The 72,089-nt window shown below is 42.9% G+C and overlaps 1 protein-coding gene across 2 annotated transcripts; it reads right to left on the bottom strand.

Moving 5' to 3' along the window:
* Positions 1 to 14,495: 14,495 nt before the first annotated feature.
* Positions 14,496 to 39,357, bottom strand: LOC134573207 (histo-blood group ABO system transferase 1-like). 2 transcript variants are annotated; one of them, XM_063432790.1, is made up of 6 exons: positions 39,295 to 39,357; positions 32,816 to 32,875; positions 29,785 to 29,829; positions 19,620 to 19,655; positions 18,475 to 18,609; positions 14,496 to 15,270 (listed from the first exon to the last, which is right to left on the bottom strand). In XM_063432790.1, the coding sequence occupies exons 1-6, from the start codon at positions 39,306 to 39,308 to the stop codon at positions 14,535 to 14,537; spliced, it is 1,026 nt and encodes a 341-aa protein (XP_063288860.1). In that variant the 5' UTR covers positions 39,309 to 39,357; the 3' UTR covers positions 14,496 to 14,534. The 2 variants fall into 2 exon arrangements, with proteins under 2 accessions (XP_063288860.1, XP_063288861.1); XM_063432791.1 differs by lacking the exons at positions 29,785 to 29,829; positions 32,816 to 32,875 and having other exon boundaries at positions 39,295 to 39,338.
* Positions 39,358 to 72,089: the final 32,732 nt, after the last annotated feature.

The following is a 72,089-nucleotide window of genomic DNA, read 5'->3' as shown; positions in this document are numbered from 1 at the left end:
CAGTTGTTGGGTATTTGACAATACCACTTTCCTGTAGCTGTTCTTCATTCATGGTGGCCCATAGTTTTGCCATGGGCCCAAGATCATTCCATGACCTTGTCTTCAACTTGGTAACAGGAATATGTGGGATAGCAGTATCCCAATGACGGTAAAGGTAGTTAAGTTGTTGAGGTAGCTGGATCAAGACCATACTATTGCCGTCAGAGTCACAATAGAAGTCTTGTGCAGTAAGCTTTACATCGGTCCGGTGGTAAAGCTCATCTTCATAGCAAGGTTCAGGAGTAATGTTCGGTTTGTACCACATGGTACAGAAGGCGTGATCTGGGCCCTCACAGAGAGGTTTTTCGCCTTCATAAAATGTCAAATGTGGATGCATGACTTTCTTGATACATCCACAGAGCAGGTGAATGTAGGTTTCATCCGTGATAAATCCATAATAGATACCCCCCTCAGGGAGTGGAAGAAGAGTGGACGGATTAAGCACTTGACATCTTTGTATGGAAATGTTGTCAGGCAAAAGAAGATGACACTGTAAGCGCAGATGTCTGGCTGGAGACACGTGCTTGAGTTGGACTTGGTTGATGATGGCAGAAATGTCATGAGGGGCCAAAACAACCAGAGGGTGGCCAAGGACCAGGTCTGAGGTTCTTTCTATGAGTTCTCTTGCAGCAAAAACAGCCCTGAGACAGGAAGGAGTCCCTCTGGCCACAATGTCCAGTTGACATGAGAAATATCCAATAGGCCTCTGGCGGCCTCTTGAGTCATTAGTTTGGGTGAGGACTCCTGTAGCATGGCCTTGTCTTTCAGAGACGAATAATTTGAAAGGTTTGGAGTAGTCAGGTAGGCCCAAGGCAGGAGCTGAAGCAATGGCACGTTTTAAAGCATCGAAATTGTCCAGGGCGTCATTGGTCAGACAAAACGGGTCAGACTTAAGAGCGTCATAGAGAGGTTGCATAAGCAGAGAGGCTTCTGGGATCCATGCTCTGCAGTAGGAAATGAGGCCTAGGAAGGCATGAAGAGACTTTGAAGTCCTTGGAGGTGGAATGTCCAGAACAGCTCTTACCCGGTCCCGAGTAAGATGTCTGGTACCTTGAGATAGGCAATGTCCAAGGAAGATCACTGAAGATTGACAGAATTGTAGCTTGATGAGTGAAGCTTTGCATCCCTGTTCTGCCAAATAGGAAAGAAGACTGATTGAACACCTTTCAGTAGTGGGAATATCATCTCCACACAGCAGTAGATCATCCACATACTGAAGCAGGACAACTTCTGGGTGCTCAGCTTGCCATGGGTCAAGGATGGTGCCCATGGCCTTTGCAAATTGACTTGGGGAATTTTGTGCCCCTTGGGGCATGACAGTCCAGGTATACTGCTGCATCTCATGAGTGAAAGCAAACAGGTATTGACAGGATGGGTCCAGTGGGACACTGAAAAAGGCATTAGCCAGGTCAATAACTGTGAAGAATTTTGCAGATGGTGGGACTCCAGAGAGCAGAGTGTGAGGATTTGGTACAAGAGGGGTGTCCAGGACGGTAGCTTCATTAACGGCACGGAGATCCTGGACCATCCTGTATTTTTCCGGCTCACCCTTTGGAGTTTTCTTTTTCACAGGAAATAACGGGGTGTTGCATTCAGATTTACATTTGACAAGGGCACCCTTCTCCAAGAGTGCCTTGATGTGGACAGAAATTGCAGCAGACTGTGCTGGTTTTAATGGATATTGTGGTTTCCTTGGTAACTTAGCTCCTGAAATAAGCTTTACCACCACAGGGGGAACATTTAGGTGACCTATGTCCTCTGGGCCTGAGGACCATAACTTAGCGGGCACCTGTGTTTTTAATTCCTCTGGGAAATTGGACCTTAATTCTGCTGCCTCCTCACGGGGCTTTTCTAAATGCAGCATCAGAGGCAAAGAGCATAGGGCTGAAGTGTCTGATACAGACAGAGGTGTAAACATTTCTACCTGCCCATCCGGGGTAAAGGTGATGGATGCTTGCAGGCGTGAGAGAACATCAGCACCTAACAGGTTAATGGGGCATGTGGAGGATACTACAAAGCGAGCAAGCAGGCTAGAGCCAACTCGTAGTGGAGTTGTTAAAGGGCTACGTCTTGGCTGGCCATCCACTCCAACACAAGAGACATCAATACTGGACAGGAAGGATGGGTCTGGCAGGTCTTGTTCTCGTAGAACACTACGGGCTGCACCTGTGTCAACTAGAAATGTAGTAGGATGGTCTTCAATGGGCAAAGTCACTGTGGCAAGTGGCCCTCCCTTATCCCCTATAGACGCTGCCATTATAGGGGTTACAGACACAGGCTTGCCAGTTTCCTAATCATCTGGTTCTTCAATAATTGGAATCTTTTTCTCGGTCTTGGGGCCTGGGGCAGGCTTAGAGAACTTTCTGGGTGCCCCGGGTTCCTTTTTAGGTTCCGGACAATCACTTCTGTAGTGTCCCTGAGCCCCACAATTAAAACAAGTTACATCCTCTAACCTGGCACCCTTGGTGCCAGAGGTGATGGGGGTAGCGCGGGCCACCATGAGTGGAGCTGGATTGGGTCTTCTTGGGGTCTGAACAGATTCCAGACCTCTAGCAACTAAAAGCAGGGTATCCAAGGGAACAACCTTGTATTCAGGACGTGCAGCAATGATTCCTTTGCGTATAGAGTCTTTAACACCTTGGACAAACGCACCTGACAGCATTTGTGAATGAATCTTATCTGTAAGATCAAACCCCAAATCTGTGAACATTTGATACAGTCTTGCATGAAACCTTTCCACTGATTCTCCTTTATCTTGAATAACATCAGTAAGGCCAGCAGCCTGATCCGCAAGTTTGTCCTTAGCCCATTCTCTTAATTGGGTGCAAAAAGTTACTCCAGAGGGGTAATCAACATCACTGCTGAGCAGATCTGTACTGAGGTGTCGGGCCATGCTTGGCCAATACGCATCCCCTGCTTTTATAGCACAAATGCTCAGTAGATCACGCCATGCTGCGGAATAAGTTTTTTGAATTTGAACTATCCCTCGGTAGAAGGGCATAGGCTGTTTTTCTGGGTCAGGGAGTGATTTCATTAGAGCACTAGCTTGAGTGGGGTTAAAAGCAACATATTTAGGAGGGGCCTGTTCTCCCCGACCCTTGTGGCCAAAGGGGTCATCGATAGAACGATGAGTTGGGGCTCCCGCGGCAAGTTCCGATGAGACGTGGGACACCCTGTCCATCTCGTCATCATCGAATTCTATGATATTGGCTCTTTTGCGTGGTGCAGGGCCTGAATGAGGTGAAAGGATCGGTGGTTGGGAACGAGCCCCAGATGCAGGGGTGGCTAGCGAGTCATAACCTGGGGATAGGTAGTCACCGGGAATTACCGGCATCAGGGCCGAACTGGGGGCCGCCATATTGGTGGCCGGAGAAGGTACTACATTAGGGTTAAGGGAAGAAGTGGCGGCCATGTTGGAAGAGGGCACATCCGGGGCAGACTGTGCCGGACTGGGCATGACCGGAACCTGGGGCGTGGCTTGGGGAGTGGGGAGTGGATATCCGGGATAGGGCAGGGCCATGGGATATGGGAAGGGGTAGGGCCAGGCTGGGGAGGGGAAGGAGGTGGGGTATTGAGCTGGGGTGGAGATGGGAGGGAACGGAGAGGGATTGGTAGGGGTGGGTGTAGAGGGAGGAGCCGGGGCAAGGGCGGAGGAGGTGGTTAGTTGGGTGGAAGAAGAGAGGAGGGGGTCATGAACAGAGAGAGAGTGTAGGGCAGGAATGGCAGATGAAATGTTAGGGGAAGGTATAGCAGGTAGCGTAGGGATGGATGAGGATGATGGGAATGTTAAAGATGGGGCAGGGGAAAAGAAAGATCCATCAGAATTCAAGACCGGGCAGACAGGGGAGGTGATGGGATGGGTATTGGGAGTGGGGAACATAGTCAGCTGGCTATCACTAGTTGCTGACTGAACCTTGGGGATAGACATTCCCTGGGCGCCGGTTTTGGGCGCTGGCTGAGGATAGACCCCAGCAACACAATTATTATGATACACAAACAATTTCACACCTTTGTGATTTATCTCTTCCTCAACTCAACCTTCTAGCTGAATAGCCTTCGCTACTCTATACCATGCTTCAGCAGTCTTTAATAAACCATTATCTGTAAGTTTGCCTTTCTTTTCTGTCAGTAACCTACGCCAACTTTCTGGTTGCAATCTTCCACATGTCGGTACAGCAATTCTACATACTTTTGCAATCTTTTCAACACCTTTAACCATTTCCTCACCCTCTCTGTCTTCGACTAAATCACATGCTAACCAGCCCTTACTGGGCTTGCTTAAATCCTGTCCCATAATCCCTTTACCCCTATACCAGCGTCCTAGATATAGGGAGAGAGAAGGAAAACTGAACAAGAACGTCTACAATGCTCGACTGCCACCCGAGAATCGTGGGATTTTCTCAGGTGCGTCTTCCCAAAACGTAGACTAGTCACTGAATCCGCCTACCCGGGGTGGTAGACACGGATTGGAGCGAGGTGAGAAGTGTGTGACCAATCACTTCTCTTTCAAGAGAAATGGGAGTGGATAGTATAATAATATAGGAAGTTTAGAAAAGATGAAAGGCAAGGAAAAATCCTTAGAGACAGACACAGGAGTTCATGAGACTCCTGATAAAACAGACAAGACAACAATACAATTGAAATACAGTGCATGCATTACAGTTCAAATAAAATCAACAATAATCCCTTTCCTTCTACATGTGCTTACTCCAAAGTCACCTTTCTCAACCTCGTAGTGTCCCCGCTCGGAGAACGACTTTCATAAGTCTCACTACCAGCGGCCAAGGATAACAGCTAACACCGGTCCGAAATCCTTTCCAGCCTCCCTCTACTCTGCAGTCCACAAGAATGTGGCCACGTCTATCCTCACTCCCGTAGTGCCCCTATAAATCCCACTTTATAAGTCTCACTACTACGTGATGCGAAAAACAAGCAATACCTGCCTGAATTCCCCCAGGAAACAAAGTCCCCTGCCACAAGGCTAAGTCTCCTACCACAATTAAATAATCGGTGGGCCCTCAGCTCAACTAGAGCCGAAGGGTCCGGGTCAGGACGTCCCCAACTCAACTAGAGCTGGATGGTCCGGGTCAGGACGTCCCCAACTCAACCAGAGCTGGATAGTCCGAACGCGCACAGTGAAGCTAGCTAGGCTATCAAAGTGACACAAAACGGGATCACAGGGAAACTGTGATTCTACACAGATCCCACAGTTCCACAAAACTTCTTTTTCCTTACAGCCACAGCCACGAGGCTCCTAAAAGAAGTAAACAGGCAAAGAAGACCCCCCAGGAACACATCCACGGGTCAACCCCTCTTTTTCCTTACAACCACAGCACCGTGGTTCCTAAAAGAGGTAAAACAGGCAACAGAAGACCCCCCAGGAACACATCCACGGGTCAACCCCCCTTTATCCCAAAAGGGGTAAAATACAAACAGACAGACACACTGAAGACCCAGGCAAGTCCCCTCAGGTCCACCCCCCTTTATCCCAAAAAGGGGAAAACAAGCAAGACAGAACCCCAGGCAAATCCCCTGCAGGTCCACCCCCCCTTTATCTCAAAATGGGGAAACAGGCATACAATTCAAACACACCCAGGCAACAGATAGACTAAAATGCAGGTAAACAAATGAGTAACGAGACACCGGGCAAGATATTACCTGTCTTTGATGTCCTCCCGGAAAGCAGTCACAGACACGTGGACGGGTCAATCAAAGGGGCCGGAACATACCGGTGGCTCTGCAGAAGTCTCTACCGTGTACTTGGAGGTGATCAGTCTCCCTTCCTTCCCCCTGGATTCCTCCGTCCACCCTTGTCTTCCTTAGGACGGCTCGCCGGCCGGACATAGCCCGATGCCCCACGTTGGGCGCCAAGTTGTTATGGTACTTTTTGAAAGTAAACCAAAATGTTCAAATGTCTATCTGTTCCTGTCCAAATCAATAAAATTAAATTGCGTATATACGCTGAAGTAATTAAGTCTGACACACGAGGTTCAGGTTAAAATAACTTCGAGAAAGTTTATTGGCAAGTGAAGAAAAAGCGGGCGCGCAGGCCCTTTTAAGAGGCATTTTGCGTCATCATTGATTATTAGAATATCAGCAAATAAACATCATCAATTGGATTAATTGTTAAGTGACGGGGTTAGTGTCTTACCTATTGGTTCGTAAAATAAAGAGGTTAGTCCCGTGCCCACCCATCAGAGGTGGGATTATTCTGGACACGGGTGGGGGACAAGGGGGTCCTAAGCGTCATTTTACACGGTCAATGGTATCAGGCTTTATGTCCAGGTGCAAGGTCTCTTATGAATAGAACATTTCATTACTACTGTGTTCTGTGGCCTTCAAACTGTACTATCTTACAAGCTCTAAGGAGTAGCCAGCAAGTCTTAAGGAGTAGCCAGCACCTCCTGGTACTTGTCCTTGAAGGAAACACGGTCTTTGTCTACTGTATTAATTGGGTTGAGAAGTTCAGTCACGTAATGTAGTTTTAAAATGAACAAGTTAAGTCATGAGGACAAAATGGAGGATTGAAGAAGTCAGGTTAGGAGGACAAAATGGAGGACGAAGTCACAGTATAAAGTTAAAATGGAGTTAGTACAATAATTCAATACAAGTACAATAAAGATTTTTAATAATTCCACATCATTATCACATATAGGCCTGGGTACCGTAATGTCAAGGCTGATGCTATCTCCCGACAATACGAACCTTTGGAGTCTATTGCCCCCGCTCCTGAACCCATTGTACCCACGTCTAAGATAATAGCCGCTACCCGTTTGGTTATTTCGTCCCTTTTCCTGGATGGTATCAAGGCATACCAAACCCAAGCACCCTCTGAGACACCTGTTGATAGATTATACGTGAAAGAAAGAGATAGAAAGAAATTGTTGGTTTTATTTCACACCGCCAAAACGGCTGGTCACCCAGGGGTTACCAAAACATACAAAGGTCTCCTTCGACAATTCTGGTGGCCTTCACTTAAGAAAGACGTAGTGGATTATGTGCAGGCTTGTCGTGTTTGTGCACAGTGTAAGTCCCCTACTGTTAAACCCCAGGGTCTCCTGATGCCTTTGTCCGTACCCAAGAAACCATGGACCCACCTATCCATGGACTTTATTGTTGATCTTCCTTCATCCGATGGAATGACAGTAATTTTGACTGTGACTGATAGGTTCTCTAAGATGGCACACTTTATTCCACTCAAAAAACTACCTTCTGCGGTTCAGTTGGCTCGGGTGTTTGCCAATGAGGTTTTCCGCTTGCATGGTATACCACAGGATATCGTATCCGACAGGGGTCCTCAGTTTGTCTCTCGGTTTTGGAGGGGCTTTTGTGCTGAGATGGGGATTTCCTTGTCATTTACCTCCTCCTATCATCCACAATCCAATGGAGCTGCCGAACGGGCGAATCAATCTGTGGAGCTGTATTTACGCTGCTTCACGAATGCACACCAGGACAACTGGTCTCACCTCCTTCCCTGGGCTGAGTTCGACAGAAACACTGTGACTCATTCGTCCACTGGCTTAAGTCCTTTTTTGGTTGCTTATGGGTTCCAACCCTCTGTCCTTCCCGGCGTATTCTCCGACAAGGGAATACCCGCTTTGGACGAGCACCTAACCTCCTTACGGAAGATGTGGGATCAGGTCCATGCTACTCTTTCTCGAGTGGCTGTTGCTCAGAAGAGATTTGCTGATCGCCGTAGAGGTGCTGCTCCTTCTTATGTTCCGGGTGATAGGGTTTGGTTGTCCTCTAAGAATCTCCGCCTCAGGGTCCCCTCGATGAAATTCGCACCCAGGTTCCTTGGCCCCTTCAAGGTATTGCGTAGGGTCAATCCTGTGTCCTACTCCCTGGCCTTGCCTCCTTCCATGCGTATTCCTAACACCTTTCACACCTCCCTTTTGAAGCCCCTGCTCTGTAATCGATTCTCTGGTCCTCTCAGGTGTCCAGTTTCCCTCCGCGCAGCCTCTAGTGACGTGTACGACGTGGCTGCCCTGCTTGATTCTCGTTTTTCTCGGGGTCGCTTGCAGTATCTGATTGACTGGAAGGGATACGGTCCTGAGGAGCGGTCATGGGTTTCTGCCTCTGACGTGAACGCGCCCTCTTTGGTCCGCTCCTTTCATGCGCGGTTTCCGTTGAAGCCTTCGGCTTCCCGCCCGTTGGGCGGTCCTCGAGGGGGGAGTTATGTCAGGGGTCCGCGGGCGGCTAGTAGGGGAGGCTGTTCGCAGCTCGCAGCACTCACCCTCAGTCCATCGCCGCCCGTGGTCTCCCCTCCTCCTACCTGTCGGCGAGCGGCGTCTCCTCTCCGCCGCTCGCCGCTCGCATCCGTCACGCCTCCCAGCGGCAGCATGTATAACGCTGCACGCTGGAAGGTCGTTGATTTATGCAAACGCCGGGGTCACGTGAGCGACCCGGCGTTAAAGCAACAGTACCACAATCACAGTGGGAGGCTTAGATATCTCCCACGTGTGATTGTTAATTCTGATTGGAAGTTATCCAATCAGAATTTAACCTAGGGTATTTATACTCACCTTTCCTGTTCCTCCCTGCCTTGTTGTGGTCTTTGCTGTATAGTATTGATTCTGAACTTGTGATCTCTGGTTACGTACTCTCTGGTTTGTTAATCTGACTCTGTGACTTTCTCCTACCCTTTGACCTCGGCTTGTTTATCGTTATCCTGTTTTCTGGTTCCCCTGACTCGGCTTGTCTCCTGACTATTCTGTGGGTGCTTAGCCCGGCCACTCTAAGGTCCGGTACGGCACCTTTTCTGTGTGTGTGTGTGTCTGTTAGCGTGTTGGGTTCCCGGAATCGTGACAGGGGATATGATATGATAACATTATACAAATATATTCTGGGCCAATACAAACCATTGTGTGGAAATCTATTCACAAACCGGACTTTACATAAGACACGAGGTCATGCGTTTAGACTGGAAGAAAGAAGATTTCGTCTAAGGCAAAGGAAAGTTTTTTTTTACTGTAAGAACAATAAGGATGTGGAATTCTCTGCCTGAAGAAGTGGTTTTATCAGAGTCCATACAGATGTTCAAACAGCTACTAGATGCAAAGATCTAAAGGACAGTAAGTGGGAGTAAAAGTGCAAACTATAGTGCAGGCAAGCCACTCCAAATTAGGGATCACTCCCAATCCCAATTACAATACAAACAAATATGTAGTATAGTCAAATAGCATATACCACCGGGGGCGCCACAGTCACAAACGTGTTGGTATATTTACCATACTTGTAGATAAGTTAAATCATGTAAAAAGATAAAAAGCATATATAGTGAAGTATTTAATGACACAATAGATAAAATGTAAAAAACAAATACACTCACAAATGTAGTTGTAGCTACATTTGTGAGTGTATTTGCTTCAATCCTGCGTAACCTTACTGTTTATTATCTATAACTGCATTACTGCCTTCAACCAAAGGACTCTGATTTACTAAAGGTCTATTTAACCTGATTTCATTATACTTTCATATTCTGTTTATCTCTGTTCTATTTTATATTGTTTGTCTCTTACCTATAAATTCTCTTATAGGTCTTTCCTCTCTTATTATACCTGTTACCTGATGAGCTACTTGGAGCATTGCCTAACTCTTTATTTCTCCTGGGGTATATTTCCTTACTCGTTATTTCTATAACCACTCCTTCTTCCTCCTAAACTATTATTTAACTTATAGGTTTTCCTCTTGCTATTATACTTGCCTATAATCCCATTTTATAGGTTCTGCTTTCTCCCTCTGTCTTTATTGTTCCTTTGGGTGTGTAAATATATGAATTTTGAGGCAGTTTCTGCTTTGTTACAATAATGTTCTATCAATGAATTTCAAAGGATCAATTCGGATGAATTTTCAAACTAAGATTGAGATCATCAGAAATCTATATGTACATATTTCTAACTTGGATTGCAAATATATATTCTATTACATTATTTATTTTTTGTATACTAAATCATACTTGATTATTGATTTACTTTTGATACTATATTTTGAGTGCGGTATTTTTATTCTATTGTTTTGATTTGGCGTTTGAGAGGTTATAGTAGAGGAAATACCTCTAAAATACCAGCACCACCTTGTAATCTAGTGCAAACACTACCCAGTTTTTTGTTTATTGTTCCTTTCCCCTTTTTTATATCATCTTACTCTTATTGTTTCCTTGTCTAAACATGCCTAAATTTCAAAATAAAGAACCTCAAGTCAACCCCGGCATAAGTCTCCTCTTTGACCTGCTCAGAAACAGGACAGTAAGATAGATAGAAAAGAGGAATAAGACACAAAATGGGGGCTAATATTCACAGAGGGGTAGATTTAAGAAACACATGGAGGGTTAGTAAAAGACACAAGACATGGGAGGAGACGGGAGGTAAGGGACACAAATAAAACATAAGGGTTTAAGAAGGGTAAAAGACACAATGTATCAAAGATAATATACAACACTTTGCACAAGCAATGGGCAGCAATACTTCAACCCCAAAGTAACCCTACCAACTTCTGGGCAAGATATAACAAAATAAAAACTGAGAATAATCCAGCAATGTGAAGAATGAGCAATAATGCAGAAATTCAATAGCAAAAATAAGATTATGCGGTAATGTATCAGTTTATTTGTTACACCGAACATTTGTCTGCTTCGGTTCACAATAGTCATTTTTGTTTGTAGTCCACAAGATGGCAGTGCACCCAAATTAAAGTAGAAAATATAGTGTGAGTCCATAATACGGTTTAGAAGATATAAAAGGGGTTTGGCATTCAACTCACATTTCTAAGCTCTCAGTTCATGGTATATCTGCAATAATGGAGTCTATCCCCAGCCTGGGAACTCCATCTTATGCCAAGTGAATAGGTTACAAAGGTAACAGAGGGGCTCAAATGGTGCAGTGTCTGTTAAATTGTATAAAGTGCAAAGTCACAAGGAATCAGCCTCAGTTGGACATTAAATGAGTAGTGAAGGCAGTGAGAAGATCTCAAATCATCGTGTACGGACAAGCAAAATATAGAAAAGAAAAAGAAAAGAAACAACCCCACAAAAACCCGAACTTAGTAAATACAGTTTTTTGCTTGCAGACAAGTTGGTGCCTAAAAATAGTATCACAGGAAATAAATAGTAAAAAAAATAAGGATTTTATGATGAGTGCATTCAGGAAAAAAAAATAGTAGTAGGCATCCAGATAGTTGTAATCAGGAAATGAAAATATATGCATGAAAAGCAAAAGAAAAAGAAAAATAGAAAACCAAAGTATGTACAGTAACTGACTTATTGGTACCTGAAATGTATATGCCTGGAAGATAAATTTGAATGAAGTCTTTCCACAATCAAGTGTATAGTGCATAAATAAATCTATGAAGGTAGCCAGATGTTTGCAGTGAGTAAATGAGGGCTTCCGTTAAAAGCTGGGAGAGAACCCACAATCAGTAGATGGCATCCAGCAAATTAAAATGTAAAAAGTAAAATGCAAAAGAAAATAAAAGTATGTACTGCTCTTTGCACGTATACAAGTTGGTACCTGACAATAGCAAGCCGAAGAGCGTACCTGGTGTCTAGATTTTAGAGAAACGGCAGCCGTGGTGTTATTTGTCTCACAGGATGTTAGCAAGAGCCATTACAGAGATGAGGCATCGGATGGTGCATGGGTTCAGGGTGGTGCCAGGTCCGGCCTACTCCTTAGGTCTTAACTTCTGGACAGGTGGTTTCTGATGTTAGAAGCCATTGCTCCTCCAAGAAAATGAAGCCCTATATAAGGGTAAGCTTGATGTAGGGAAGCTGCTGTACTGTAATGGTAAGTACATTTTTTATAGGAACATATGGTGAGATAGGTAGGGAGTTACATTTTGTTGATCCAAAAGACGGTAAAAATCTGTAGTGCATCCAATTTTTCAACAAACTAGGAAACAATTCCTTCTTAAGCAAGAATGGCTTGGTAATGGTAGGACCCATTGAAACTTCCTTTATTATTTGGAAAGACAGAGTGAGTGACATTATCAGACTTCATTTTCACACTTGCACATATTAAAAGAATGACTATTGGCTTCCCGTAGTGGAATTCATTCATCTACAGGTTGGTAATGAATCTAAGAGTTTAAATGAAGGTGAGTGTGGCTTTATGGACTACATTTCATTCAGCAAAGTACGTGAAAGTAAAAACATTTATTCTTTTCCTGGCACTATAGTGGTCCTTTAATACATTGTATATGGCTTTTACTATGAATCTTGACTATTTTTTATTGCTAGCTATACTATAAATGAATAACTAATCTAATTTTAGATAAATAGCTGTAACCGCCACCCTGTGTATGGGAGGGGTGTATGCCGTTGGAGACGTCCTTTTCCCTTGTGAGAGGCTGTGCTTCAGTATGCTTCAGATGTCCCATCAGCCGAACCAGTAGAGAGAGAGAGAATAGCAGAGCTCTTACAAGAGCTAGTGATTAGCTGTATGCTGTTTCCCTACAAACACGAGATGAGGCTACGTATTGAGGGTTAAGCAAATCTGAAGGTTTAATGTGCCAGGCTGGCCTTTTATGCAACTTTTCCCACAAGGTTACCACCCATGTGGATCTCGTGGGGCACCAAAATATAAATTCAACAGCCAATAGTGTACAGTCACAAAGTTAAACATTCCCATTCATTACAGTAAATTCCTCCCCTCTGCTTGGGAGATAATTGAGTTAATAACTGTATCAACTCAATTATCTCCAAGCGAAAAATTTTTACTTTTTACACATTTTCAGAAACATTAAAATTATACATCCAATTTCTATAAAACAAATATTTTCTGATAGGGCATAATTTGGGTACCAACATATTAAAAAATCATGCGAATCCATTCAGGGGTTCGGGAGATACATTTCTGCCCGGCCGGACACAAAGCTCCTGCCCAAAATAGTTCCATGCATTCAGCTGGTGCGGCCGGTCCCTTTTCATATATTTAAAAATACCGAACAGCCATCCCCATCAGTGTTCGTAAGTTTAATGGTCGTGTGCTGCCTCATTCGTACAATACTTTTACCGAACGCCGCCTCTTTCGTATGAATAGGCACGAATCTAAGTGGTCCTGGAAGGCTCAGCGGTGTTCGGGAGTTCGAGTGTCCAAAAATAGTACCAGACACTCGATGACCAAATCCCACTGGACGCATTGGACAAAACAAGATGGCCACCGCCACATGTTTGTGCATATGAATTGACGGCGACCCAGTGAACCACTTAGAATGTTGAAGTTGCGGTTTGGCTCAGAGTCAATGAGTCAATTGGCGGCACACGACTGGTCTGGGTGGTCTCTTGTTCGACAGTTTATTCAACAGTTTGTTCGGTTATACGAACAAATTAACAGGGCTGTTTGTTTCCAATTCGTATGTTGGGGTTATAGGATTGTGAGTTCAATTGTTAACAATGTTACAAGTCTGATGGCCACGCAATAAACAGGGTATCTGTTACAATAGCTATTAGATTAGGAATTATTTCCTTTTACCTTATAACTTTATGTGGCTATCTGTGAAAAAGGCAACAAAAAGTGAAGCAATCTATCCTCAAGTGACCTTTAGAGGCATTTCTATGTTTAAGAATGATTTGGATTAGCAAAGGTGGTATTTCAGAAGTGTTCAGTGATCTCTCATAACAATTCTATTTAAATAAATTAAAATGGTTTCTTAATTGCATGTTTGTTAAAACTTAATATATATATATATATATATATATATATATATATATATATATATATATATATCTAATGTATTAGCAAGCAGTGCCCTGGTGCTCCCAATGTAAGTAATCAAACAGTTTTAAAACATTTTGACTTCTTACATTGGGTCTGCTGGGCACCGCTGTCCATCTCTCGGTAGAGCCAGAATGTCCTGTTAGGAGCTTATGTTAGCTCTCCTGAGAAAAGCCCAGCAAATGGACAGTTGCTAACTCTCAGCCAATGAGCTGCACTGCTGAGTTTGGCTCAAGCAGAGAGATTCTGTCTCTCTTCTGTTGTGATTATGGTCATTGGAGTGTTCATTGAACAGGCATTTCAAACTATTCAATATATGCTAAAGCACTAATTCAAATATAAAAAAATATGTTTTTCTGTCTGTGCAAATCTCTACAAATGTAATTATGGGACTTGAGTTTGACCACTACAGGAAGTAGTGTGGCATGAGTCTCTCATTCTAGTCTGAACATGTTTATCCCAGCACTGCAAGTGTTTAAGAGTAGGGAGGATGACTAGCTCTCTGTGCACAGCTGGAGTTCATCTCAGTGAAAATGGATTTCTGTGACTTGAAGATTAGTTACCAGGTTTTTGCTCCTGGAAGCCATTAGCTGCACTATCACTACTTTCCAACGACATGTGCAATAGTGTTATCGAATATTGCAGGATAGGAGGGAGGGTCAAAAATAGAGCTGTAATTTCTGCAATAATTGGCAAAAATAAGTATTTTAGAATGTGGGAAGTGGGACAGTGGTGTCAGGGATAATATGCAGAATATTGCAAAACTTTGTATTCATTTTTTTTATTTTAATGCTTAGCCTTTTTACTGGTTCTGTTTTTTTTTATTGACCTTTTGTTCCGGATTTCATTATGGTTTTTTGGAACAGCAACAAATCTTCGTCTTTTAAGGAATCCTGGGATACCCATACGGTTGTCCCATAAATATTCAGGTGAAAGGAGCTTTGTCGGTTTGTAATAAATAAAGTATTTGTTTAAATGGCTCTCTTCATGCCATATAGCTTCAATATTTTTCTCTCTGTCCGCCATTATGCCATTATGGCAGTAATTGGTCAGTTTGTATATTTCTTCTGTTGTACCCCCAAAGTAACCTGCTGCGTAATAAAAGTCCCCCTCATCATTTGGAATGTAGGCTCTAGACTCTGGCCGCCGTTCATACGTAAAACTCTGTCGAGGTGCGTTATAGTAACCAGGATGTATGGTCCCAAACAATTCACTTAAGCTCTCTACGCCAACATCGTCACTGAACTGCATGTCAATATCCGCCACAGCCAGGTAGTCAACCTCATTGCTGAATCTGTCACGAGTGTAATTGCGAATCATCTCCATGCGTCTGAAGCAGATATCCTGCCACCTTTTGTACGTGGGAGACTTCAGAATAAATACCTGTCTCCCTTCACCAAGTTTAAAATTGTACTGGCGTACCTCCTCGACTCGGTCAGTGAGTATGTAATAGTTGACTTCATGTCCTACCATGAAGAATTTTTCAGCTGTTTCTATGAATTGTTTAAGGAACACTACATACCTGAAAAAAAAAAACCATAGATATATAAATCAGTTATGAATAAAAAGAGATTCTACATGAACAAGGTAAATGTGATTCTGCTATAAAGATATACAACATCAGTTGTAATACAGCAAAATCTTCTGATTGATCTTGTAGATTTGTGTAAAGTGTCAATCATATAAAGGACAACTGTCATCAAATTTTTACTTCTGGTTTTTAAAAGTGTATTACATTTAATGAAACTTCATGATTTTTTAAAAAACATATTACATTTAATCAAACTTTATGATTTTTTTTTAAAAAAATAATGTACATTTACTTTTGGAGAAATTGCTGCTGCAGGTACGCACACATAATATAGAGCAATTAGGGTCTTTGGGATCGCTACCACTATAGTTATATTACTCTCTATCCCATCTTCAAGAGAAAAGGACCCTAGCCAGTGTATCATGTAAAGCCTGCCCATGTTGTAAAGGAATTCACTGCCCTCCTAGTATAATTCTGTAGAAAACCTTATGCCGTGTCTTAGTCAGCACTGGATACCAAAAAAAAACTTTATTTTTTTTATTTTTTGTATTACAAATAGGAAACTAAAATAGTGCATTTAGTGGAATTCTAATCACATTGTGCATTCTAGGAAGGGTTGCCACCTGGCTGGTATTTTACCGGCACAGCCGGCATTTGGTGCTCTGAGGCTGGTGCCGGTATTGCAAAAATACCGGCAATACAATTGCCGGTATTTTTCTATGAGGAGAATGTGCTGCAATATTGGCACCGGCCACCAGGGTGCAGTGCTCTCAGGCCATACTTCGAAAACTCGTTGGTGCTAGAGCTGTGTGGAGAGGGCTGAGATGGGGATCTTGCAGCTTGTCCCTACCCTCTCCACTAATAGAGTCCGCGTGGGAGGAGCCGGAGCTGCAGGTCAAGGAGGTGGAAGCATGGCAGCAGGGACTGAGTCTTGAGAGCAAGTAATTGTGTGGGTGTGTATATGCAGCAGTTTGTGTGTGAGTGTATTCAGCAATCAGTGTGTGTGTATATTCAGTAGTCTCTGTATGCATTCAACAGTCTATATCAGTGATGGCGAACCTTTTTGAGCCCGAGTGCCCAAACCGCAATACATGCCAACTTTTTTTTCCTTAAAGTGCCAACACGGCAATTGCGTGTGGGGGGGGGTGCGTGTGTGTGTGTGTGGGGGGGGGTGTTGTATGTGAGGGGTGCTGTGTGTGTGTGTGAGGGGTGCTGTGTGTGTGTATGAGGGGTGCTGTGTGTGTGTATGAGGGGTGCTGTGTGTGTGTATGAGGGGTGCTGTGTGTGTGTATGAGGGGTGCTGTGTGTGTGTATGAGGGGTGCTGTGTGTGTGTATGAGGGGTGCTGTGTAAGTGTATGAGGGGTGCTGTGTAAGTGTGTGTGTGTGTGTGTGTGTGAGGGGTGTTGTGTGTGTGTGAGGGGTGTTGTGTGTGAGGGGGGTGCTGTGTGTGTGTGTGAGACGGGTGCTGTGCGTGCTGTGTGTTTGGGGGGGTGCTGTGCGTGCTGTGTGTTTGGGGGGGTGCTGTGTGGTGTGTAAGTGTGGGGGGGGTGCTGTGTGTGTTTGGGGGGGTGCTGTGTGTGTGTGTGTTTGGGGGGGGTGCTGTGTGTGTGTGTGTTTGGGGGGGTGCTGTGTGTGTGTGTTTGGGGGGTGCTGTGTGTGTGTGTTTGGGGGGGTGCTGTGTGTGTGTTTGGGGGGGGTGCTTTGTGTGTGTTTGGGGGGGGTGCTGTGTAAGTGTGGGGGGAGTGCTGTGTGTGTTTGGGGGGTGCTGTGTGTTTGGGGGGGGTGCTGTGTGTGTGTGTGTGTTTGGGGGGGTGCTGTGTGTGTGTGTTGGGGGGTGCTGTGTGTGTGTGTTGGGGGGGTGTGTCAGTATCCCCCCCTCCCTCCTTCTTACCTTTAATGAAGTGGGGGGGGGGGGACACACAGCCATCCCTGGTGGTCCGGTGGTAGCAGGCAGTGCTTCCGGTTCGGGAGGCAGGGGAGGGATCTGTGATGCTGAACCCTCTGTCTTCCCGCGCGATGCTGTGTGGAGCGTTGCCATGGTAACGCTCGGCAACGCTCCACACAGCATCGCGCGGGAGGACAGGGATCAGCATCACAGATCCTTCCCCTGCCTCCCGAACCGGAAGCAGAGTAGGCGCCTGCCGTTTCGGGCAGGCAGGTGCCTACTCTGCAGTGATGGCGGACCTGTGGCCGCGTGCCCACAGAAAGGGGCCGGCGTGCCACCTGTGGCACGCGTGCCATAGGTTCGCCATCACTGGTCTATATGTATGTGTGTTCATCAGTCTGTGTGTGTGATCAACAGTTTGTGTGTGTATTTAGTAGTCTGCGTCTCTGTGTTTGTATTTAGTAGTCTGCGTGTGTGTATGTGTGTGTATTTAGCAGTCTGTGTGTGGGTATACAGTAGTCTGTGTGTGGGTATGCAGCAGTCTATGTGTGTGTTTGAATTTAGAAGTATGTGTATGTTTTCAGCAGTCAGATGGGAGAATGGTGAAAGAAAAGAACCAGAATATCTATCTGCTATAGATGCTATGTACACACATTGTTATATAATTTATACACACAATGACATACACAGACATTGTAGACACACACTCAAAGTATACAGACAATGACACACTCTCAGACAAGAGTAAGAGCACACTGTTATACACATTTAGACAACGACACACTACTATACACACTGCCACACACACACACACACTCACACACGCACACACTCACACACGCACACACTCACTCACTCATACAGTACATATACACAATGCCTCACATTCACAATGCTATACACACAGTCAGACAAAGTACAAACATTGTAAGTAGTTTGTTATTGATTTAGGGAATTTTATCCTTCCAAATGTTCTCATTCTTGTATGTACGTCGTGCCCTGTGATGTTATGCATATATAATGAATTATGCAAATTATAATGGCCGTTTTTTTTTCCAAAAAAGCTGGCAACCCTAATTCTAGGAGACATTTCACTCCAATTAGAATATTTTTTTTTTTTAGGCATAGTGGCAAAGGTATTCAAGATAATCATTTTCGTTTTGTAGTAAATTTTCTGTGACACCACAAACAGCATCAGGCTCTTGTAATTCAACCAGTTAATACCAAAGGCATGTTTCCTCTTATTTAACCCCCCTTCCCCGCACACACTAATTTTTATGATAACATATGTGAAATCGTTATTACTTACTTTTTAATGGCAAACATCGCAAGGCCAATGCGAACTCCTCTTAATTGGAACTGGGCATTCAATATATCAATGTTATAGGTACCATTCCAAACAATAGGGGCAAGCCACGGTGTCATCATCACCACATCAGTTCTCCTATAATATTGAACATACATGCAGAGTTAGACATTTTTACCCTCTGTATGGAATCACTTATTGATGTATTTATTGATTCAAGTTTTAATGATATTTCTGATTATAATAAATAAATAAATAAATAAATAAAAAATATAAAAATCAAACATTTAATTATTATTATTATTTTTTTTAAGTTAAGTATCTCAGAATACCATGTGAAATATGCAAATACGTTTTTAAAAAAAAAAAAAAAAACTTTTTTAAATTTTGAAGGCATTCTTTTGCAATAAAATTTCGAATTGACAGAATTTCCCATTCAGTATTTACTGTATTGTTTACTAAATAGATCTGTACACAGCAAGAAAGTTACACAGCTTGTAAAACATGTTCTATTTAGCATAAATACATTTCATATGTCTTTCCATTATATTCACATTCATATCATATAAATTACAGTATGCTGAAGGTTCTTCAAATCAGAAGAGGCACAAAGCTTTTGCTACATTAAAAGATCCTCAGTTTTTGAGCACCTTTGCCAATGGGCTGGAAGATGTGATTAATTTGTTTATTTGTTATATGATATCTGGTGTCACATATGCACACAGCCTGAAAAAAAACTCCCATTAGCTGAGAGGCGTGCCCAACATTGCAATCTGACCAAGTTTGCAGTAGTTTTTTTAAACATTTCTTACATTATTTCTTGTTAGTTTTTGGTTTGTTTGAAAAGTGTTTGCTGGTTTAAAAAAATTATTATCAAGTAATGCACGTCCTTTTAACAACTTTCTTATTAGCGGATCCCAGTTTTGTAAACAAGAGAATTGCACATTTTTAAGCCCAAAAAAATTATCTTGGAAAGTCGGAGGTAAAGATATGTTTTAAAAATTCAGAACTGGGTGCTAAAATTTGCAACACCCTTATCAACTATGCACAATTGATGGCTTTGGCAATAAAGTTCCGGTGCTCCTGACCGTCACCACTGTTCGTGAAAATATACAGGAAAAAAAAAAGTTTGAATACATAAAACTCACGGTGGGGTAAGAGCTTGCGGCTTCTCATACAGCATCCTGAAAGCACAAAAAAAACAGATCGTATTTTAATTAAGATTTAAAGTTGTTATTAGCACAAATGAGATGTATACATATATTGGTGACATTTTGCAGATGTTTTATTTTTATAACAAATTTTACCAATGAATAGAAGAATCGTGGTTTCAGTGATATGCATGTTTGTTTGAATTAAAGGGACACTTACAGGGTTATGTAATACATTGAGAATTCAAAATGAATTCAAAGCAAAATTTAAATTTAAGGTCAAAATATCCGAATTAGACAGAAAGGAACAATCCAGACCCCTAAAGCACCTCAGCTTGCTGAGCAGTAGCGTCTCCAGGATTCATACTTAGGGGGGGCACATAAGGGGCCAGGGACAAAAGTAGGGGGGCAGGTATAAAACGTGTGTGTGTATATATATATATATATATATATATATATATATATATGTATATATATATATATATATTTATATATATGTGTGTGTGTGTATTTACATATATACACACAAATACACAGTGCTAGACAAATTCCAGGCGCCAGGTTGCCATGGCGACTAGACACTTCAACCTGGCACCTGGCATTTGTCAGCTCATTTTTAAGCCACGCAGGCTGCCTATCCTGTATTCGGGTACAAGGGAGGTCACAAAATGAGAGGTATCTCTCTTGGAGCTCAAGCACTTACAGAGACTGACCCATACAAACCCATAGACTGATCCATACACATACACAGACAGACCCATTGACACACACACAGACTGCTCCCCCACACACAGACTGACCCATACGCACACACAGACTGCTCCCCCACACAGACTGACCCATACATACACAGACTGACCACCCACACACACGCACAAATTGACCCGCCCCACACACACAGACTGACCCACCTCACACAGACTGACCCATGCGCACACACAGACTGACCTCCACACACACGGACTGACCCCCCCACACACACAGACTGACCCATACACATAAAGGCTGCTGCACCCCACACAGACCGACCCATGCACACACACACAGACCCCCCCTACCGCCACACACAGACTGATCCCCCAACACACACAGACTGATCCCCCAACACACACAGACTGATCCCCCAACACACACAGACTGACCCATACACACACAGACTAACCCATACACACAAACTGAAACCCCCACCGCCACACACACAGACTGACACCCCACCTATAGACTGACCCCCGCACACAGACTGACCCATACACACACAGACTGACCCATCCCACACAGAATGACCCATACACACAAACTGACCACCACACACACAGATTGATCCCTTCAGCCCCACACACAGACTGAATTCCCCACCCCCAAACACAGATTGATCCCCACAAACAGAGACTGGCCCCCCATACACACCCATACACACAGACTGACCCATACACACAGACTGACCCATACACACAAACTGACCCAAACACACACACAGACTGACCACCCACACCCATACACACACATACTGATCTCCACACACACAGACGGACCACCCCACACCCATACACACACAGACTGACCCCCCACACACAGACTGACCCATACACACAGGCAGACTGACCACCCTCACCCATACACACAGACTGACCCCCCACACACAGACTGACCCATACACTCACAGACTTACCCAAACACACAAACCCTTCACCCCGACACAGGCTGAATCCCCCACCCCCAAACACAGACTGATCCCCACAAACAGAGACTTACCCCCATACACACCCATACACACAGACTGATCCATACACACACAGGCTGACCCATACACACAAACTGACCCAAACACACACACACACACACACACAGACTGACCACCCCACACCCACACACAGAGAGACTGAACCCCAACCCCCACACACAGACTGATCCCCACAAACAGAGACTGACCCGCCCATACACACAGACTGACCCATGCACACACACAGACTGACCACCCACACCCATAGACTGATCCCCACACACAGACTGACCCATACACACACAGACAGACCACCCACACCTATACACATACAGACTGACCCCCCACACACAAATTGACCCACACACACAGAGACTGCACCCTCCCCCCCCCACACAGACTCACCCATACATATACACAGGCTGACCCTCCCCCTCTGCCCCCACACAGAGAATGAACCACACACACTGACACACTTACCAGCAGCTGCATGTGTGCCTCTGTGCAGATCTGAGCTTCCTCTCCCTGTCTCTCCCCTACGCTGCTCTCTATGACCCACTTATTTACATATATACCTTGTTAAAACCCACTGGCTATCTGGCTGTCAATCAGATTACAGATACTGTTACTTCCTGTTTTTTCTGCTCAGTGAAGCTAAACTTAAGAGGCGGCAATTGTAAACATTTGATCGATTTTCACAAAATGGGGATCAAACGATTGGGATCAGACTGGAGGAGGGTGCGGATCTCAATAAGAAGTACAGGCAAAGGAGATATTAAATAAAAAGGAGGCAGCAATTGCTCAGAGCACCAGATAGTTGCAATGGGAAGTCTTTGATTGGACAGTCACAGATAGTCTGGACAAGAGATACGCAGCTTTTGCAAGCCGGTTTTAGATGTGACACCAATAAAATGCATTACTAAATGCATGTATGATTTAATGGTGGTATATACAATAAACAGTGATTTTGTCGTTTTTTTATTATATATTTGGGCAGTGAAGTGTATTTTTACATTTGAAATTCACTTTGAATTTTCACTAAATATCACTGTTGTCTGTACCTTAACAATACAACCATTAAATAAATAAATGGAGCAGTCATCACACTAAACAAATCAAACTGACTATATGTTACTTTTTTAATAAAAAAGTGCATGGGTAGTAGGGATGTGCATGGGCAAAAAATTTGGTTTGGTTCGGTACTTCCAAAATTCGGGACTTCGGCAATTCGGCACATTGGTTCGGTTCAGCACTTCCGAAATTCGGGACTTCGGCAATTTGGCACTACGGGACTTTGGGAATTCTGGACTTCAGCAATTCCCTAACCCTACCCCTAACCCTAACCCTAACCTAACCCTAAACATACCCCTAACCCTAAACCTAAACTAACCCCAACCCTACCCCTAACCCTATACCTAACCCAACCCTTAAGTAACCCCTAACCACAACCATAACCCTAATCCTACCCTATCCCTACTAGGGTTAGGGGTAGGGGTAGGGGTAGGGTTATGGTTGGGTTAGGGGTAGGGTTAGGGTTGGAGTTAGGTTAGGGTTAGAGTTGGGGTTAAGTTAAGGTTAGGGGTAGAATTAGGTTTAGGGTTCGGGTTAGATTCCTGTCATCATTCCCTTAATTTTCCCTCCCTCTCCTCTTTTGCCACTTTTCAGAAAGCCAAAGCACTTCGGCACTTCCGAAATTCGGCACTTCGGCAATTTGGTTCAGTTTGGCACTTCAAAAATTCGGGACTTCGGCAATTTCGTCCTTTCGCCAATTTGGTTTGGTTCGGCACTTCCAAAATGTGGCACTTCAGCAATTCAGCAATTCGGACATTCGGAAGCATCCAAATGTCTGAATTGTCGAAATTTTAATTCAAAACGAATTGCACATGTCTAATGGGTAGTAACAATGTATCACACATGGGGCAACCTATGCAACTGCATTTGGTCTAACGGGCTTCATATTACAGCTGATGCGATCTAAAGCTGTCTCTTTATCAGCCAGGTCCTACTAAAAAAATGTTGCAAGAAGTGCAGAAGGTCAGTGAGCAGCCCCTTTGTGAACTGGTCCATGCACCCACCATTTTCTTTCATTTTAATGGTACTGGCCCTAAGGCCAACATATTTATCACCTCTTGCTTCCTCATTTGTGATATGGTGAGGTAACATTGACAGATCCATTAGAGGCCAATAATACTCTTGGAGACTTTATCACTAGAGTCCCAGTGTAGTCCTTACTTTTTGAGGGGCTCTTGGGTGAGATCATTTAAAGGGCACCCATTGTCCACATAAACACATACATGATTGGCATCACATGCATATCTGGTCATGCACAATTATATAAATCAGGACTCTATTGTCGCGGGAAGCCATGGGAACTCAGTTCCTTTGTTAAATGTGGAGAGGAACATGGATCTCACATCACACTTAATACAATGAAGAGAGAGGAGTATCAAAACGTCTGTACTTTAAATGCTCTATGAATACATTTGGGCTGCACTAGTGGGCCCCTATAACTAAGCTGCACTTTGTGGATGAATACTTTGGATAGCAGAGAAGCAAATTAAGAAGTGCTGTTCCTTCTTTTACCCCTATGCAAATTTTAAGTCACAAGTGGTCTGTATATAATCCTGTGCGAGTTCTGCCCCCCTCAGTAGCTGACATGTCAATGGGCCTCTAAAAAGCTGGGAGTATTTAAAATCTATCTATATATGTTAAATATGTGTAGCAGTATACAAATACTACATATGATATAACAGCAAGTAGGGGCTATTAAACTAAACAGGTGACCTAGTGTCCCATTGAGGGCACCTGTGCACAGGACACTGTCTAAGTGCTCCCTGCATGGTCCTATTGTCTTCAGCACAGCCTTGTCTACTGATTTAAATGGGGATATTCGTCTATCATACGGAAGGAATTTCAACTACATTCGGTTCCAATATATTGTGATATTTGTCCGTTATTTAATTTGAAAGATTTTTTTTTTTAGTTTAAACATATTTATCCTCTTTGAGGATATATATATAAAAATATAAATGAACAAATTGTAATCATAAATAATTTAGAGTACAGCACTTTAAATTGAGATGGTATGAAAATAAACCAATATAATATTAGGTGATCTCTATACCGCAATGGGTAGTAAACACATATAACGTAAAAGGATGAATCTAAGAAAATATACCTTTTTTTAGTTTATACAGTATCGTGTTTTTTCAATTCTTTATTTTTGTTGTGCTTAAGTGAACAGATTGTCCTGCACCGTCACAACAACGAATGCAAGAGCATGCATAAATCACAATGAAACAGAATACATAAGATATTTATCCTCCTGAGTTATCACTTGCTTCATTATGCTGCTTCAGCACATTTTTATATTTAAAATATTAGAAAACAAGAGTGAAAGGCACAGCAGGGTCATGTGAGTGTACGTCATAAAAACACGTTTGGTCTATATATGCCTATGGGTCTGGCCTGCCAACAACAAAAGAAACAAGTGATGATCCTTTACCAGCTAAAACATTGCAGCACATAATAGATGAAAGTTTTAAAGATTAGTGTCGCCATAGGTTTAACATAGCTGTCATTCCTGGTTGTTTAAACAATTGGTGTCTATACGATTATTCAGTTACAAAACATGCTAAGTATACTAGGTTAGCAATTATATGTAACAGGTGCAGTCGTGGTATTTATCTAGCATTAAACGAGAATAGTGCATTATTATGTTTAAGCATTTTCCAGTTTATATATACGTCTATGTTGTAGGTGACAGGTAATGAAAAAAAAAAGACTAAGCATGTTATTCCTAGTCCTGAGGTGGTTCGTGATGGTTAAGGACCACTGGCTCTCTATCTAGACATCATTATAATGTGCTGGGTAGTGATCCGATTACCATAAAGGCCTAAAGCATAGGGTTAACACAAAACAAGTGAAACATAGATAAAGCGTGTCATGAGTGTCTACCAGGTAACTTGCATGAAGACATAGAAAAAAAAAGAAACAAATGGGTCTCTATGGTATTAGCAGGGCCATGGGCTATGAGCTTCTCCGTGAGTCAGTCCATGTTGTGTCAGCCAATGCCCGATCTGGAGGCGTTGTTTGCCTGCTTAGGACGGAGGTCGCCAGTGTCAGTGAGCAGCCAGAAGCATGCCGGTATTGCCCTCCTGCTCCGGACTTGTTGTGGGGCCAGCATCATTTCACCACAGACTCGAGGACTTTTATAGGCCGGGTCCTTCCCTGAAGAGGTATTGGTTGGGGGCTGTGGTGGTGTTACGCCGCTTGTGGCATGCAGGCCTCCACCTATGTGGGAGATGCATCGGGGCTTTGCTCCTCGGGGCCCTCAGCCCGGATGTGCTTGTGTGGGGAGATTGCGATCTGTGTCGTTTGTTTTATGCCCGAGGGCTTCCCAGGTCCTCTGTGGCTGTCCCTTTCCATGTTCCATGTTGTGCTCTCACTCGCCTGCACCTGTGCTTGTGCGGCAGCGTCGAGCCTCCACTTTAGCCCAAAGGTTTGCGAACAGCTTTCCCAGGCGGGCGTCCAGGGATTCGCAGATGCTGTGTTTGGGCTCTGGTGCTGCGAGGCCTGTGTTGGGTTGCACGTCCACCATCTTAGGACAGCGAGTGGTTTGCTGGTTCGTTGCTTGTTTTAGGCTTTTCCCACCATTTGCAGACCCCATAGGCATTTGGGTTTTGACGATTGGGACTGGGATAACCCCCTCAGGTCCAAGGGGGGGGGGGCGCCAGATGCTTCGGGTGCCACATGCTTTGGTGAGCTGGGAGAGCGGCCGCCTCTCCCCTGCTTTGGTGTAGGCCCCAAGCCTCCGACCCGGCAATCCAGCGGGCAAACCGGGTGTGTGGGGTATCCTCAGGATCAGTATCGTGTTTTTTATATATAAAGTGATGTCATTTAAAATGAGAAGTCAAAGATACATATACAGTTGATTATATTGTGTTTTGAAAGATTGTGACATCATGTACGAAGATGGAACGAATGCACGTAGTACCATTGGAACGCACATGTGATCGATTTTCACAAAATGGGGATCAAACGATTGGGATCAGACTGGAGGAGGGTGCGGATCTCAATAAGAAGTACAGGCAAAGGATAGGATGGACATCATAGAGTAGGAGGACACACTCATTGAAACATCAATGGGAGCTGAGGTTTTGGACTATTTAAAGAGAAACTCGATCGGATGAGTTTATGACATGAGTAGTTCGGCTTTTTATTTTGTATGTGATTTGTTTTGGTACCTACGGAACTCCTAAACAGGAAGTTTGCCATAGTTTGGCAATAAATATTTGTTACAACAGTGCTCTAGCAGTCTGAAGTTTCTGAGAGTGGCTGGACAGGTCCCATCCTTGAACTACAAGTGAGTGCTGAGCAGATGGTCCCTTATGTGACTGTTGGGAGGCATGGCTTACATACACCCTAGAACTCAGATGCACACTAGTACACAGACACACCCTAGCACACAGATGCATCCTAACACACATACACACTCTAACATACAGAGACAAAAACTAGAATGCATTCAGACACAGACTAGCAGAAATTCATAGATGCACACCATAGCACACATACATAAACACATACATACAAAAGTGGAAAAGCATGAGCATACAAACAAACTTAATAACACTCACATGTATAAACACAAACTAACATCCATCCATAAATATAGACTAATATACACACTTCAGTGGTAGAAATACCCAGTGGTGTATCCTGGTTTTGTGCTGCCCTAGGCAGGACAAAACTCAGGCGCCCCCCTCCTGCCCGCGCCAACCCCATCCAACCCTTCCCCCCGCCCGCACCACCCCCACCCTTCCCCCGCCCCGCCTTCTAAATACACACACACACATTCACTTACAGATACGCATACACTAGCTAACAGAAACACACACTCGCTAACAGAAACACACACACACTTACAGACACACTCACTAACAGACACACACTCACTAGCAGATACACTCACACTCACACTAACAGACACACACACACGCACTAACAGACATACACACTAACAGACACACATACACACACACATACACACACACACACACTAACAGACACACACTAACAGACATACACACACACACACACACTAACAGACATACACAGACACACTAACAGACATACACAGACACACTAACAGGCATTCACACACACACACACACACACACACACACACTAACAGACATACACACACACACTAACAGACATACACACACACACTAACAGACATTCACACACACACACACTAACAGACATTCACACACACACACACATGCATTCACACACACACACACACTAACAGACATACACACACACTAACAGACATACACACACACTAACAGACATACACACACACACTAACAGACATTCACACACACACACACTAATAGACATACACACACACACACTCTAACAGACACACACACTGACATACACAAACACACTAACAGACATACTCACTCACATATTTAACACATTTTTATTTTAAATTTACCCTCCTATTTCTCCCTGGTGGTCCAGTGGCTGCTGGGCAGTGCTGGCGGGCGGGCGGGCGGCCGGCGAGGGAGCACTTCCTCTGAGCTGTCTGCTCAGCTCCCTCGCGCGCCGCACAGTGAGGCTGGGAGGCGGAGCCGAAATATGACGTCATATTCCGGCTCCCAGCCTCACTGTGCGGCGCGCGAGGGAGCTGAGCAGACAGCTCAGAGGAAGTGCTCCCTCGCCGGCCGCCCGCCCGCCCGCCAGCACTGCCCAGCAGACCGCCCAGACGGCATGTCAGTTAGCCGCAAGGCTAACAAGGCATTTGCCCTGGGCGTTTGGGGGCGGCTTTTTTTGCCGCCCCCTGGAAAATGCCGCCCAAGGCAAATGCCTTGTTTGCCTCGCGGCTAATACGCCCCTGGAAATACCGCTGGTGCGGCTGCACCGAGGCTGGTATGCAGAGGTAGTCCATTGGGTGGTCCTAGGTGCATGGGCCTCTTGATGGTCTTAGTGAATAGGGCCCCGTTGGGTGTAGAGGACCTTTAACAGTGCGACTGGGCCCCTGTTATATTGCCGAAGCTGAGAGGAAGTGAGTGTTTGCACATCCTCCCAGATACAGGGAGACAGCCACACAGGAAGCAGAGAGCAAGCAAAAGCGGGAAGAAGCAAGAACAGTGCCAGCTCCAGAAACACACTCCTTTCAGACTCGGCCAGCACCATCACCCCAGGGAAGGCACCCTCCTTTACATAAAAGGTATGTTGAAAGAGTGTGGCTAAAAATTTTACAAATATTACATGTATGTGTGCATCTGTGTGTATGTGTGTGTCAGTGTTTGAAACTGTGTGTGTATGTGTTTGTGCGTAAGTGTCTATTTGTCAATGTCTGCATCTGTGTGTGTATGCATCTGTGTGCATCTGTATGTTTAAGTATCTGTGTGTTTGTGTATGTGTCAGTGTGTGTATATGTGTGTCAGTGTGTGTTAATGCGTCAGTGTATGAAGGCATGTGTCAGTGTGTTTATATGTATTTGTCAGTGTGTGCATATGTGAGTGTATGTAAATGTGTGTGCTTTGTCTGTGTGTGTGTGCCAATATGTCAATGTGTGTATTTGTGTGTGTGCCAATGCGTATCTGTGTATGTATGTATGTATGAGACAGTGTATGGGTAGAAGTGCATATATCCCAACTAGCCAATACCAACACTGCAAGCAAACACACCCTTTCAATCAAACACAAACATTACACACAAACACACCCCTTCATTAAAATGGTAAAATAATCTACAAGCACCCCTTCATTCAAACACAAACACTACACACAAAAGTACACCTGCATTTAAAGGTTAATACTACATACAAGCTCACCGCTGCATTCAAACACTACACGCAAGTACACCACTGCATTCCAATGGCAACAGTACATACAAATACACCCCTACATGCACCCACATACTGCATACAAAAACATGATTAAATTCAAACGCACAAATACTGCTCATAAATACAACCCTGCAAGGATGGGCAAATAGTAGATCCCCAGCTGGAATAGCATTGTAGGAGTTGTATGACAGATGGTGATCTACCTTTTGACCACACTTGCGCTGGGGGGGGGGGGCGGGGGGAGGAATCTTGCACCATGTTCCTCTTTACATTAGTTCCACCACATAACAAATTAAAATGTTATTATCCTCCTGTCTTCTTACTTTACTCTGTGCTCTCCCTGGTGTACAGTGTTGGAGCAACAGGAGAGATGTACACCGGGCAGCACTGCTTTCCCTCCTGCCACCCTCAGCTTTCACGGTAGTTGGTGCCCTGCTGTGTTTCTCAGTGTTACTATGTAGCTGACAGAGTTACTAACAGTAATGCTTTTGTGGTTGAATCAGCTACATTTATACAAATATTATATTGTAGCATCAATATCATTGTTTACATTGTGTTATCAGATGTTAAGTTACCGTTGAAGAAGTTTTGGTTCTTGTATTTGGTCTGCACTGGATACACTGTAACAACAGGTTTAAAAATAATTATATGAGATATTAAACAAACTGCCCCATGACATCAGCAGCAAGCATTTAATGATATTAAAAAATAACAGGAAGCATTTTAAATCAGAAAATTTGTTTCACCATATTTTATCTCTAGTAGAATTCACATAAACTGCAAATATTCCAATTATTGTGTCAGTTACCATTTTTCACATTATGTAAATTATACTGTTGACCAGCCGTTGTGGACCTGATTGGGATTGTCTGTTTTGGATGTCTACTTGGTTAGCAGGATCCTCGTTGGCTGTATACACTGATCATCCACAACGATAAAACCACTGACTGGTGAAGTGAATGACTTTAATGATATCGTTACAATATCACATGTCAAGGGGTGGGATATTTTAGGCAGCAAGTGAACGGTCAGTTCTTGAATTTTATGTGTTGGATGCAGGAAAAATGCGCAAGTGAAAAAAGATCAGAGCCATAGTGATGGCTGGACAACTGGGTCATAACAACTCCACAAATTCAAGTCTTGTGGGGTGTTCCCGGTTTGCAATGGTTAGTACAATAGGTGAAGCGGCGTCAGGGTCATGAGAGACCAAGGCCTACTGACGCACATGGGGAGTGAAGGCTATCCCAGCTGGTCGGATCATACAGAAAAGCTAATGTAATTCAAATTGCTGAATACCTTAGTGTTAGCCATGAAAGAAAGGTGTCATAACACACAATGCATTGCAGTTTACTACAAATGGGGCTGCATAGCTTCAGAATGGTCAGAGAGCCCAGGATGGCCCCTGTCTACCGCCAACAGCACCCTCAATTGGGATTTGAGCAATAGAACTGGACCACGGAGCAATGGCAGAAAGTTGCCTAATCTGATGAATCCCATTTTCTTTTAGATCAAGGGATTGGTGGGTGCGTTTGCATTTCTTATATGGGGAAGAGATAGCACAATATGCACTATGGGACGAAGGCAGACTTAAAGGATCTGCTGCTAATGTATTGGCCCCAGATACCACAGGACAGATTCAGAGGTCTTGTGGAGTCCATGACTCGATTCATCAGAGCTGGTTTGGCAGTATGAGGGGAACCTGCATGATATTAGGCAGGTGATTTTAAGGTTTTAATGACTTTGATGATATCATCACAATCTCACACGTCAAGGGGTGGGATATCTTAGACAGCGAGTGAACGGTCAGTTCTCAAATTTCATGCGTAGGAAGCAGTAAAAATGTGCAAGCGAAAAGATCTGAGTGACTTTGAATATTGATGGCTAGATGACTGGGTCAGAACAACTCCACAAAGTCAAGTCTTGTGAGGTGTTCCCGGTTTGCAGTGGTTAGTACAACAGGTAATGTGGCGTCGAGATCATTGCCCACCAAGGCCTACTAACACACATGGAGAGTGGAAGGCTCGCCCATCTGGTCCAATCATACAGAAGAACAACTGTAATTCAAATTACTGAAAACCTTATTGCTAGCCGTGATAGAAAGGTGTCAGACAGAACTAGAATACAGGGAAATGGGAGAAAGTTGCCTCATATGAATGACGTTTTCTTTTAGACCAGGTAGATGACAGGGTGCTTTTGCATTGCTTTCATGGGGAACAGATGGCAGCAATATGCACTATGGGACGAAGGCTGACTTAAAGGATCTGTTGCTAATGTATTGGTCCTAGATACCACAGGACAGATTCAGAGGTCTTGTGGAGTCCATGTCTCGATTCATCAGAGCTGTTTTGGCAGTATGAGGGGAACCTGCATGATATTAGGCAGGTGATTTTAAGGTTGTGGCTGATCAGTGTATGTAATCTGTGGCAAGGTCAGAGAGGCTTTCTATGTGAGTAATAGATTGGAGCGATCTCTATTCCCAGCATGATGGGGTTAATTGGGGGGAGTCACCCCTTGAATGTTATCAACCAGGTGAATGTAATTAACCAGCCCTAGGGTTTTAAAAGGTTAGCCTCTGAAGACATCAGGGAGTCTAACAGCTGGGAGAGAGGAGGCCTGAGACTCTGAGAAAAAGGTACTGTGTGAAACCTGCTAAAAGTGCTGTATTTCATTTTGTTTAAAACTGGTAACCAGATTAGCTGGCCAGGTGGATAGTTAGTAACACTGTTGTTTAGTAAGTCTCCAAGTTGCAGTAGGATTTATTTTCTTTTTGTTTTTGTTTTGTGGGAGAGCACAACCTTGTATAAATTGTGGAAAGTGACAATAAACTGCAGTACTATTTTATCCTGACTGTTGCACTTGAAGTTTATTGTGAAGAGCCTGGCCATCCTGCCACAAATCCTATTGTGGGCCTCTGTGCATTAACTATTAAAGTATAAATGGTTTTACTTGGATCATGAGAAGAGACAGATATGTGTGATCCAGAGATCTTTTCCACACTATGGTAATTCTTCTTATCATTTAATACATTACATGTAGGCCATTTACCATTTCTTATTTTAAATAATTTATAATTAAAGTGCTAGTTACGGTAGCTCTGTCACCTCAAACTTAACTTTATCATATTGTTTCCACTTTCTGAACCTGTTGCTCTTTTTTTTTCTGATTTATTTATTTTTTAAGACACAAGAGAAATTGATGACTACTTTATGTATTTTTCCTACACTTGGGAATCTTGACAAAGGAAGGGGAGCTCCACCCTTTTGTCACAATTGTCAAGCACAAGAAAAATACTTAAGACAAAGAAGTCCCTACTTTGTCTTATGTTTTAAAGAAAAATAGATCAGACAAGGAGAAAATAAAAACAGATTCTGAAAAAGGAAGGCAAGAGGAAACAATAGGAGAAATATATAAGTTTGGGGTGACAGTGACTTTAATGGTCGAGATTGCTCTATCCATTCTCATGAGTATTCTTAATTTAAGGAAAGTCTGAAGGGTTAACAAAAGGAATAATACATATAGAGTTGAGCAGGCACATGGGTTGGTCATTAAGCTGAATTAAAATCTTAGATTAGATAAGAAATATTTTATTTGCAGAACACTACTCACTCCTCGGCATTGCTTGCAAATAGTAAGACACGGTGCCAAACATTGGTTCTAGACGTATACCTTAAAAAGAAAAACACGTTTCACTTTTCTTATAATGATTAATTTTGACCTAGAAAAATTAAACAGTGGATAGTGTACAGGACAAAATAAAAGTCTGAAAAGAACAGAAGTTAAACTGAAATCTGCCTTTGCGAGTCCTCTCAGTATATGTACTCCTTTTGTAAGCATGGATTAGATAAATGTAAGTCAAAGCTTTGCTGTTTCTGCTAACATCTTGCATCCGGCTACTAGTTGCTGGACTGTCTCAGAAGCCTCTTTGCACAGTCTGCACCTTGGGTCTTGCCTGGTGTGGTAGACTCCAGCTTCTATTGATCTGGGGCTGAGTGCCTGCTCCTGTGCTGCTAGGATTAGTGCCTCAGTAGTTATTTATACTCCCCTTTTTGCCTTGGTTCCTTGCCCTATCGTGGTTTCTGTTTCAGTTCCCTTTAGCGCTTGTTGTGTTCAGTTGTGTTTCTTCGTGCTTGACCTTGGCTTTGTTTTCTGACTACGTTATCTCTTTATCCTTATCTGTTCTGTTTGCCGGCTTGCTGTTTACTGTGTACCAGACCCCGGCTAGTCCTAGTTTACGCTGTCTCTTTGTGCCCTTGACCTCGGATCGTTCCTGACTCTGTACTTCTCCTATATACGTTGAGTCCGGCCACTCTAAGGTCCGCTAGACGTATCTTCCCTCTGTGTTGTCTTCTGTTTAGCTGAATCCTGCGTGTAGGGGTATATTCTCGTTACAGGTAAATGCCACATTTAATGTTCACTTGAGTTATTGTCCTAGAATTGACTTCTAGAGTTGTTTTCCACTTGCCCATCAAGTTCGTATTGTCTTGCTCACCATGTAGAGAGTCAAGCATTCCAGTATCCATGTGTGTGGCATTGTGTCATAGGCTTTCTTGTAGTCAATCCAGGCTGTACACAGATTGGTCTGTCTGGTCTTAGAATCCCTTGTGGCTGTTTGGTCTACCAGTAGTTGGTGTTTTTATCCTCTGGTGTTGTTTCCAATCCCCTTCTTAGTATTGCTCATATATTGACTCATATGCCCTTGGATCTTGGAGACTATGATGCCTGATAGGAGTTTCCATGTTGTGGGGAGGCAGGTTATTGGTTGGTAATTGGATGGTGCTGTTCCCTTGTGAGGGTCCTTCATGACCAGTATTGTTCTGCCTTGTGTTAGTGTAACGGAACTCCCTGTACTCCGACCGAGTACCTTCTGTCGATGGACACTTCCTAGCCTGCGCCGAGGACCACAAGCACCGCACTGGACACCACAACCGCCGCAGACTCCACAACCACCGTAGCTTAACTGGAGTCTCGCTGTCTTCTGTCCACCCTGGATCAGCTTCTGTCCTCCAGGACCGTATGGGGAAGACCTCTCCTCCAGGAGAGCGTATCAGGAACAAGCTCTTAAAAGAGCTAAGTGATTAAAGCTCAAGGGAGTATGCAGAGCATAGCAATCCCCAGTGTGTATAGCTGTCCCCTCCAATCACGAGACAAGACTACGTGTTGAGGGTCAAGAAGAACTGACTCCAATGAGCGTTTATTCCTGCTTATGTACAACTTTCCCAGCAAGGTTACCACCCACGTGGACCTTGTGGGGCCCTGTGTAAATTTAACAACCAATAAAATAAAGACACATGGATACGCACACCCACTTTTTACAATGAGAATCCTCCCCTCTGCTTGGGAGATAATTGAGTTAATTACTGTATCAACTCAATTATCTCCAAGCTAAAAAACATACTTTTATGCCATTTTTGTAACTTTGTGAGTTTACATGCGATATCAATAAAACTTATATTTTTATAACCAGCATAATTTGGGGACAAACATATACAACATTTACTTGAATAGGTTAAGTGGTTCAGGAGATAGGTGGAAGTCATATTTTGACAGAGAAGGGAACACAGCAGCCAGTTCCAACTGGTTTGGCAATGTCCCTGGGACAACGCCCTGCTGGAGAACAATGGGACAGGGGGAGGGGAAGAGGCACACCTTCCCATGGATTCAAAGGGGCAGAAAAAGTGTCCCAAAAGTTTCAATATGTCCATACACTGTTTTTAAAGGGCCAGCACTAGTCCAAATAAAAGTCAATGAGACCAAGTAATGGTTTTTAAGGGCCATACACCCCAGGGCCATAGTCATGTGGCAAGAGGCTGGCAAGCAGGCTTCTCCATAAGCCAGTGGAGCAGAGCAGTTTGACACATAGAAAGCCAGTGGCAAATGGCAGTTTGTCACAGTTAGCCAGTCAGTTTGGGAGCCTGTTGCTAGTAGCTGGTTCATTTGTGCTGATAGGTGTTCTTAACTTATTTATCCAGTAGTTGTGGATCCTGTCAGGTCCTGGGGCTGACCAGCTCTTCATGTGTGCTGCTCTCTGTTGGATATCTTCGACTGTGATGGCAGCATGTAGTGGTCTGCTTTCAGGTCTAGTAGCCACTGGGCCTCGGTGCTATGAGATGCTTTTTGCTCCCAGATATTCTTCCAGTACTGTTCAGTCCTAGCTCTGGGTGGGTCTTGGGGGGAGATGTGGTGGTTATCCTGTGCATACACCTTGGATGGTTCTTTGGTAAAGAGGACATTGATTCTCCTCTGCTTCTTTGGTGTATCTGCTCAGTCTGGTCACCTCCGGTATGGGCATATCCTTGTACATCCACAGCAGCCAGGATCTATCTTTGATCTTTCCACCTCTGTTACCTTGATCCAGCTTACTAACTTCCTTTATCTTGGCTTCCAGTCATAGTCTACATGGACATTGCTTCTCTTTGAGTCTGATCTTTTATGTCAAGTAGCTGGAGGACCACTACTTTTCTGTTCATTTCTGTGATGGTGCAGGATGGGATTGTGGACAATGCTTCATTAACTGCAGCTAGTATGCTGTCTGGTGCTTTCTTTCCAGTGATCTTCGGTAGTCTTGTCCGGAGGTTAATGACTGCTAGTTTTTCCAGGATCATTTCCCTTATATCTGTTGTCATGCCATCTTGGGGTATGGATTCAGGTTGACAATTCTCTGCAGGTAAGAATGTGGGTATGGTAATTGTAATGGAACCCCCAGGCATAAAAGGGGTTAAACCGCCGTTTAGAAGATCTTCCCCTTCCAGAGACACAGGCACAGCTACCGCAGAACTCCAAACTACCGAACAGGATACAAAGTAGCACTCCAAACTCCCGAAATGGAACCTCACGAATAGCTGCTAGCAGCTGAACAGGAAAAGCACCCAAGCGGCTTACACTCCTGGCAATCAGTCTCTAACAGCATACAGTAAATCCCCCCCCAAGAACGAGACAAAGCTCCGTGTTGAGAGTCAAGCAGTGAACTACTTTATTCAGGGCTACCTGCCCAGTATTTATGCAGGTCTCCCACCTGGTGGACACTCCCTTAGGGGACCAGATGGAAGAGTGTGACCAAAAGGATACAGTAGCCAATCACATACATACACAGTCAAACACTCCCACAATGACATCACAATCCCTCCTCTCTATCCTGGAGATAATTGGGAAGTAATCCAATTATCTCCAAGGACAGAGGCAAAACTCTATTAAGCACATGGCAGTAAAAAGACAATACAATAAAATACAATAAAATACACAAGGTTACATTTATTACATAAAATACAGATATGCAACATATCCCCAGATAGCTTAGGTCTGAGCGCACATTATTACTGAATGGTGCTCAGACCACACACATACAGTTCAATTGCCATGGAGCCAAAGTCTTTTATCTTCATTTTAACCTCCTGAGTGCCACAGAGGGAGCAAGTTAAGGAATAATAAGCCCTAGTGTGTGAACTGTGTTGGCTGCCTGTTGCCATGGCGCCCTATGCGGCCACATGTCTCGCACACCCCAAAGGCCGGCCCTGAAAACTGTGACGGTGCCACTTTATTCTGCCTTCACAAGTTTTTCATAATAAGCTTATTTGACCACAACGAAATGTAGACAAGCAGAAAGGGGTTTCATATAGTAGTAAAAACTTCATCACCCACTATTAGCTGCTGGTTTGATTTGAGAAGACAGCAGGCCTAGACTGCCCTTTGGGTAAACCGGGCAAATGCCCGATGGGCCGCAATGGTCTTGTGCCAAGGCCGACAGGGGAAATCAAAGGATCTCCCATGCGGACCCATTCAGGGACGGCGCTGTCCAAAAGCTGGCACTGCTGTGTGCTATAAGGGGTGGTGGAGAGAAAGATCTCCCTCACTGGCCCACTGGCACTTTACTGTGGCAGCAGGAAGAGGAGGAGGGAGAGGACCAAGGTGCTCTAATCTGCAGCTCTGCCAGGTTCTTCCTCTCGTGAGGTTGGAGCTTTGCAGTTACCATGGAAAAGCTTCAATCAGATCTCGCAAGAGATCATCTTTAGTCCCAGGAGCTGCAGGCTAGAGTTCACAATAGGGATTCCAGATAGGAGGAAAAGTTTGCTTTAACCTCAGAGGGGACTGTGATTACCGTGATCACCATCAAATTTCCTGACAAAAAGGACTTGGCTAGACCTGAATTTTGCAAGAATATTCATAGAATGTTCACTTGGTCCATGCAAAGAATGGGCAGCGTTTTATCAACTGTTTGTTTTGAACACACCTCTGCAGTGCATCATCTTGGCCACATATGACTTTATTATAGCTCGTTTTTCCTCGTGCCTTTGTTAGGGGTATCATTCCTTCTTCAGCCTATATTTATAGTTTTATGGGTTGCCTACACCTTAAATAGCTGTTTCTTCTTACTCCTCTATCGGTATCTTGGATTTAGTATGCAATGCTGTATGCATGCTATCCATTAGATATATAGATTTCCTTGGAGAGCCCATCAAATACAGCTTGTTGTCCACATTGTTAGGTGTGAAACATACCATTTGTATCTGTATGTACTATCATATGCACATTATTGATAGGTCCATGTGTAATAATGACCATTTTTATTTTGTTTTGTTACTGGCAAATCCAATATATTAATATCTCCTTTTATAGATCCTAAACCTCAGTGACCCTAAGGCCATCAAGGTTTAACAATGGAATATTGTTAAAGGGACACTATAGTCACCAGAACAACTACAGCTTATTGAATTTGTTCTGGTGAGTAGAATCATTCCCTTCAGGCTTTTTGCTGTAAACACTGTCTTTTCAGAGAAAATGCAGTGTTTACATTACAGCCTAGTGATAACTTCACTGGCCACTCCTCAGATGGCTGTTAGAGATCCTTCCTGGGTCATGGCTGCCTAAAATGCATCCAAACATTCAGTATCTCCTCCCTCTGCATGCAGACACTGAACTTCCCTCATAGAGATTCATTGATTCAATTCATCTCTATGAGGAGATGCTGATTGGCCAGGGCTGTGTTTGAATTGTGCTGGCTCTGCCCCTGATCTGCCTCTTTTTCAGTCTCAGCCAATCCTATGGGGAAGCATTGTGCTTGGATCAGGCCACCACTTCTGATGATGTCAGCAGACTGCTTGCTTTTCTTTAAGGCAAACAGCATGCAGATCCACAGCTTCTGGCTTGAATACAGTAAGATTTTGCTATATTTATGGAGGCATGAGGGGCCCAGGGGGGCTAGATGGTGGTTTTAACACTATAGGGTCAGGAATACATGTTTGTGTTCCTGACCCTATAGTGATCCTTTTAATTGAACGTTTAAAATGGTTTCCTATGGAACACCCTTCCCCTCTCTGTTAGACTTTCACCCAATCTCCACTCCTTGAAAAATCTTTGAACACTTACTTCTTTAGGAAAGCATATCAATTAAACTGTGAACAGCTTTCCCTCCCCTCACCCTGATTCCTCTCCTGAAACGGTCATCAAAACAAACACTAAGCTCTCAATAAACACTATCCTAGCAACCTACTTTTCTACACTATCCTTACCTTTTGTGTCACATTACCCCACTGCCTCTAGCATGTAAGCTCATTAAGCAGGGCCCTCAATCCCTCTGTTCCTGTGTGTCCAACTCGTCTGGTTACAACTACTTGTCTGTTAGTCCATTGTACAGCACTACGGAACTTGTTGGCACTTTATAAATAATATTTATTATAATAATAAGGTGTTTTGTTGTCTATTGATACTTTAAGGGTTACCTCATACCGTGGAACCTCTGGGTGAGGTTTTACGTAACCCACATGTTCATTTTCACTATATATAGTTACAATAAAGAAGTACTTTATATGCTCAGTAGTCCTTCTTCTACTCCAGCTGCTAGAATTAAACCCTGTAGGTTGACCTACAAAGGCTTCTGTAGAGTATGGCAGGAAGATGACATGGGAAGCATTCACTATCCCTCTACAAAGCTGAGGCCTGGAAAATAAATTCATTTCTCTGCAAGGTTACATTGGTGGCATGTGGTAATGGTAATACTCACTTAGTTTGGGGACTTTCCAAATAGCCAATGGCACTACAGGAGGAAAAAAAGCTAAACAAATGGGAAAGCCTTCAGAACCGGCTATACTCACCAGATGTATGACATTGAGAATAGAAGCAGCGCAAGTAAAATCAACAGAATCTTGCTCTGCAGGCTTGCCCTGCAACAGAGAAATGAAGAAGTTACAATGTCATCATTATATCTGAGAATGCTATCTATTCTTACCTGTGTTAGGCTCTCTATCAAACCCGCTCTAATTCCTTACTGATGGGTTACAGTAATGCAGGCCTGATATGTCCAAATTGGCAAATATTTAGCTTGCCGGGCCCTAATTTGTGTTTAATAGATACATTAAATGCAATGTGGATGGCTAAAGAGCTCTTTGCTCTGTAGTACAATGTTTGCCATGCTAAGTGACTGCAATAATTTCAGGAACTACTTCTCAAGGGACATATCCTCAAGGAAGTTCAACCTCAAAAGAATGAAGACATTGTGTAATAATTGTAAAAAATCTGTGAAAATAATATATTTATTTCATTCAAAATGGATTAAAAACAATTACTTAAATAAAGTTAACTGTAAAGGCTTAAAGACTCACAGAGATGGTATAGAAGTGGTCCAAATATGTGGCCATATACTCACTTGGTAACAGACAACTTTTTTAATATTACTTATGTTTTAAGTTTTTCATTGACCAGTCAATCAACCATCCCCCAAACTACGATTCTGTCCATTATACATCCCTTTTTATCTTTTTTTTATTTTTTCTATTCAAAGTTTATTAAGTTGATAAGTACATACAATGAAAATAATGCAATCTCACTGAGAATGCATAGTTATCAGAAAGCAATATAACCAAAGGGTGATACATGAAAAAAGAGATTACATAATCATCAAGAGAGGCAACCATATGGAGAGTACTACATTGTAGTATAACAGCAACATCTAACAGAGTAACGCTAGGCATATTGTTGTCAAACATACAAGACAATGGTAAAATAGGTTAGTATATTAAAGTGAGGTCTGGATACCCAAGGGGCATACAGAGTGGATGTGGTATTGCACAGCTTAAGGCTGGCATTTATGCCCATGGGGCAGCGTAAGGTTGTGTAATGAGACCTAGCTGGTTACCATGTCTCTAAGTCTGTGTTTTAGTCATTGAGAGGTACAAGAGAGGCAAGTATCCGGCTGGACAATTATGCTGCTATTGGAGACCCTTAGGTTAGTTTGTTAGTTATACCCTTTGCTCGTAGGCAGTCCCAGGTGTGAGTTTAGGTGTAGTGGTGTGTGGTGGTCCACTCTCACTCAGGAGAGGGGTAGTGTATGTGGGTGCCTCAGAGAGTATGGCACATTCGACATATGTAGGTGGTGTATAAGGCAGAAGGTAGGACACATAGGTCCTCTAAGAAAGAGAGAGGAGGGAAGGGAGAAGAAAAGGGGGAGAGGGGGAGTACATGGTCATAAAAGAGGGTGATTACGGAGGTGATTACAGAGGTGGGAAAAGAGTAAGGTACAGGTCCAGATGGAGAAGGCGAGGGGAGAAGGCGATGTAAGGCGAGGGGAGAAGAGGGGAGGCCAGATCTCCTATCCCATCCTCCTCCAGAGTGTCATAGTGGTGTTCAATGTCGGGTGTTTACCCGGTAGTTTCCCCGACATCTCTCTTGGCAACCATGGGAGAAGGGGCAGGGAAACCCTCTTTAATTAAGCTCGCCTCCATGGCAATCCAGAGCTTGTCCTTTGGGGCATGTGTCCACTCAATAACCCTCTGGAGGTGAACAGCTTGTTGATATTTAGTTAGGTCTGGCAGCCCCAGTCCTCCTTATTGTTTTATTTCCATTATATAATGTGCTTCCAATGCATAATGAAACGGAAAACCAATTTTTAACATTACTTTCCAGAACACTTAAAATACTTGGATTCTGTTTTTTTTTTTTTTTTTTTTGCAAAGTGCTTGGCAGTGAAGGGGTTAAATATTGCCAGGTGTCTGCTTTAAAACGAGTAATTCTCACATGTGAATTTAACAGCAATAAAAGGTGGGTTAATAAAGACCCTGAAGGGTCGAAACGTTGATGTAGAGGTGGTGAATACTTTTTTAAATACATTTGGAAAACCAAGAGAGTGCTCCTGTTTTTATTTTGTTTATACTAATTGCTGGGAAGCACCCGGGTAAAGTTACTATTTTACTTTGTTGGGGTTGGGGAGTGCCAGAGTCTGGACATTTGTATATATATTTTTTTGTGAGCTGAGTTGGTCCTGATGAAAGCCACTGATGTGGCTGAAACGTTGACAGAGATGACAGCAACTATATTTTAACAATATGGAATAAAGAAGAAATATTTTAATCCTAACAACAGACCGTGAGTGCAAGCCTTTATTTTTGAGATTATTTTATATGTTTTTGGCTATGGCTTAAATGCACCCGGCATTTTTTGACAACCTTTGAGTGAGTGTGCTGGGTACAATTGGACACTATATATATATATATATATATATATATATTAAATATCAGATTTGAATATTGATGAAATTTGTAGTACTTCAGAACAAATGTGGTTGAAAACAAATTCACAAAATAAATTCTCTTGTGCTTTGCAGGCGAACCTGCATAAATCCACAATATTTGTCCTGTGCGCGCACAAGCAGTCACATCACAAATGGTAAAGTAATACGTTAATATGATATAAATGTAATAAAGAATATAAGTAAATTATTGATACAATATACATTTAATAATATAATAAAAATATTTGGATTATTGTGGCATAGTAAACTTAACTTCCTCTACCATGGAATTACTTGGCTATATGGGGTTAACGACAGCATTTTGTAAATATAGCTACAATTAGGATTGGCGTCTGCCTACAAATTCAGTCTTACCAAATTGCTTTTCCCGCTGTCATGTTTACGGTTTAATTCTCTTCAATAGCAAGATTACAACCCTTTAACAATACACCAAGGGCTGAATGGTAGCAAATAAATCTCTGACTTGTAAAATTGGGTCTACAATAGACAAGTTGTGACCAAAGCTAAGTTGGAGAATTTTTATCAGATCAGTAATTTTTTTGTTTACACTTTGCTATTTAGATTTTAATACGGTACAATTCTGAGTTTATTGAATAACCCTGACAGAGATGCAGAGTTCATGTAAAGACACGTGAGACTTGGAGATAACGTAGTTTTGTAATATAAAGTATGTTAAACTATTTCAATGCATGTGTTTTAAATATATATATATATATATATATAAATCAACAGTAAAACTAGAGGCATATCCTGTTATTATATTAGACCTGTTATTATTTTTAAGGTACATTGGTTTAAAATCCTTATTGTAAGCAAGACCAAGAATAGAAAATACACTTTTTTGAACTAATAGCACATTTAAAGTAAATGTGTCTCCACAACTTTGACAAGTGCATTTTGAATAAATTATGGAGGAAGAATCACATTTATAATAGCATACGTGTTGTGTGATAAATTCTGTTCGCTTTTTAGATAAAGTAGAAATTATATCTGTTACAATTACTTTGTGATTGCAAATATTTATATTTGAAAGGTCAGGTAACTTCAAAAGAAATATATATATATATATATATATATATATATATATATATATAATAAAAAAATACAAAATATTTTTCTAAAAAAAAAAACCCTGACCTAATAAATGACATGCATAAACACAAAAATGATATAGCTCTAGCACACACAATACAACTTACAGCCTTCCCTGTACTCAATTTTTTTTTTTCGTACGCCAATCATTACAAAGGCTGTAAGCAAAATATTTCACCTTTCTCATGATATATTTTAGTTTATCATGTTTGTTGTAAAATGGCTATTTGCATTCAAATGGTTCTGTCAGAATTAATGTTAAGAAAGATATATACCATATAGATGTATTCAAAACATAAATTTGATTGTATTTACATTACAATATTAGGTTTGTATGAATGTTTGCATGGAAATCTCTATATATCAAATTCTCGGTTTGCCCTACATGTATACATTTTATAAATGTTCCACTCAAACAGAAGTCAGTAACTAATAGGTTTATTATCTAACTACGTAACTATTTCACGATGAAACATCGTGAATTGAAGACATAAGAGTGCTGCAGTCTAAACGACTTTATAGATAACAAATACCATATAAAAGAATTCAATTATGTTGGGATCTGACAGATATATGGAGTTTATTCATTACACAGGGAAGTTTATAAAAACTAAAATTTGCAATTCATTTTTTTTTTGGCTTGAAATGGATAATTTTATTGCAAATTCTCACATTTGTTTTTACACAAGGAAGTTTATACAAACTAAAGTTCTCGGATTTTTCATTACACAAGGAGATTTATAAAAACTAAAATTTGCAGTTCAGTTTTTTTGGCTTGAAATGGATAATTGTATTACAAATTCTCAGATTTTTTATTTTTTTTTATAACTTTACCCTATTTCAATATTTGCAGTTTGTTCTTGTAAATAAGAAAGAGCGTTATAATTAATTATTGAATGTTGACAACGAACACTTTGTTCGGGTTGTATTTACTTAAGTAGATATTCATTGTATATTCTTTGCATATCATATACCTTATATATTGCGTATTGGAGTCTTTTCTAATAACACAGAAATCAAAGTACTTACATTCTTCCATCTACGCAGGATAAAGGTATAACTAACAAGGAGCCAGGAGAGGAAGAGATGTACATGACAATATTCTCGTTGCAATGTTGTTGCTCATTAACAAATGATTGTGTGCCCACGCCTATCACATGCAAATCATACTGGGGAGGGCGGATCCAGATTTAATACGATTTATTATATATAGCATGATCTAGCTGACAACATGTTATATTAAAATGGGTTTATAACAGAGCACTATATTTTATTTTGAATACCTATGTAATGGTTTGTTGCGTTTCTTTACAACTAGTAATAATCTTATGTTTGTAGAGTACTGAAACAGTATATTTTACTATACTCTATATACTAAGGAAAGGCAACCTTTGGCACTCTAAATGTTGTGAACTACATCTTATATGATGCTCTTGCAGGCATAATGTTGGCAAAGCATCATGGGAGATGTAGCCCACAATTTAGCTGGGGTGCTGAAGTTTGCTTACCTCTGATATACACTATACTCCCTAGTTAGTATTGGCTATGGAGTTACCATAGCAAGACCAGCACATGCGAAGATCCCAGTATTAGTGAAGATCTGAAGGACTGCCCGTTGGAGGTCTATTCTGCTCTCATTTCTCAATTAATTCCTCCGTAGAGAGCAGTGGTTCCCAACCGAGTCATAAAGTACCTCCTACTAGTCTAGGATTTAGGGATTACCAAGTTGTGTCTAAGGTGTTTTTTGAAAGAAAAAAAAAATATTGACACAACAGGGTAATCCTTAAATCCTGGACTGGTAGGGGTTACTTGAGGACTGGGTTGGGAACCCCTGGTATAGAAACATAGAAACATAGAAACATAGAATGTGACGGCAGATAAGAACCATTTGGCCCATCTAGTCTGCCCAATTTTCTAAATACTTTCATTAGTCCCTGGCCTTATCTTATAGTTAGGATAGCCTTATGCCTATCCCAGGCATGCTTAAACTCCTTTACTGTGTTAACCTCTACCACTTCAGCTGGAAGGCTATTCCATGCATCCACTACCCTCTCAGTAAAGTAATACTTCCTGATATTATTTTTAAACCTTTGTCCCTCTAATTTAAGACTATGTCCTCTTGTTGTGGAGTCTATGCTGTAGAATTGACTGACCAATTGGAGAAAGACCAATTTTTAAATAAGTTTTTCTCCCAGTGTGTACATTTACTGGTAAATCTGCTTATCACGATGTATATATGAAATATTATGCACTTTCAAAAGAGCATACATTGCAGGTACTGTTCCAGATACATAAAAACAAAAAGAAAGTATATACACTAAAGGTGAAAAAACGTATAACTGGAAGTGATCCCAGGTGTACTTCACAGCCACCTAAGAGAATATGCATATATATAAAGAAGTGGAAACCACCCAGAATACGTTAAGATATATATGTAAAAATATTTTTACATATATATCTTAACGTATTCTGGGTGGTTTCCACTGTTCCAGATACCATTTAACTTAGTCTGAATCTAATTTTTGTGTTAAATAGGTATTTATTAAAGAAGAAAATGTCATCCTTGTCCTACGCAGAGGACGTCAATTATACAATAATACAACATTGGTTTTAGGGTGATACAATCCAATCTTTGTAATATTTCCATACTTGACCGCCTAGGGTGAATCTAATTTTTGCATATTCTCTGAATATGCTGAGAGGTCACATTTTACACCCTCAATGTCAGCTGGTTCTGGAATTAGAATGTAAAATTGAGTCCCAGTGTTTTATCATTTTACTGTGTTTCTCTTCGAATCGTTTTTTTTTTTCTTTCTTAAACATAACAAAGTAAACATTTTGCTAAAACAAACAAACTATAAAAAGGGTATAGAAGATAAGAAATTATGAAAAAATGATGAAACTGTTTCTCTTTCCCCCACAATGTATATACACACATAAGGCACTATTTCACAATAAATATACATTATGGTCATTAAGCTCTGTTTCTAAGTTCAGTAATCACATAATTTCTCAGATTTCGTTAACCCTCTATATTACACGTGAGGTTAGTCACTACAGTAAGTGTTGTTGGGCTTCAAAACAAAATTCAATGTGAATTTCAAATTTAAAGCTAAAATAGCAAAACTGGAATCATTTCCCAAGTCAGCTGTGCTTCCAGTTTGGGAATCTTGGATTTCTATTTTAAATTCACTTTGAGTTGACTTTGACAATTCTCACTTTAGTGAATAACCTTCTTATAATATCTAACAACGTGAATGTATATTTTCTGAAAATGTCTCGTAAATATTTTCTTGTACCTGCTGTCTCCAAATAAGATAAATCTCTTCTGAAAAAAATAGTGCTTTAAAATATCCACTTATTTCAATACATGTATCTTATTCCTTACTAGCACATAATCAAATCTCAAATATGAAAAAAACAAAAACAAAACATAAACATAAACAAATATGAAAAAAAAAAAAAAAATCTCTTGCCAATAAATAGAGCTTTTGCAATTTTACATTGGTCCCCCAACATTTTGCCATAACATTTCCCCAAAACACACTGTTGGGGAACTGAAACTGTAGTTTGCTACATAGTATAATATTTACAAACTCTGTTATGTACTCACCAAATCTATGTTCATCCATTTTGTTGCCCCAGGTAAATATGACATGGCTATGGTCTCGGGAAACGTGTCAGTTTCTCTTTGGCACAGCTTGCAAAGTTCAATTTGTGAAGTATTTCACAAGTATTTCAGAGATTGTATTAGTCTTTTCAGTCTCTGTGACACTCCCGCACATTTTTTAGATTTGTTATCAACAAAGTAAATTCACAGTCTTATAAAAAGACTTAAGGGTTGCGTACGTACCTGATTAGGCACTTGTCATATCTGCATTATATTTTGTCTGTTACTGTTCTTTCCTACCTATGATGTTGTGGCAAGGTCAACTTCTTTGTTTCCACTTGCACAACAACAACAACAACAACAAAAACAACAACAATTATATATTACATTCCCAATTAAAGAGCTAATATATAAATATCCAAGATTGTAGAAAAAAATATAAAAAAAATTCGAGTGACAGTGGCTGCTATTTCTTTGAAGTCTAGACACCAGGTACACTCTTCATATTGCTATTGTCAGGTACCAACCTGTCTACGTGCAAAGAGTGATACAAATTTTCATATTCTTTTTCTTTTTGCATTTTGTATTGCTGGATACAATCTATGGTACTGATTGTGGTTTCTTTCCCAGTCTCCCCAGCCCTTATTTACTCACTGCAAACATTTGGTTATCTGTATAGACTTTTCTTTTTATGCACTCTGCACTGTGAGGCCAGTATTCGTCTGTTTTTTTTTTTTTGTGTGTGTGTTTTTTTTTTATATATATTTCTCCTTCCCTTACGGAACTTTGTATCCCCTTCTTTTTATTCTGGATTGGATAAATGTGGCTCAGTTTATGGACAAAGTAGTAGTACCTATTTCTCGGTATCTTACATATTACGTGTTACTTTCATGATTTTCACTCAGATATAAGCCTACTGTTTCTTATTTGTTTTATAATTCAATGCATAGAATGAGTTCATACAAAATATATATTTACTGCTTTTTGATCTATATTCCCATATACCAGTAAGTATACTTGTTTGTGGATGAAGAATTTGTTGATCCCATTTTTCCCCCTTTTCTCTTTACCACTGTCGTTTTTCCCTGAAAATGTTTTCTAAAACAAATATTTAATTCAGATTTGCCTTCAGACATATAACTTTCAGGTACCACTCTGTCTGTAAGTCAGTTACTGTATACAATTTCACTTTCCTTTGTTTTCTTCTATTTTAGATTTTGACTTTAATATGCATATATTTCCATTTTCTGATCAAACCTATCCGGCTGCCTGTTGACATTTTCATTCTTCTGGATACACTCAACATCATAAAACCAATATTTGCTTGTGAGAAGGATTCACTTATAAAAAATTACCTTCCTGTTTTCAGGCACTAACCTGACCACGATCAAAGATCTGTACATGCTTTTTGTTTTGTTTTTTGTGTGTGTTTTTCCTTTTCTTTTTGTTTTCTATATTTTGCTTGTCAATACCTGTTTATTTGAGATCCTCTCCCTGCATTCACTACTCATTTAATACCCAAATGAGCTTGTTGTCTGAATGTATTGTATTCATCTTCAGTGCCACAGGATCTGCATTTTGCTTGTGAGAAGACCTCTTTGTAGCATATTACCTTCAGGTCTGCTTTTATCAGGCACCAACCTATCTACCAGTTAAGAGCTCTACATATTTTCACAAGGGTGTAGCCCCCATCCCTGCTCCCCCTAAACAATACACCTGAGTGAGATTTGCATGGTGACTGAGAGGGATTATGCCGGGGTTGGCCGAGTGTAATTCTGTGTGGCTCTTTGCTGAGTGTGGTTGTGGTGGCTGGCTAAATGTGATATGTATGTCAGGAGTTGGCTGAGTGTGATTGCTGATGTGTGTTCTGGCTTAATGGGATTGCTAGTGAAGGCCGAATGTCCCTGTGTGTGTAGTTGGCTGCATGTGGCTGAGTGTGGGGCTTGGTTCAGTATTATATTGAGGGTTGGCTGAGTGTGATATATTTATGTGGAGTTGGCAGAGTTTGATTGTGAATTTGCATCTGAATCTAAATTTTGCCTATTCTCTGAACATGCTGAGAGGCCACATTTACGCCCTCAATGTCTGATAGGTCTGGGATTAGACTGTGAAGCTGATTATCAATGTATTTTTCACTGTGTTTCTTTTCAAATAGTTTTATTAAGAATTTTTCTAAATAAAATAAAACGGGAATGCATATTTTGCTACACCGAATACGAAAATGTCCTATAAATATTTTCTTGTATATAATATCATCTCTTCTGAAAAAAATAGTCTGTTAAACATATCCACTAATTTCAATACGTTTCTAATCATCTTATTTCCTTACTAGCTCATAATATAAATCTCACTCAAGAGTGATATTTACAATTTTACATTGGCCCCATAAATTGTGCCTTAACAATTCACCAGTAGTGATGTACCGAACGGTTCGCTGGCAAATAGTTCCTGGCGAACATAGCGTGTTCACGTTCGCTAAGGCGGGCGAACACATGCGCGGTTCGATCCGCCCCCTATTCGTCATCATTGAGTTAACTTTGACCCTGTACCTCACAGTCAGCAGACACATTCCAGCCAATCAGCAGCACACCCTCCCTAGCAGACCCTCCCACCTCCTGGACAGCATCCATTTTAGATTAATTTGGAATCTGCATACATTTTTTTTTTTATTTTATTTATTTATTTTTTTTAAATTCTTTATTTTTGTAGTGCATGGAGGTATAACAAATGAGCATGTGGTACCCCAACGGCATTCCTCATGCTTTCCAAGTAACAATTGTAACAATAGGGTATATGTTAATACCCTAGTCTGCGCGGAGCCCTCCATGGGTGAAGATGGATTAAATTTTTTTTGCGCTCGGGTTTTTTATTTTATTTTTAAGTTCGACGGGTATGATGGCTTTTTATTTGGCCTTTTTTGGGGCTGAAAAATTAAGATTTTAGAAAAAAGAAGACGTTAAATAGTAAGTTGAATTTTACAGGGTAGTAATTTTATTCCCCCTCACTATTTTAGGGTGAGGGGGGTAGGTAGAAGGCTTTTTTATTTGGGTGTGTGACTAGGGGCGTGGGGACCCCTAGTCACCTTTGATGGGGAGGGGGGATTTTCATTTAGGGCCCCCACCCGCCGCTCAGGTGTGGGGGCCGTGGGGGACAGTAGATCCCACCTCCTTATTGTTGTTTAGGGCCCCCACCCGCAGCTCAGGGGTGGGGGCCAGGGGGAGGACAGTAGGTCCCCCCTCTTATTGTAACTTAGGACCCCCGCCTGCCGCTCAGGGGTGGGGGCGGGGGGAGGACAGTAAGACCCCCCCATTATTCTTTTATAGGGCCCCCATCCGCAGCTCAGGAGCCATGTTACTCTGTATATAGAGGGAGCCATGTTTACACTGTATATAGAGGGAGCCATGTTACTCTGTATATAGAGAGGAGCCATGTTTACACTGTATATAGAGGGGAGCCATGTTACTCTGTATATAGAGGGAGCCATGTTATTCTGAATATAGAGGGAGCCATGTTACACTGTATATAGAGGGGAGCCATGTTACTCTGTATATAGAGGGAGCCATGTTATTCTGTATACAGAGGGAGCCATGTTTACACGGTATATAGAGGGAAGCCATGTTACTCTGTATATAGAGGGAAGCCATGTTACTCTGTATATAGAGGGAGCCATGTTACTCTGTATATAGAGGGGAGCCATGTTACTCTGTATATAGAGAGGAGCCATGTTTACACTGTATATAGAGGGAGCCATGTTACTCTGTATATAGAGAGGAGCCATGTTTACACTGTATATAGAGGGGAGCCATGTTACTCTGTATATAGAGGGAGCCATGTTATTCTGTATATAGAGGGAGCCATGTTTACATGGTATATAGAGGGAAGCCATGTTACTCTGTATATAGAGGGAGCCATGTTATTCTGTATATAGAGAGAGACATGTTTACACGGTATATAGAGGGAAGCCATGTTATTCTGTATATAGAGATGCCATGTTACTCTGTATATAGAGGGAGCCATGTTACTCTGTATATAGAGGGAGCCATGTTATTCTGTATATAGAGGGAGCCATGTTTACACGGTATATAGAGGGAAGCCATGTTACTCTGTATATAGAGAGGAGCCATGTTTACACTGTATATAGAGGGAGCCATGTTACTCTGTATATAGAGGGGAGCCATGTTACACTGAATATAGAGGAAGCCATGTTACTCTGTATATAGAGGGAGCCATGTTTACTCTGTATATAGAGGGAGCCATGTTACTATCTGAGGTGGTTAACTATGATTGGCCCTGGCATGTTTGTTAGTCTGGCCTGCATGGTTGTCTGGTATGAATAAAAGTAGCATGTTTCAACTATATTAGTAGTTAGACTAGTTTGCACTAAAACATCTGCAAATGGGTAGTTTGCGGTTGTGCAAATGGACTGTTTGCGGTTGTTTGTGGTGCGTTAAACGTGGAGTTTGGTCTGTCACTGTGAAGCGAGCGTAACCCTTACACTACATGATCGATAAAACATCATACCTGATGTTTTAAAGCACGTTATTCCAAACAATTTAGGAATGTTAGGTGATTTCTGCCCTTTATGGATTAAAACCAGACTCTACATCAACTACGTAATTTTCCATGGGAGTTTTGCCATGGATCCCCCTCCGGCAAGCTACAGTCCAGGTGTTAGTCCCCTTGAAACAACTTTTCCATCACTATTGTGGCCAGAAAGAGTCCCTGTGGGTTTTAAAAATCGCCTGCCCATTGAAGTCTATGGCGGTTCGCGAACCGAAAATGTTATGTTCGTGACATCACTATTCACCAGAACATGTAACAAATTGTAATTATATACATAGTATAACATTTACATAGTCTAGTATAGGCGCAGGCAACCTTCGGCACTGCAGATGTTTTGGACTACACCTCCCATGATGTATATACTCACCAAATCTATGTTCATCTCTTTCCTCGCTTTGTGCAAATATGACACGGCTATCGTCTCTGGAAATTTGCCATTTTCTCTTTGTCCCAGCTTGCAAAATTCAATTTATATTCACTTTCACAAACGTTATACTATGGATCCATTGATCAGAGTTTAAATATTAATTCCTAACAGTATGTCTTTTTTCAACCATACTGCAGGAGATGCACCTCCTGACCTTGAGTCTTTCGCTATTTGCATAGTTCTGAGAAGCTTGTGTGCAAATGCCTGGATATATACCTTATATAAATTACATATGTGTGTGTGTGTGTGAACTGTGACAGCGTCTGTGGATCTGTAAGCACATATTTTTCTCTCAACTATGTCTGCGGAAGTAACTGGCACCGCAAGACTCAGTCGGGCAAAACAAGCCCACAATGGAAGGCATTTTTTTTTTTTAAATAATTTTTATTTGGGTTCACTTGTGATCCTACTTTGCAGAAGACAATTGTTTAGAGACCCCAAACATTCTGAATTAGCGATGCATATACAACAGGATTTTTTTACGGAATGTCGAGGTAACCAGACCAGTACGTTCCATAGGCTTTGTCCCTCTAGCATCTTATGGCACAATAAGGAGAAAAGATGAACCAACTAAAAAGAAAATAAAACCAAAAAAATTAATCAATCTTAGGCACCTATCACAAGTCCATACCCATAAGACAATATAATTAGTCATTCGAGGTTGTGTACTCATCCCAGGTTTCTCATACCTTTGTGAAGGTCTTCGTAGAATTATGGACAATGGCATTAAGCTTACCCATTAAATAATTATCAGCGATTTTATACCAGGCTTCAGTTATAGTAAGGACCATAGGAGGTAGACAGCCAGTTGCCAAAGCGTTTCTAGCTGCCAGCATAATTTTTTTTTTTTGACTGTGGCGAAACCAACCTCGCCACTGGGCCCTGGAGAAGCCTGTTTGCTAGCCTCCTACCTACTGACTATGGCCCCTGGGTTATTTGGGGCATATTGTACTTTATATGGCGGCTACTGGCCCTTTAAGCACAGTGAATGGTATTTTATTGTACTGCTGCTGGCCCTTTAAGAACTGTCTGGGGACATATTGAGACTTTGGGTAACAATACCCTTTAAGACTATGGCCCCTGAAAACGTATGGACTTTTATTTGGTGTGTATGGCCCTTTAAGAACCGGCTGGGGACATCTTGTAACTTTGGTGAACAATGTCCCTTTAAGACTATGTCCCCAGACCGGTAAAATAACTTGCCCCTGGCTCTCTCCCACTTGGTTCAGTAAATAGGGCTTACTGAACCAAGTACCACACAGGCGGACCACCCAGAAGTTAAAGTGTGCAGGCAATTTACCTCCCAGGCTGTGAGGTTACTGCAGGTTAATTGCCGAGCGCTGGGTGGCCGCCATTCGGCATCCGAACACGTGGCGGCGGCCATTTTGGTCATTCGAATGCGGTCAGCGGTGTATGTTAAAGATTCTGTGGAACTGAAATCGGCTACACATTCTGCCGAACACCGCTGACCCTTACCTTCTTCCATACTGAACTTGCAGCTCCAGAGACTAAGTCCCGTTCGAAATGGGACTTAGTCGTTTTTCGGCATGAAATTGACCGGCCGCACAGCCCAAATCTATGGAACTGTTTTGGGCAGGAAATTGTGCTTGCGGTCGGTCATAAAGGACTTCCAGCTAACTTTTGATCCACTGGAGGGATTTGGCTGATTTTTGGAAGTGTTTATGTTTGATGTATGCTGAGTCTGAATATGCAACTTTTATTGAAATTGGATGTATGGTTTTAAAGTTACAGTGTGTATGTGAAAACTGTATTTTTATTGTATGTAATAATTGGTTTAACTGTTTATCTGAGGGGAGGGAATGTGTGGGTTGCACCAGATGTGTGATTGGTGATTTTATGCCTCCCCCTGGGTGTGGCCTGTAAGTGTACAAGTGTAATAAAAGCCAGGCTGGATGAGCCAGTCCAGAGTTCCTGTTTTAACCTCAAAGTGATGTGTCGTCTCATTATTGGGGGAAGGATTTATTGTATGCTGTTCCAGTTGACTGCTAGGGGTACAAGCCTATTCGTATGGTTCCTATTCAATGGTCTACAGCATTCATACGCTTGGGAGAATTTAAAGGTTTCTTGGATTCGGTGATTATGGTGTCTGCCAGAGTGCTTGGAGTCCTCAGGAAGCACTAGGAGCATCCATTAACGGAGGTACCGAGTCGGGGTGCCAGGTGATCCGTTACATTGACAATCTTTATTTTATCATTTTTGTCATTTTATGTGTTGTACAGTTTCTGATCAAGGTCAACAGTGCATGGTAACAACGGCAAACAAAGAACATTGCGCAGGTACAGCCTAGGTGGCTAATGAGTAGGTAGTTGTAAACAGTCTCTGATCATGGTTAACAATACATGGTGACAGAGGTAAACAAATATCATTGCGTAGGCACAGCCTAGGCGGCTTATGAGTAGGTGGTTGTAAGCAGGTTCTGAACAGGGTCAACAGTATATGGTGATATAAGCAATCAGTGAGCATTGCGCAGGTACAATCTGTGCGACTTGTGAGTAGATAATTGTAAACCGGCTCTGATCAGGGTTATCAGTAAATGGTAACAGTGGCAAACAATGAACATTACGCAGATACAACCTGGGCGACTGTGGGTAGGTAATTGTATACTGGCTTTCAGTAAATAGGTGCAGAGCACATGAGTTACCTTCTTGGCTGGGGTATCATCGTCAGTAATTGGGTAGTGGCATGGTGAGCTGGGGAGTGTGGGTGTGGTGTAGTAGGTTGTCTGAACTGGGTGTGTGTGTGTGTGCGTGTGCGCTTAACTTGCGCACTGGTGTCTCAGTTACTATCGGTATTGCCGACGTTATGTTTTGTGTCTTAGTGATGCAAGGGACGACTTGTGTATTCCGTCTTTTTCTCTGTGTGTACGTGTGTCCGGAAGTGGGTATATCCCTGAAGAGTAAGTGGCTGTGTCAGGTCTGCGGGAGGGGGGGTTGTTGGATCAGTTGGGTTGTGACGACTGTCTTTCACGGTGGGATTGGAGTTGGGTCATTATGTGGTCCCGGGCCCGTCTCCAATCCCCCTAGAGACAAACTCCCTCCAAGGGTACCAGGTTTGAGCGCATTTGTCAGAACGTCCCTGCAGGGATGCGGTCATTATCTCTATATTGTATATGTCCTCCACTCTGGCCACCCATTGCTGGAAGGTGGGCGATACCGTTTGTTTCCAGAGTGTCGGGATGAGTGGTTTCGCGGCCGTGAGCAATTGCATCGTTAGACTTTTTCCAGTAGACTGCTGTGGGTAGTGTCGTGTGGTTAAGGAGCATCGCTAGTGGCTGGAGTGGTATGTCGGCTCCGGTGATGTCCCTGACCTTGTTGTTTATCATCCGCCAGTATGGTGTGATGAGTGGGCACGACCACCAGATATGTATTCCGGTGCCGGTGCCCCCCCCACATCTCCAACAATTGCTGGGGATTGTGTCATGTATGTGTCGTAGTGTGTCGGAAGTTCTGTACTAGTATGTTAGCAGTTTATAGTTTGTCTCCTGGTACTTCGAGGAGATGGATCCCTTGTGTGTTAATAGGAAGATTTTGGCCCATTCCTGGTCAGTGAGCGTGGTTCCCGTGTCCCTCTCCCATTTAGTCGTGAATCTCAGTGGGGGTCTGCCTTCGTTAGTTATGAGGGTGGCGTACAGTTGTGACACCCCGTGAGAGAGGTGTTGCCTGGCTGTGCATATGGTTTCTAAACTTGTCAGCGGTCTGTGCAAGTGTCCCTTTCCTGTAAGTGTCGTGTAATAGCTTTTGATCTGGTAGTAGTGGAAGTTGTCTAATTGGGATGGTCTGTTTTGTGCGAGTAAGTCTGTTTGCGGCCTGAGAGTGTGTGCGGTGCTCCACTTGTGTATGTATTCCCAGTCAGATGCTTGAAAGTTCCTCAGAGCGGAGGGGTGTAGTCCTCCTGCCAGATCAGGGTTGTGTGTGATGGGGGTGAGTGGGCTAGGTGAGGTCGTCAGGCGTTTGGCGAATCGTACAGAACACCACACGCGTAGCGTGGCGTCAGTTACCGGATTACCTGTTCGGAGCTCTGCGTATGTGGAGCTCCCTAGCCAAAGTCTAGATGGTATCGTTCCGTGGGCTTGGTATGTCTCCATATGCACCCATAGTTTTGGGCTTGGGTTGGCATGCCAGTCGACTAGTCTTTGTAAATGGGTAGCTTGGTAGTACGTGTGTATTGAGGGGAGTCCCGTTCCTCCCTCACCTTTGGGTCGTTCCAGGGTCGACCTGCGGATCCTGGTAGGTTTGTGATTCCACACAAATTTCCTGATCGCCGTGTTCGTTGATTGGAAGAATGCTCTCGGTACTGGGGTCGGGATGGTCTGGAACATGTATAAGAGGCGGGGAAGTCCGTTCATCTTGACCGCGCTGATGCGGCCGAACCACGATATGTATTGTGATGTCCAGTTGTGGAGGTCCTTCTGCAGTGCTGCCAGGATCGGGAGGTAGTTCTCTCGATATAGGAGGGTGAGGTCGTTAGTCAGCCAAACTCCTAGATATCGGAGTTTGTCTTCGCAGAGTTTGAACGGGAATTGTGTGATGAGTTGCTGTAGCTGTGTGGGGGAGTTAGTCACCGGCATAGCTTCGGATTAGCTTAAATTAAGTTTTAGGTTGGACACCGTGTTATATTTTCTGAAGGCTTCTAGTAGGTTCGGGATGGAGGTCCTTGGCTGTTCCATAAAAAACAACATATCGTCAGCGTATGCTGCTACTCGGTGGTCATTCTCCCCCAGGGAGTGCCCCGTAATTCCCCCATCCCGTCTGACCGCCTCCAAAAAGGGCTCCAGAGAGAGGGCAAACAGGAGGGGGGATAGGGGGCAACCCTGTCTGGTGCCGTTATGTATGGGGAAAGGTTTTGTCAGGGCTCCGTTGATGCGTATGCGAGCCGTTGGTGTGGTATAGAGCGCTGCGACCCAGGCCCGCAACGTAGGGCCAAAGCCCATGTGTCGTAGGGTTTCTGCTAGATAGGTCCAGTCCACTCGGTCAAAAGCCTTCTCAGCATCGGTGGATAGGAGTATCAACTCCTTCCCGGCTCGTCTCGCGTGGTGTATGATGTTGAGGGCCCTGATGGTGTTGTCCCTTGCTTTGCGTCCTGGTATAAAACCGACCTGGTCGGGCTGGACCAAGTCCGGGAGGGTCCGCATGAGCCGAAGTGCTAGTGCCTTCGCGAAGAGCTTCAGGTCCGCATTCAGGAGTGAGATTGGCCGGTAGCTGGCGCAACAGGCCGGGTCCTTGCCTTCCTTAGGGATGACCGTCACCGTTGCGGTGAGAGTGTCTGGGGGGAACCGTCCCCCCGAGCTAATGGAATTAAGTCCTGTCAGGATCCTCGGGAGCAGGATGTCTTTGAAGGTGGTGATGTATGTAAGTGGGAGGCCATCCGGTCCTGGCGCTTTGTGGGGCTTGGATTGTTTCAAGGCCGCCGCCAGTTCCTCCAGTGTCAGGGGTTGTTCCAGTTCGGTTGCTAGTTCAGGGGATATTGTGCGAGCTACATGCTGGTTCAGGTAATCCGTGATGGTTTTCTGGTGCTGTGGGGCTGCGGTCCCCCTCTTATCCTGGGTTTGATCATACAGGTCTGTGTAGTAGTCCCGGAAGGCTTCCTGTATGCCCACTGGGAGCCTGGTGATGTCTTGGTTCCTGGTTCGTATTTTGTGGATATGTCGTTTCAAGCGTTTTTCCTTCAGTAATTTGGCTAGCATTCGCCCACTTTTGTTCGAGTGTTCGTAGTAGAATCTGGCCGACTTCCGGAAGGTCAGATGAAGCCCTTTAGCGAGAATATCATTTAGCTCTCTGCGAGCCTCCGTGAGTTGTAGGTATGTGGCATCATCTAGTGTACGTTTGTGGTCTTGTTCTAGTGCGGCTATGCGTGTAGTCAGTTCAGTCATGTGTCTTGTCTTGTCTCTCTTACGTTGGGTGCATTCTGATATGAAGTGTCCACGGATGACGCATTTGTGGGCCTCCCATAGAGTCAGTGGGTCGATGTCAGGCGTGTCGTTGGTGTCAAAATATTGTTTGAGTGTGTGGGCGGCTTTGTCGGTGAACCCTATGTCATTCAACAGGCTTTCGTTTAGCTTCCACTGTCGTTCACTTGGCTTACAGAGCGGGGAGGTCGTTGTGGCATGTACCGGGGCATGGTCTGAGTGGTCAAGCATCCCGATGTTTGAGTCAAGTAGGGTTGTCAAGTAGCCTTGGGATATGAAGATATAGTCTATGCGGCTATAGTTTTTGTGTACCGCCGAATAGTAGGTGTAGTCACGGTTATCAGGGTGTCTCGCCCTCCAGCAGTCTACCAGGCCCAGCCTATGTAACGAGCGTAATGTTGTTCGGATGCAGTGCACAGGGATTGTGCTGGTCCCTCTAGAGGTGTCCAGGCTTGGGTCAAGAGGGAGGTTAAAGTCCCCAGCCACCACGAGAATTCCCTCTCTGAATTTCTCTAGCTTGGCCATCGTTTTGCTTAGGAACGTATGCTGTTTCTTGTTCGGGCTATAAAGAGAGGCAAAGGTATAAACGTGGTCGGCTATCGTGCCTTTGAGGAACAGAAATCTTCCACTCGGATCCGTTTGCTGTGCTATGCAGTGGAACGGTACTGTGTGGGAGATAAGTATCGCCACACCAGCCTTCTTTGAGTCTGGGTGGTTCGAGTAATAGGTTTGGGGAAAGCGGTTGTTTCCCAATTTCGGGGCCCCTTCGCCCCTGAGGTGCGTCTCCTGCAAGAACGCAATGCTTACCCTCTCCGACCATAACTGTCGGAGGAGGTGCGCTCTCCGTTCTGGGGAGTTTAGACCCCGGACGTTATTGGTCCAATACTTGAGACCGGCCGGTCGTATGGCCATCCTGCCCTTTCGGGGGGGGGGAGTGGAGACGTGGCCCGAGGTCTAGGTTGAAGGAGGGGAAAGGGAGGGTCGGTAGGGGGTTAGTCCAGGTAAGGGGAGGGTAATGCGGGTAGGTGGATGCCGTAGTAGGCAATGTCGATCTCGGAGCGGGTGAGTATGCACTACTGGGGGTGGGTTACCCTATCCAGTGAGCCCCGTTCTTATCTACAAAGGAGATCTATTGCGTGGGGTGACAAGTGGTTTCCCGTCACAATAATGTAGGTACGGTTATCAGAGTTCGTGTCTCTGCCCCTGTTGGCTCCCAACCCGCGAGTCATGCTCACATTTGCTGTTTGTGTATGTGTTAGTGGGGTTTCATGTTCCCTCACTCTGAAGGAGGGGGTTGTGTGATGCATTGGGTTGCCATGTTCGGGTGGGGGGGCTGGTCGGTCCGGGTCGAAATGGTGTCTCTTAAGGCTAGGTCAGGAGCGGGAGTGCCGGGGGGGGGTTCCGGGTTTTGATAGTTTCACCGTCAGCTAAGGTGGGTCCGGAATGGGGGCGTCAAGTAGGCGTTTCACTTATATAAGCGGGGTATGTGTTTTACGTCATATGATACCTCTGCCAATGTCAACCAATGTGGGCGGTAGCAAAGGGAGGGCGACCTACGTGTTGGTGAGCCAGGTGCTCATGGGTAGGGTGTTGTGGGCTGCGCGTTTTCTACCATACGTGGGCTATAGTCAACTGGGGTCGGTGGCTTTAGACGGGGGGTGCCCTTCATGTGTGGGGGTGGGCATGCATCATTGTAGCGTTACGTAGGGCCGTTGGTACATGAATCATTCATTAATTACACAGTCAACAGTTATCGTTATACAACATCTTGGCAGTTACCTCGTATACCGTATACTTTATATAACTAACATCTCCCTTACCGCATCCTATTCCTCCCCCCAGTCGCCCCAACCGGGCACTCCTACGTTCATTGGTGGTGTGATCGGGAGTCGCTAGTTGCTGCGGGTGTGGGGCGCCCTCCGTGTGGTGGGCTAAGCAGATTTAACAGTCTTAAGCTGCGGGCAGTATCTAATTGTACAATCAAAGCAGTGGAGCATTTCGGCCTAATCCTAGCCCAAGTTATCCCCGACTCCCCACCACCTCCCGCTTTTTGTTGCGAGCTTGTATTAGGTAGCGGTCTGACTATCCAGGTCGGGTCCCCTGTGGTCGGTGGTGTCGGGTGGGGGGGCGCCTCCCGTGGGTAGGCATGGTCATGTGGCACTGTTACCTGTCGTAGGGCAGTCGCTACATAACATAAACATTAAGGTTACAATGAACAGTTAAAGTTATCCGTGTACATAGGAATAATACTGTAATCCGTAGACCATATATAATTAACATCACCCCTACCACTGCCTGTTCCGCCCTCCAGTCGCCCCAACCGGCCACCCTCCCGATCGCCATTGGCATGGCCGGGTGGTGCCAGCTGCTGCGGGTGTGGGGCGCCCTCTGTGCGGCGGGCTAGACAGTGTTAACATTCGCGTGCCCCAGGCAGTAACTTGTTGTATAATACTAGGGTAGTGGTGCTATACTGTCAAATCCTGGCCCAAATTATCTCCCGCTCCTCTTCACTTCCCCTCTTTTGCTGCGAGCACGTGTGTGGTCGCGGCCAGACCGCCTGGGTCGCCTTTGGGCACAAGGAACCCTCTCCCGTTCCCACCACCCAAAGCCTGCTGCTCATCCGTTCCCATCCCCCATCACCTGCCCCGACAGCCACGTTTTATCCGTGAATGTACCCTGCAAGTGGGGACCAACTCCTCGTTCCTAAGTGTGTCCATGTGAGGCAGCATCGTTGCAGCGAGTGTATCGTCCCGGATTCCCGCCCATAAAACCCCCCACCCCAAAGATCTCCAGAACAAGCCCCTTCCCCTGGCCACCCGCTGGGTGATGTTGTGGTACGTGGGCCCCATTTTACCATAACATGGCCTACTTGCACAGTCCCTGGGCCCCTTACTGTATGGTGTCCCTGGGGGGGTTGTGTGTAAGTGTCAGCAAAAGTACATACCCTTGGACCTGCGAATAGCCTTCGGGCTTTCAAGAGTCACGGTGGTGTACCAGCGGGTGGGCTGTGGGCTAGCGGCTGCCTCTATTCTTCCGGGCCTACCGGGCCACCTCTGAGCTGCTGCGTTCCGCGGTCTTGGGTTACCAGGAGGTTGCGGCTGGGTACGTTGGGGCCTGTAGCTCTAGCAGGTGGGCCCTCGAATATCCAGTTCGGGATGGTTACATGTGGGAGACCTGTGGCTGGCAGGAAGTGTGGTACGTCGTTGGGCCATCTAATACTATGCCAATGGTTATCTGTCCTTGCCTGCAAACTGAACGGAAACCCCCATTTGTAAGGGATCCGTTTTTCTTGGAGAAGGCGTGTAATAGGCCTCAGGGCTCGGCGGGCGTCCAGCGTGAGCGTGGAGAGGTCTTGATACAACGACACCCTGGTGTCCATGAACGGGATCTCGTGGTGTGCTCTGGCGGCTCTCATAATGGATTCCTTGAGTGGGAAGGATAAGAGGCAACAGATTGCATCCCTGGGTAGGCCATCACGTCTGAGGGAGCGCAGAGCTCTGTGTGCTCTCTCTATGCCAAAGTCCGGCGGTGCTTCAGGGCCCAGGAGTTGGGAAAACAGGCTCTTGAGAATGTCATGGGGGTTCTCCCCATCCGCCTCAGGGATACCCCGGATTCGAATATTGTTTCGGCGTCCCCTGTTGTCGAGGTCTTCCGCCTGTCTCCTGAGGTCGAGGATGAGATTGCTCTGTCTGGTAGCCGCCAGATCCGTCGCTTGGCGGTGTTGCTCTGCCTGCAGGCGTTCCACCCAGTGGTGTATCCTGGTTTTGTGCTGCCCTAGGCAGGACAAAACTCACGCGCCCCCCCTTTCCCCCCGCGCCACCCCCACCCAACCTTTCCCCCGCCCCGCATTCTAAATACACACACACACACACACACACATTCACTGACAGATACGCATACACTAGCTAACAGAAACACACACTCGCTAATAGAAACACACACACACTAACAGACACACTCACACTCAGTAACAGACAAACACACTCACTAACAGACACACACTAACAGACACACACTCACTAGCAGACACAAACTAGCAGACACACACACTCACTAACATACACACACACTCACAGGCAAACACACACACAGTCAGACACACACAGTCAGACACACACACACACACAGACACACACACTAACAGACACAGACACTCACAGGCAAACACACACACTAACAGACACACACAGTCAGACACACACACACTAACAGACACACACACTAACAGACACAGACACAAACACTCACAGACACACACCCACCCACATTAACACATTTTTTTTTATTTTTTTTTAACACTTTTTTTTTATTTATTAACACATTTTTTTTTAACACATTTTTTTTATTTATTATTAACACGTTTTTTTTTTTATTTATTTTTAGACCCCACCCCCAGCCTCCTTACCTTTGGGAATGCTGGGGGGGGGTCTCTTCCTCCCTGGTGGTCCAGTGGCTGCTGGGCGATCGGGCGGCCGGCGAGGGAGCACTTCCCCTGAGCTGTCTGCTCAGCTCCCTCGCGCGCCTCAGAGTGAGGCTGGGAGCCGGAATATGACATCATATTCCGGCTCCGCCTCCCAGCCTCACTCTGCGGCTGGCGAGGGAGCTGAGCAGACAGCTCAGGGGAAGTGCTCCCTCGCCGGCCGCCTGCCCGCCAGCGCCGCCCGACCGCCGGCATGTCTGTTAGCCGCAAGGCTAACAAGACATTTGCCTTGGGCATTTGGGGGCGGCGTTTTTTGCCGCCCCCTGGAAAATACCGCCCAAGGCAAATGCCTTGTTTGCCTCGCGGCTAATACGCCCCTGGTTCCACCTCCAGATCGTCTACACGTTGTTCCAGAGCAGTGAGGTCGCTTCTCACCGCGGCAATTTCCTGCCGGATGATCGACCGGAGTTCAGACACCATTTCGGCCTTGTCCTTGCGGGTGAGCATGGCCGCGGAGATAGCTGCCAGGTCCGCAGAGATTTGGGTGAGTGCCACTGCGTCTCTGGGTTCCGGCGGCGAGTCAGCCATGCTCTCGGAACCAGGGGAGGTAGGCGCCATGATGTCGCGGTCTCGAGTGCCGTGTAGGCCTCGGGGTGTAGAGACGAATTCATCCATGGGGCTGGGTTGTTGCCGGGGCTGTGCAGCCGGGGCCAGGTCTGGGGTGGCTGGGCGTTTAGTTTTCCCCATTGATTGCTGTTTGGCGAGGCTTTTGCGGGTTGGGGCCTAGGAGCTCGAGTGTCTTGCTTCCTACTCCATGTGTGGTCAGGCCACGCCCCCGCATAATTTTTTTTATCGATTTTCAAGAGAAGGTGAGAGTAAGCTATTAATAGGGTATAACGAAAGGCATTTAAAAAAAGAGGGAGCAGCAGCAAGAGTGATTTAATATTTATTTACTCATTTTTAGGAGGATGAACAAGAGGATATCCATTACTACCTCATTTTAGAACAATTTTTTTTCTGTGAATATAAAAAAAAAACTCTGGACAAACCTGAAGAAAATCCATTTAACAAATTAATGCAAATACAGATTTAATAGTACAATCAGGGGTGTATTTACTGCAAGGCGGACAAGGCAATTGATGTGGGTGGCACTTTCTGGAAAGGGAAAGCAAAAAAAGCCATGCCCCAATCACCCTGGCAAATGCCTTACCAGCCTCTTGTCCTGGGGGGCCCAGGAGCTGTCCATCTGGCCACCTCAGGACCCCCCAGGCTGGCAGCGGCTGCACTTTCTCGGTGGGTGGCGAGGGAGCACTGATCCTCCTGTTCACCGGAGAGATGCCGGAGCCGGAATATGACATCACTTGAGCCCTGGCATCACTACGCGGCGCGCAAGGGAGCTGAACAGGAGGATCAGTGCTCCCTCGCCAACTGCAATGACCGGCTGGCCATCCAGCAGCACCACTGGACCCCAGGGAAAGCGTTAATCCACCCCAGCACTTCAAAAGGTAGAGAGGCTGGGGGGATTTAATTTGTTTTTTAAAGTGTGTGTGTTTGTGTGTGTGTGTGTTGTCTGTTAGTGAGTGTGTGTTTGTGTGTCTTTTAGGGAGTGTGTTACTATGTGTGTGTCTGTTAGTGTGTGTCTGTTAGTAAATGTGTTAGTATGTGTGTGTCTGTTAGTGAGTGTGTTAGTGTGTGTGTGTCTGTTAGAGAGTGTGTTAGTGTGTGTCTGTTAGTGTGTATGCATGTTTGTTAGTGAGTGTGTATGTGTGTCTGTTAGTGAGAGTGTATGCGTGTCTGTTAGTGAGTGTATGTCTGTTAGTGAGAGTGTGTGTCTGTTAGTGAGTGTGTTACTATGTGTGTGTCTGTTAGTGTGTGTGTTAGTATGCGTGTGTCTGTTAAGGGAGTGTGTTAGTGTGTTAGTATGTGTGTCTGTTAGTTAGTGTGTATGCATGTCTGTTAGTGAGAGTGTATGCGTGTCTGTTAGTGAGTGTGTGTCAGTGACTGTGTGTGTCTGTTAGTGACTGTATGCGTCTGTTAGTGAGTGTGTGTGTCTGTTAGGGAGATTGTGTGTTGTCTGTTAGTGAGTGTGTATGTGTGTCTGTCAGTGAGTGTGCATGTCTGTTAGCTACTGTATGTGTGTCTGTCAGTGAATGTGTGTGTCTGACACTGAGTGTGGATGTGTCTGTCAGTAAGTGTGTGTGTGTATTTAGAAGGCGGGGCGGAGGGGGGTATAGGGGGATGGGTGCCTGAGTTTTGTCATGCCTAGGGCAGCACAAAACAAGGATACACCACTGAGTATAATGCAAATAGTATAATACAACGGTACAATACAAAACACTGCTTCAAAAAACACAGACCACATATATGTAAACGGACTATACATGGAAAAAAAATGCAATCCATACACCCGTGAAGATGGAGGGGAAAAGAAACAAAAACAGTCCAATATCTAGAGGGACACTGGATGCATTTTGCGTCTATTAATACGCTTTATCAACATAAATGAAATAATTATACCCAGCTAATTTTAAAGGCTGTAGGGGAATAGAGGGAACACAGCCTCCCAGCTTAATGACATTAATAGACTCACTGCTCCTCTTGAGTGCCCCCATTTTAATATGACCATACTTAATCACTATACAATAAGTTGTATAATGTTAAACATAATGCATAAGTTCTTTAATTTAAAATGTTAAATTTTAAGATTACACAACTTATATATTGCATTTTCAATACGAGAGCTAATACATAAATATATAAATATCCAAGATTGTAGGGGAAAAAAGAAACATAAAATAGTTTGAGCGATAAATAACACCATGGTTACCATTTCTCTGAAGCCTAGACACTAGACACTGGGTAAAAAAAACAGGAATTTATAGGCGCTCGCTATAACGTGATAAATCAATGAGGGCTGCTGTATACAATACAAGGATTCCCAAACCTTGTGTATTAGTGAAACAGAAAATGGAATATGGCATCTACTGCGCCCAAAAATAATACTTACATACACCTCAGGAAGGTAGAGTTGGTAAATACCTCAAAGTAATAAAACAGAAAACAAACCAATAATAGTGCAATACAGTATTATAAAGTGCAAAGTCTTTGCTAAATAGCTGTAGGAAAACCACTCACATAGGGTAGAGCTATATAAGAGCTCTGCTTTATTCCGCGTGGATGGTACAATCCCCGTCTAAGGATACAGGATGGTAAAGATTGTACTGATCCTCCAGATGCAGGTGTAAATATAAAAGTGAGAGAGACAAACACTCTGATAGTGTAGTAAGTACTATAAACTAGGATGATTAAAGAAAATATTGTACTTACAATTGTAGAGCAAAACCTGCTCTAGTAATCACAGCATGGGTGGTACTATCCCCACCTAAGGATATGATGGCACCAGGTAGCAAACAGGATGTGGAGTGTAGGGTAAAATAATAAATATATATATATATAAGTAGAATAAAACTGACTATTTATTGTTACAAATATAGCATATAAATATATATATAGGCCGGTGAAATAGCTCAGTGGGCTAATGCATCAGCAGAATCTGTTCTTGGGTCGCAGATTCAAATCCCGGCAGGGTTGACTCAGCCCTTCATCCTTCCGAGGTAGATAAAATGAGTACCATTAAATTGGGTGATAGTAACAACCCTGGATGTTGGGCTAAGGTAACATCCCCAGGACGTACTTGGAAACCAGAGTAATCTGAATGTACCTTTCCTTTTTAAATACTTTGTTATTATTATATGTAGGTACAAATGTCCAAAAAAATTCCCATTTAACGCGTTTCGCCTCTCCAGAGGCTTTATCAAAAGTGCGGAATAAAGCAGAGCTCTTATATAGCTCTATGTGAGTGATTTTCAGCTAAGCTATTTAGCTAAGACTTTATAATACTGTATTGCACTATTATTGTTTTTTCTGTTTTATTACTTTGAGTTATTTACCAACTCTCTCTTCCTGAGGTCTATGTACTTATTATTTTTGGGCGCAGTATACACCATATTCCATTTTCTGTTTCACTAGACACTGGGTATACTCTTCTTATTACTATACTCAGGTACCAACCAGAGCAGTTTCATTTTCTTATTATTTTTACTTTATATGTTGTATATTACATAGTTACATAGGCTGAAAAGAGACATGTGTCCATCAAGTTCATTCTTTTTCTCGTCTGTTTTTAGCTGTTGATCCAAAAGAAAGCAAAAAAAACCCAGTTTGAAGCACTTCCAATTTTGCAACAAACTAGGGAAAAAAATCCTTCTTGACCCCAGAATGTCAGTCAGATTTATCCTTGGATCAAATAGCATTTACCCGACAATTGAAAAATTATATCCTTGAATATTATGTTTTTGCAAGTATGCATCTAGTTGCTGTTTAACCCCTTCAGGACGGAGTCAATAGTGCACGTTCTGATCAAAACAAAACGTAAACAAAAACTGGAATTTGCGCTATATGTCTGTTCACCCGTAGTTCCCCTCTTTCATATTATATGCACCCACACTTATTATATATCATTTTGTTCAGGAGAAGCAGGGCTTTAATTTACCATTAACTATTCATATATGGAATATAATTTATTATGAATAAAATAAAAAAAACTGTGAGAAATTTATTTATTTTTTAAAAATGTGTAGTTCCGCCTCACATTTTAGCTGTAAATGTCATAATACTGTTAGGTTTTACTGCAACAAAATGCACATATTTGTAATCAGCGATGTCTCACGAGTACAACAGTACCCCCCATTAACAGGTTTTATGTTGTTTTGGAAAGTTACAGGGTCAAATATAGAACGTTCCATTTTCAAATTGAAATTTGCCAGATTAGTAATGTTACCTTTGAGACGGTGTGGTAGCCCAGGAATGAGAATTACCCCCATAATGGCATACCATTTGAAAAAGTAGACAAGCCAAGGTATTGAAAGTGGGGTATGTTTAGTCTTTGTTAGTAGCCACTTAGTCACAAACACTGGCCAAAGTTAGCGTTCATATTTGTTTTTGTGTGAAAAAAGCAAAAAACGAATATTTGGCCAGTGTTTGTGACTAAGTGGCTACTAAGAAAGACTGGACATACCCCACTTGCAATACCTCGGGTTGTCTACTTTTGCAAATGGTATGCCATCATGGTGGTAATTCTCATTCCTGGGCTACCATACGCTCTCAAAGGCAACATAACCAATCTAGCAAATTTCAATGTGAAAAAAATGAAACGCAAGCCTTATATGTGACTCTCTAACTTTCCAAAACACCATAAAACCTGTACATGGGGGGTACTGTTATTCTCGGGAGACTTCACTAAACACAAATATTAGTGTTTTAAAACGGTAAAACATATTACAACAATAATATAGTCCATAAAAGTGCCGTTTGTTTGTAAAAAATGCAAAAAACTTCACTTTTATTTAAAATATCATCGTTGTAATACAATTTACCAGTTTGAAACACTAATATTTGAGTTCAGCGAAGTCTCCCGAGTAAAACAGTACCCCCTATGTACAGGTTTTATGGTGTCGTGGAGTATTACAGGGTCAAATATAGTGCTTGCAAATTAAATTCTCTGCACTTTCTCCCTGTGTTGTCAGGCATGTCAATCAAATTTTAATTAATCAAATCACATAATTATGTTAAAAGATTATTTAAATATACATGTAGAATTTTAATATATATACATATATATGTATTTAAATTCTACGTGTATACTAATGTAATTTTTTATGTAATTATATGTATTTATCTATATATATATATTTGCGGTTATTTGTATTTTATATATAGATAGATATATATAGAATGCCATTCTAAGTGTATTTTGTTACCAATATATATATATTAATAACAAAATACAGTTAGAATGAAATTACATATGAATATATAATTTATATTAAATTTTGTTTCAATATTTTATTTATTTATTTTATTATTTTATTTATTTATTATTTTAATTATACGTATATATATATAATATATATGTACATCTATTATATATATAATATATATACATATTATATATATGTAACATCATTCTAAGTGTATTTTAATGCTAATATATATACTTATATTAGTATTAAAATACACTTTGTATGACGTTACACATATATAATATGTATATATATTATATATATAATATATATACATATTATATATATATAAAAATATTTTCAATTTTTTTTTTTTTTTTTTTTTTAATTAGAGTTTTTATTGATTTTTCAAATTGCAATGAGGGGAGGGATACAGAAAGGAAAAAAGGGAGGGGGGGGAAGGGTATATATACACAATATAGTACATTGACATGATGGATGTAAATGTCAGGTGTTAAAGTAATTTTACAATTATACAAAGTAGTGGTTTACAGTACAATCTGTGACAAGGAACAGCAGGTTCATATATGTGGTACAGGTATTCATCATCACTGGTGTTTATATTGTATTATTCACAAGTTAACATGAATCGATAGCTTTTTCGTATTATGTCGTCAAAGGTTAAGGATAAGGGTACAGCTTACGTTGGTAAAATCTGGTATCTATTCAGTATCAATTAGTGACAAGATTTAACTATAGGCAAGATTCAACTGTCAATCGTTATTCTTGGATCAATTCCTTATGGACAATTATAACATATAGATAACATATAGATAGAGTTCCTACGGTGTACAATGATCGAGCTCGGAAGTTGTCTGCGAGAATTGTAGACCTTATGTGGCTTGTTATTTACCCTGAAGGACTTGCAATATATGTATTTGACTAGTCTTGTGTTTCTAGGTCCCTCCACTTTTGCCAGTTTAGCGTAGCTATTTGACTCTGTTTGGGAGTAGTGGCAGATAAAACCTCGTATCTGAGAAACTGTCTGGATTTGTGCCTTATCAAAGCTGGCAGTGGGCAGCCCAGTTTTTTCCAATGGCCTGCAATTATATTTCTGGTGGCTAGTATTGTCATCAATAATATGTGGGCGTCTGCTCGGGGTACCTTTACTGGAATCAGTAGGAAAAGAGCTAACATAGGGGTAAGTGGTGGGAGGTTCAACCCTAGTTGTTTCCATATGCGTTGTGTTTCTTCCCAGAGTGGTTTTATTTCTGGGCAGTCCCACCAAATATGTGTCATTGTACCCTTGTCTTTGTCACATCTCCAGCAAGTAGGTGATGAGAGAGGGAACATCCGATGTATTTTATCGGGGGTGTAGTACCACCTATAGATTAGTTTTTTATGAGCTTCTATATGTGAGTAACAGGTTGTCACTCCTTTTAGGGCTTGTAGTGACGCCAACCACTGCGTGTCTAAGGGGCATTGAGCACATTCAGCTTCCCAGAGTTTCCTATAATTAAATTCTGGTCGAGGATTCTGGTGTAGTAATGTATTGTAGCATGTAGTGAGAGCTTTATTTTTAACCGGTGTAGAATGACATCGGTTGTACATCAATAGACTGTGGGTGTCAGGTTTGTCATTGGTAGCTACCCTATCAGATATGAGACTTTGCAGCTGGATATATGGGAAAATGAATGATGGGGGTAAACAATGTTTCGTTTTCAACTCTGGGAACGGTAACAAAGAACCTTGTGTACACAAATCTGCAATTTTTGAGATTCCTTTTTCTTTCCATTTGTTTAACGATAGCCATGGTGATATCGAGTTTAGGGCTGTGATCGGTGCCCAGATGGAGAATTTAGTGTCATCAAGTTTGGAGTGGTGGAAGTGATCCCATACTTGGATTATGTATTTGGTGAGTGGCAGAATTGGTTTGCGTTTGTCCCTTAGGTGTTTGGGGGTCCACATATGGTCTATTGCTGAACCTTTGGGGTCATACCCATTTTCCATGTCGACCCATTGAAGCGTATGTCTCGGTGCATGTAATTTTATAGCATGTTCTAGCAGGGCAGCTTTGTGATACATTGTTACGTTAGGGAATCCCAAGCCCCCTTCTTTAGTGGGGGATTGTAACAGGGCTAACGGTAGTCTGGGTTTTTTATTTTCCCATACATAAGTCGTTAATATGGACTGTATTTGTTTGAGTAACGTGGGGGAGAGGGGAATTGGAAGCATTCGGAATATATACAGTATTTTTGGTAGGACCATCATTTTGATGGTGTTTATCCGGCCTAACCATGATAGCATTACATTTTTCCATTTATGTAGTAGTAGCTTGCAGGTTTGTGGTAGCGTGGCAAAGTTGTATGTGTTGATACCTCTGAGTGTGCTTGTGATCTTCACACCTAAGTAGGTGAGGGAGGTCTGTCTCCAGTCAAATGTGTACTTATGTTTCATTCGAAGTATCTCTGTATTTGGGAGACGTATAGGTAAGGCCTGGGTTTTCAATTGGTTAAGTTTATAATAGGAAATGCGGCTATATTCCTCGAGGGTATGCAGGAGTTGTGGTAGTGATAGTGTAGGCTGTGTTACAGAGAGAAGTATATCGTCTGCAAACATTGATAGTTTGTATTCCGTGTCGTTAATGGTAATACCTTTTATATCGGAGTTCATTCGGATTTTTTGCGCTAGGGGTTCAAGGGACAATACAAATAACAAGGGAGATAGGGGACAACCTTGGCGAGTGCCATTAGTGATGTGGAACGGGTTTGAAGTGAATCCTGCATTGGATACCCGAGCAGATGGAGAGGCATATAATGCCATAATGCCTGTAATAAATTCTTTAGGGAATCCGAATTTAAGTAGAACTTGGGTCATGTAGTCCCAGTTGAGTCTATCGAAGGCCTTCTCTGCGTCCAGCGCTAAGAGAAGGCCTTCCATATTTTGTGTGTCCATATGAGCTAAGATATTTAGTATCTTCCTCGTGTTATCAGAGCCTTGTCTAGTTTTGACAAAACCTGATTGGTCATTATGTATTATACGTGGGAGAATGGTTGAGAGACGGTCTGCAATTATTTTGGCATAAATTTTTGTATCACAATTAAGCAGTGAGATGGGTCTGAAGTTTTGGCATATCGTTGCTGGTTTGCCCGGTTTGGGGAGGGTGGAAATGTTTGCCTGGAGCATCTCCGATGGGAGTACCCCCTCGGAAAAGCAGTGGTTGATGAGTCCAGTAAAATGTGGGGCTAAGGTGTCGGAGAAGGTCTGATAGTATAAATTAGTAAAACCATCTGGTCCTGGCGACTTATGGGAGGGCAGTTTCTTAACTATGGTTCCTAGCTCTTCCACTGTGAACGGTTTAGTGAGCATGGCTGTATCTTCTTGAGTTATTGTCGGGAGATGTATTGTGGTGAGGAAGTCCTGTATCTGTGATATTGAGGGCGTGTGTGTATTTGTATCTGTGGAAAGGTTGTAGAGGGAGCTGTAGTATTGTGCAAATGTCTCTACAATGTCTTGTGGATTCATGATTTTGGTTTTGTCTGGTTTTACTAAGTACGCTACTCTTGAGTTGATCATCCGCGATTTTAGTTTGGAAGCTAGAATTGCTCCTGCTTTATTTCCTTGCGCAAAGAATTTATGTTTATACCTTTGTAATATAAAATTTGTTTTATCTAGTTCCAATTCTTGGAGTTGGGTGTGTAATTGTTTAAGCTGTAGGTAGAGATCTTGGGATGGGTTTCCTTTATTGGTGTGTGTTAAGGCTTTGATTTGTTGGATGAGGTCGTTGTATCTCTTTTGCCTCTTTTTGTTTGCATGACTAGCCAGTTTTATAAAGAGGCCTCTAATTACCGCTTTATGTGCTTGCCATGTATTTGGAATGGAAGTGTCTGCCGCGGAATTAGTCTGAAAGTACAATTCCAATTCCGTTTTGATTTGTGCGACAATGTTAGGGTCTCTCAAGAGAGACTCGTTCAGTCTCCAGGAGCTTCCCCCTTTGGTGGGGTATTGGGTGGAGATGGTGAGCGTGATCGGGGCATGGTCAGACCAAGTTATGAGACCGATTTTGGTGGTTTGGATGCGGGGTATTAGAGATGAGTGAATGAGGAACCGGTCTATTCTCGAATATGAGTTGTGGACCTGGGAGTGGAATGAGAAATCTTTTTCTGAGGGGTGCAGTATCCTCCATATATCTAGGTAGCCTGTGTCATGGAGGTGTTGTTTAATGGCGCTGGTGCATATAGTGCGTTGTGCAAGGGTCTTGCGTGATATTCGGAGGTCGGAGGAGGAGTCTAGGGTGTTGTCTAGGATAAAATTCGTGTCACCTCCTATTATTATTGTCCCATGTTTGTGAGCGTCAGCTAATGTTAGTAATTTGTTGAGAAAAGTTGCCTGGTTTTCGTGTGGGCCATATACGTTAAGTAGAGTATATGGTTCATTATTAATATGGCATTGGAGGAGCAGATACCTGCCCTCCTTGTCTCCCATTTTCTTGTGTAATGAAAAGGTGACATCTTTACTGATTAG

Source organism: Pelobates fuscus, chromosome 9 (genome assembly GCF_036172605.1).
Source record: "Pelobates fuscus isolate aPelFus1 chromosome 9, aPelFus1.pri, whole genome shotgun sequence".
In the NCBI taxonomy this organism is placed as follows: domain Eukaryota; kingdom Metazoa; phylum Chordata; class Amphibia; order Anura; family Pelobatidae; genus Pelobates; species Pelobates fuscus.
This window is presented reverse-complemented; position numbering and strand designations above follow the sequence as displayed.

What these genes read in the sequence shown, in the direction of transcription:
- LOC134573207 (XM_063432790.1), bottom strand. An exon ending in TTTGCAAGCAATGCCGAGGA is followed by an intron (nt 29,830 to 32,815) that starts GTGAGTAGTGTT and finishes CTGTTGTTACAG; the next exon opens with TGTATCCAGTGCAGACCAAA. An exon ending in GAACCAAAACTTCTTCAACG is followed by an intron (nt 19,656 to 29,784) that starts GTAACTTAACAT and finishes TTGTGCTTTCAG; the next exon opens with GATGCTGTATGAGAAGCCGC.